This window comes from Lolium perenne, chromosome 4, assembly GCF_019359855.2.
Source record: "Lolium perenne isolate Kyuss_39 chromosome 4, Kyuss_2.0, whole genome shotgun sequence".
Classification (NCBI taxonomy): Eukaryota; Viridiplantae; Streptophyta; class Magnoliopsida; order Poales; family Poaceae; genus Lolium; species Lolium perenne.
The window spans coordinates 210,337,439-210,409,527 of NC_067247.2; the positions used below are offsets into that span (position 1 = coordinate 210,337,439).

The 72,089-nt window shown below is 45.2% G+C and overlaps 2 protein-coding genes across 22 annotated transcripts; both read left to right on the plus strand.

Annotated features, from left to right (window-relative positions):
* The first annotated feature begins 15,818 nt into the window (after nucleotides 1-15,818).
* On the plus strand, nucleotides 15,819-27,980 carry LOC127295072 (uncharacterized). 21 transcript variants are annotated; one of them, XR_011743269.1, is made up of 5 exons: nucleotides 15,819-16,623; nucleotides 23,201-23,268; nucleotides 23,394-24,312; nucleotides 24,404-24,462; nucleotides 24,916-27,980. XR_011743269.1 is itself a non-coding variant. In XM_071819017.1 (4 exons), the coding sequence occupies exons 1-4, from the start codon at nucleotides 16,053-16,055 to the stop codon at nucleotides 23,478-23,480; spliced, it is 630 nt and encodes a 209-aa protein (XP_071675118.1). In that variant the 5' UTR covers nucleotides 15,821-16,052; the 3' UTR covers nucleotides 23,481-27,980. The 21 variants fall into 21 exon arrangements, 1 of the variants encoding a protein (XP_071675118.1); XR_011743275.1 differs by having other exon boundaries at nucleotides 15,820-16,623; nucleotides 23,394-24,050; XR_011743277.1 differs by having other exon boundaries at nucleotides 15,826-16,623; nucleotides 23,394-26,992; nucleotides 27,199-27,324; nucleotides 27,408-27,980.
* LOC127295070 (uncharacterized) lies at nucleotides 17,096-18,294 on the plus strand. The gene is made up of 4 exons (XM_051324979.2): nucleotides 17,096-17,269; nucleotides 17,397-17,572; nucleotides 17,739-17,920; nucleotides 18,017-18,294. The coding sequence occupies exons 2-4, from the start codon at nucleotides 17,411-17,413 to the stop codon at nucleotides 18,174-18,176; spliced, it is 504 nt and encodes a 167-aa protein (XP_051180939.1). The 5' UTR covers nucleotides 17,096-17,269; nucleotides 17,397-17,410; the 3' UTR covers nucleotides 18,177-18,294.
* Nucleotides 27,981-72,089: the final 44,109 nt, after the last annotated feature.

A 72,089-nucleotide genomic window follows, 5' to 3' on the forward strand; every position in this document is an offset into this window, starting at 1 on the left:
CGGTGGCCCTCCTCGGCTCCTCCTTCTGGCTCCCTTCGTCTTATGAAAAAATAGGATTTTTCATATAAATTCCGTCAATTGTTGATCTTCCGTAATTTTGCCTTCTGACGACGCTTTTTCCAGCAGAATCCTGACTCCGGTGCGCGATCCTCCAATAATCATGAAACATGCAAAATAGGTGAAATAACATAAGTATCATCTCCAAATATGAAATATATCAATGAATAACAGCAAATTATGATATAAAATAGTGATGCAAAATGGACGTATCAAATCCCCCCAAGCTTAGACTTCGCTTGTCCCCAAGCGAAACTGAACTCGGTAAACAGGACCACATGTTTATGGAGTGAAGAGTCGATAAATAAAATACGGACAAGAAGCATCATATTCATTCACACAAGACATTCTAGTAAACAACTTCCTCATATAATTCAACTTGAAACAAGTAGAAGGTAATCACGAATAAAGGTGCATAAGAAATCATAATTGGTGATGGCAAACTTCGTTCTTGGTCAGAGAACAATTAACAGGTTATACTTATCTATCGAGCAGCGCTCTCATGTTAAAGTTTATATGGCACAACTTGCATACTCAATCATAATAATCTCCTCACAATCATTGATAACTTTCAAAGCTATATTCATTCAGATAAAACTTGTACTAAACAAGGAAGAGTAAAAGACATGACGAAGTAAATCACAGTATAGATGGAGGGAAATAGGTTTACAACTCAAATGCTTGCTTAAGATGGAGGGAAATAGGTTTACTGACTCAACATAAAGTAAAAGACAGGTGATGTCTACGCCCCCTCCTTTTCCTGTAGACAGTGTTGGGCCTCCAAGAGCAGAGGTTTGTAGAACAGCAGCAAGTTTTCCCTTAAGTGGATCACCCAAGGTTTATCGAACTCAGGGAGGAAGAGGTCAAAGATATCCCTCTCATGCAACCCTGCAACCACAAAGCAAGAAGTCTCTTGTGTCCCCAACACACCTAATAGGTGCACTAGTTCGGCGAAGAGATAGTGAAATACAGGTGGTATGAATATATATGAGCAGTAGCAACGGTGCCAGAAAATAGCTTGCTGGCGTGTAGTTGATGGTGGTAGTATTGCAGCGGTAACGCAGTAAAACGATAAACAAGCAGCGATAGCAGTATTTAGGAACAAGGCCTAGGGATTACACTTTCACTAGTGGACACTCTCAACATTGATCGCATAATAAATAACTCTTTCTCATATGTGCTACATACACTCTTTTGTTGGATGATGAACACATTGCGTAGGATTACACGAACCCTCAATGCCGGAGTTAACAAGCTCCACAATAATGTTCATATTTAAATAACCTTAGAGCATAATAGATCATTGCAAAATAAACCAAGAACTAACATAGTGCACACACTGCCCACATTACACTATGAAGGAGGAATAGATCACATCAATACTATCATAATGATAATTAACTCCACAATCTACAAGAGATCATGATCATAGCCTACGACAAGAACCACATGGTGCACACACTAGTCACCTTTACACCATGCAGGAGGAATAGACTACTTTAATAACATCACATGAGTAGCACACAACTAGTAGCGATACAAAGCTCATCATATGGATCTCAATCATGTAAAGCAGCTCATGAGATCATTGTATTGAAGTACATAGGAGAGAGATTAACCACATAGCTACCGGTACAGCCCCGAGCCTCGATGGAGAACTACTCCCTCCTCATGGGAGCAGCAGCGGTGATGAAGATGGCGGTGGAGATGGCAGCGGTGTCGATGGAGAAGCCTTCCAGGGGCACTTCCCCGTCCCGGCGGCGTGCCGGAACAGAGACTCCTGTCCCCCAGATCTTGGCTTCGCGATGGCGGCGGCTCTGGAAGGTTTCTGTGGGTTTCGTCGAACGTATCAGGGTTTTCGATCCAGGGGCTTTAAATAGGCGAAGAGGCGGCGCAGGAGGGTCGAAGGGGCGACGACACCATAGGACGGCGCGGCCAGGGCCTGGGCCGCGCCGGCCTAGGGTCTGGGGGCCCAGTGCCCCCCCTCTGGTCCTTCCGGGTGTTACGGATGCTTCCGGTGAAAATAGGAACCTGGGCGTTGATTTCGTCCGATTCCGAGAATATTTCGTTACTAGGATTTCTGAAACCAAAAACAGCAGAAAACAGGAACTGGCACTTCGGCATCTTGTTAATAGGTTAGTTCCAGAAAATGCACGAATATGACATAAAGTGTGCATAAAACATGTAGATAACATCAATAATGTGGCATGGAACATAAGAAATTATCGATACGTTGGAGACGTATCAGCATCCCCAAGCTTAGTTCTGCTCGTCCCGAGCAGGTAAAACGATAACACGTATAATTTACGGAGTGACATGCCATCATAATCTTGATCATACTATTTGTAAAGCATATGTAGTGAATGCAGCGATCAAAACAATGTATATGACATGAGTAAACAAGTGAATCATAAAGCAAAGACTTTTCATGAATAGCACTTCAAGACAAGCATCAATAAGTCTTGCATAAGAGTTAACTCATAAAGCAATAATTCAAAGTAAAGGCATTGAAGCAACACAATGGAAGATGAAGTTTCAGCGGTTGCTTTCAACTTGTAAAATGCATATCTCATGGATATTGTCAACATAGAAATATAACAAATGCAATATGCAAGTATGTAAGAATCAATGCACAGTTCACACAAATGTTTGCTTCTTGAGGTGGAGAGAAATAGGTGAACTGACTCAACAATAAAAGTAAAAGAAAGGTCCTTCAAAGAGGAAAAGCATCGATTGCTATATTTGTGCTAGAGCTTTGATTTTGAAAACATGAAACAATTTTGTCAACGGTAGTAATAAAGCATATGTATCATGTAAATTATATCTTATAAGTTGCAAGCCTCATGCATAGTATACTAATAGTGCCCGCACCTTGTCCTAATTAGCTTGGACTACCGGATCATCACAATGCACATGTTTTAACCAAGTGTCACAAAGGGGTACCTCTATGCCGCCTGTACAAAGGTCTAAGGAGAAAGCTCGCATTGGATTTCTCGCTATTGATTATTCTCAACTTAGACATCCATACCGGGACAACATAGACAACAGATAATGGACTCCTCTTTTATGCATAAGCATGTAACAACAATTAATAATTTTTCTCATATGAGATTGAGGATATATGTCCAAAACTGAAACTTCCACCATGGATCATGGCTTTAGTTAGCGGCCCAATGTTCTTCTCTAACAATATGCATGCTTAACCATAAGGTGGTAGATTGCTCTTACTTCAGACAAGACGAACATGCATAGCAACTCACATGAAATTCAACAAAGAGTAGTTGATGGCGTCCCCAGTGAACATGGTTATCGCACAACAAGCAACTTAATAAGAGATAAAGTGCATAATTACATATTCAATACCACAATAGTTTTTAAGCTATTTGTCCCATGAGCTATATATTGCAAAGGTGAATGGTGGAATTTTAAAGGTAGCACTCAAGCAATTTACTTTGGAATGGTGGAGAAATACCATGTAGTAGGTAGGTATGGTGGACACAAATGGCATAGTGGTTGGCTCAAGGATTTTGGATGCATGAGAAGTATTCCCTCTCGATACAAGGTTTAGGCTAGCAAGGTTATTTGAAACAAACACAAGGATGAACCGGTGCAGCAAAACTCACATAAAAGACATATTGTAAACATTATAAGACTCTACACCGTCTTCCTTGTTGTTCAAACTCAATACTAGAAATTATCTAGACCTTAGAGAGACCAAATATGCAAACCAAATTTTAGCATGCTCTATGTATTTCTTCATTAATAGGTGCAAAGTATATGATGCAAGAGCTTAAACATGAGCACAACAATTGCCAAGTATCACATTACCCAAGACATTTATAGCAATTACTACATGTATCATTTTCCAATTCCAACCATATAACAATTTAACGAAGAAGAAACTTCGCCATGAATACTAAAAGCTAAGAACACATGTGTTCATATGCAACAGCGGAGCGTGTCTCTCTCCCACACAAGCATGATGTAATCCAATTTATTCAAACACAAACAAAAATAAAAGCATACAGACACTCCAAGTAAAGCACATAAGATGTGACCGAATAAAAATATAGTTTCAAGAGAAGGAACCTGATAATTTATCGATGAAGAAGGGGATACCTTGGGCATCCCCAAGCTTAGACGCTTGAGTCTTCTTGATATATGCAGGGGTGAACCACCGGGGCATCCCCAAGCTTAGAGCTTTTACTCTTCTTGATCATAGTATATCATCCTCCTCTCTTGACCCTTGAAAACTTCCTTCACACCAAACTTCTCATAAACTTCATTAGAGGGGTTAGTACATAATCAAAAACTCACATGTTCAGAGGTGACACAATCATTCTTAACACTTCTGGACATTGCTCAAAGCTACTGGAAGGTAATGGAACAAAGAAATCCACCCAACACAGCGAAAGAAGCAATGCGAAATAAAAGGCAGAATCTGTCAAAACAGAACAGTCCGTAAAGACGAATTTTTAATAAATACTTCCGTTGCTCAGATCAGAAAACTCAAAACTAATGAAAGTTGCGTACATATCTGAGGAACACGCACGTAAATTGGCATATTTTTCTGAGTTACCTACAGAGAAAACAGCCCTGATTCGTGACAGATAGAAATCTGTTTCTGCGCAGAAATCCAAATCTAGTATCAACCTTCGATTAGAGGCTTCACTTGGCACAATAAAACACGAAACTAAGATAAGGAGAGGTTGCTACAGTAGTAAACAACTTCCAAGACACAAATATAAAACAAAGTACTGTAGCAAAATAACACATGGGTTATCTCCCAAGAATTTCTTTCTTTATAGCCATTAAGATGGGCTCAGCAGTTTTAATGATGCACTCATAAGAAATAGTATTTGAAGCAAAAGAGAGCATCAAGAGGCAAATTCAAAACACATTTAAGTCTAACATGCTTCCTATGCATAGGAATCTTGTAAATAAACAAGTTCATGAAGAGCAAAGTAACAAGCATAGGAAGATAAAACAAGTGTAGCTTCAAAAATTTCAGCACATAGAGAGGTGTTTTAGTAACATGAAAACTTCTACAACCATATTTTCCTCTCTCATAATAACTTTCAGTAGCAACATGAGCAAACTCAACAATATAACTATCACATAAAGCATTCTTATCATGAGTCTCATGCATAAAATTATTACTCTCCACATAAGCATAATCAATTTTATTAGTACTAGTGGGAGCAAATTCAATAAAGTAGCTATCATTATTATTCTCATCAAGTGTAGGAGGCATAGTATAATCACAACAAAATTTACTCTCCATAGTAGGTGGCACCAAAAGACCACTATCATTACAATCATCATAAATAGGAGGCAAAGTATCATCAAAGAAAATTTTCTCCTCAATGCTTGGGGGACTAAAAAGATCATGAAAACCAGCTTCCCCAAGCTTAGAACTTTCTATATTATTATCAACAATGGTGTTCAAAGCATTCATACTAATATTACTACCAGCATGCAAATAAGATTTCATAGGTTTTTTAATTTTTGCATCAAACAATCCATGTTTTAAATCAGGAAATAGCATAAGAAGCTCATTCTTGTCCATTATGCCAAACTAGTGTAAACAAGAAACAAAAAGATGCAATTGCAGGATCTAAAGGAAATAGCTTCGAGTACTTACAACGGCGAAAATAGCTTAGTAGCCGAGATCCGGAGTGTGAGTACCTTTTACCTTTCCTCCCCGGCAACGGCGCCAGAAAATAGCTTGATGTCTACTTCCCCCTCCTTTTCCTGTAGACAGTGTTGGGCCTCCAAGAGCAGAGGTTTGTAGAACAGCAGCAAGTTTTCCCTTAAGTGGATCACCCAAGGTTTATCGAACTCAGGGAGGAAGAGGTCAAAGATATCCCTCTCATGCAACCCTGCAACCACAAAGCAAGAAGTCTCTTGTGTCCCCAACACACCTAATAGGTGCACTAGTTCGGCGAAGAGATAGTGAAATACAGGTGGTATGAATATATATGAGCAGTAGCAACGGTGCCAGAAAATAGCTTGCTGGCGTGTAGTTGATGGTGGTAGTATTGCAGCAGTAGTAACGCAGTAAAACAGTAAACAAGCAGCGATAGCAGTATTTAGGAACAAGGCCTAGGGATTACACTTTCACTAGTGGACACTCTCAACATTGATCGCATAATAAATAACTCTTTCTCATATGTGCTACATACACTCTTTTGTTGGATGATGAACACATTGCGTAGGATTACACGAACCCTCAATGCCGGAGTTAACAAGCTCCACAATAATGTTCATATTTAAATAACCTTAGAGCATAATAGATCATTGCAAAATAAACCAAGAACTAACATAGTGCACACACTGCCCACATTACACTATGAAGGAGGAATAGATCACATCAATACTATCATAATGATAATTAACTCCACAATCTACAAGAGATCATGATCATAGCCTACGACAAGAACCATATGGTGCACACACTAGTCACCTTTACACCATGCAGGAGGAATAGACTACTTTAATAACATCACATGAGTAGCACACAACTAGTAGCGATACAAAGCTCATCATATGGATCTCAATCATGTAAAGCAGCTCATGAGATCATTGTATTGAAGTACATAGGAGAGAGATTAACCACATAGCTACCGGTACAGCCCCGAGCCTCGATGGAGAACTACTCCCTCCTCATGGGAGCAGCAGCGGTGATGAAGATGGCGGTGGAGATGGCAGCGGTGTCGATGGAGAAGCCTTCCGGGGGCACTTCCCCGTCCCGGCGGCGTGCCGGAACAGAGACTCCTGTCCCCCAGATCTTGGCTTCGCGATGGCGGCGGCTCTGGAAGGTTTCTGTGGGTTTCGTCGAACGTATCAGGGTTTTCGATCCAGGGGCTTTAAATAGGCGAAGAGGCGGCGCAGGAGGGTCGAAGGGGCGACGACACCATAGGGCGGCGCGGCCAGGGCCTGGGCCGCGCCGGCCTAGGGTCTGGGGGCCCAGTGCCCCCCCTCTGGTCCTTCCCGGGTGTTACGGATGCTTCCGGTGAAAATAGGAACACAGGCGTTGATTTCGTCCGATTCCGAGAATATTTCGTTACTAGGATTTCTGAAACCAAAAACAGCGAAACGAGAACCGGCACTTCGGCATCTTGTTAATAGGTTAGTTCCAGAAAATGCACGAATATGACATAAAGTGTGCATAAAACATGTAGATAACATCAATAATGTGGCATGGAACATAAGAAATTATCGATACGTTGGAGACGTATCAACAGGCCCTTCACAGAGGGAAGCAGGGATTAAATCATGTGCTAGAGCTTTTTCACTTTTGAAATCATATAAAGAGAGTAAAAGTAACATTTTGAGAGGTGTTTGTTGTTGTCAACGACTGGTAGCGGGTACTCTAACCCCCTTGCCAGACAAACTCTCGAAGAGCGGCTCCCATAAAGTTTTATTTTAGATTGGCACTCCTCCCAACCTTTGCTTTCACAAACCATGGCTAACCGAATCCTCGGGTGCCTGCCAACAATCTCATACCATGAAGGAGTGCCCTTTTATTTTAGTTTTATTTAGATGACACTCCTCCCCTCCTTTGCTTTCTCCAGCCATGGCTAACCGAATCCTCGGGTGCCTTCCAACTATCACATACCATGGAGGAGTGTCTATTTGTAAAATTATGAAAGTCAATTAATTGGGGCTGGGAACCCCATTGCCAGCTCTTTTTACAAAGTTATTGGATAAGTGGATGAAGCCACTAGTCCATTGGTGAAAGTTGCCCAACAAGATTAAAAGATAAAACACCACATACTTCCTCATGAGCTATAAAACATTGACACAAATAAGGGATGATAAATTTTGAATTGTTTAAAGGTAGCACACGAAGTATTTACTTGGAATGGCAGGAAATACCATGTAGTAGGTAGTTATGGTGGACACAAATGGCACAGGTTTGGGTTAAGATTTGGATGCACGAGAAGCATTCCCTCTCAGTACATGTTTTTGGCTAGCAAGGTTAATTAGTAAGCACAAGAGTTAAGGGAAACAAACAAATATACATGTGATAGAAACAATCATGCATCTTCCTTGTAAGCACAAACAATTTTAACTTCAGAATAATAAGCTAAGGAGCTAACAAGAAAGAAAGACAATGAAACAACATATCTACATGTATTTCTTTTTCTACTTAAACCTCAAAGTGTTGTTGCTATTGACCAATGCTAAGTTTGCCAAAACCAAATAGATTAACTCAATGCTCCCAAAGTGATACCCATACTATTAACAAGATCAATCATATAATAGAGGTTGCAAACTAAAATAAGATGTGCAATATGTAAATGATAAGACTTCTCATTAATATTCCATAACGATAACTCACACCAAGGGATACATAGACAACCAACTAAAGGAGAGATACTTCCACACTGCAACCCATCTTATATGATAACTTCCCTACTCATGATATGACACTACTTGATAGTAAAAAGTAAAAGATAGTGATGATGTGATACCGCGGCATTCCCCCAAGCTTGGAACAAACCAAGGGGATGCCAATACTGATGATGAATTACTCCTTCGGCGGTGGTGATGATGAATCCTTCCCGCGATTCTTACAGATCTCCTTCAGCTTCAGCTTCTCAGTTTGGCAGTTCTGCACTAAGACTCGAAGAGATTCATTGTTATCTGAAAGTGGCGGTGGCAGCCTTGTGATGGGAATTGAGTAATATTCCAGCATTCTACGAAGTCGGTAATTCTCCTCCTGAAGTATCTCCACTTCTCTTCTTAGAGCACGGTATTGATCACAAAACTCATCGGTAGCCCGTAGAGCTTCTTCCAACACAGGAAAAGAGTCGAGGCTAGGAGCAGGTGGTAAGGGTCCCTGCAAGTTATGAGAGAAATAACGTTGAGTGCCAACAAATCCCACCAAGATTTGCTTACTCCCAACAGCTTGTTGCCCTTGTTTTGACGACAGCCTCTTCACTTCTTCCTCCGAAAGCCCCTTGCCCTTGTTGTTGGAGGCCATGGTGCTCCTAGATCAAAGACAGATCCTGGCAGAAACAGCTCGAAACGAAACACGTCGAGAAAACGATATACGGACCTCCAGGGGTCTGGGAGATTATATAGCAGGAATTTTTACGACACAAGGTAAGTACCAGGTCGAACCAGAGTCGGAGAGGGGCAACGAGGTGGCCTCCTCATAGGGCGGCGCGGCCAGGCTGGGGCTCGCGCCGGCCTATGGGGGCACGCCCTCGTGCGTCTCCTCCACTCCGTTTCGATCTCGTAATTTTTCATATTTTCCAAAAACAGCAAAAACATTGTTCGGAAAGTAAATCGCGAACTTTTTATTACCAGTACTGTTACCTATTCAAAGTCGAACTCTGGCGGACTGTCAATTTGACCTTTGATAAAAACCTTCGGTGTTTCCACTCGAATAACATCAACATCTTCATTATAAGAATCACCTGAGATATAATGCTTGAGTCTTTGTCCATTCACCACTTGTGTGGCGTCGCCTTGGAGAGAGCTAATTTTAATTGCTCCTGAACGATACACCTCCTCAATGACATATGGTCCTTCCCATTTCGAGAGTAATTTCCCTGCAAAGAATCTGAGACGAGACCGATACAATAGGACTTTATCCCCAATATTAAATTCTCTTTTGATAATTCTTTTATCATGCCATTTCTTAACTTTTTCTTTAAAGAGTTTAGCATTTTCATAAGCTTCACTTCTCCATTCATCTAGAGAACTCAATTGTAGCAATCTTTTCTTACCGGCTAGTTTAGGATCTTTATTTAGTTCTCTTACAGCCCAATAAGCTTTGTGCTCTAGTTCTAAAGGTAAATGACAAGCTTTTCCATAAACCATTTTATAAGGTGACATTCCCATGGGATTTTTATAAGCAGTTCTATAAGCCCATAGTGCTTCCTTCAATTTACTAGTCCAATTCTTTCTAGATTTATTAACAGTCTTTTGCAAGATAGATTTAATCTCTCTATTTGATAGTTCTACTTGCCCACTAGTTTGAGGATGATAAGCGGAAACAGTTCTATGATTAATCCCGTATTTAGCAAGAGTTTTTCTAAAACCACCATGAATAAAATGAGAACCTCCATCAGTCATAATATATCTAGGAACTCCAAATCTAGGAAAAATAATATCTAAAAGCATTCTTAAAGAGGTCTCACCATCAGCACTTTTTGTAGGTATGGCTTCCACCCATTTAGTAACATAATCAACAGCAACAAGTATATGAGTGTTACCTTCTGAAGAGGGGAAAGGTCCCATGAAGTCAAATCCCCAACAATCAAATGGTTCAATAACAAGAGTATAATTCATAGGCATTTCATTGCGTTTGGAGATATTACCAACCCTTTGACATTCATCACAAGATAAAATAAACTTCCTTGCATCTTTGAAGAGAGTTGGCCAATAAAAACCTGATTGTAGAACCTTTTGCGCGGTTCTGTCTCCGGCGTGATGTCCTCCATAAGCACTACCATGACATTTACTCAATATCTCTTGTTGTTCATATTCGGGAACACATCTTCGCAGAATACCATCCACTCCTTCTTTATATAAGTGTGGGTCATCCCAAAAATAATGCCTCAAGTCATAAAAGAATTTCCTCCTTTCTTTGAAATTTGAAAAGGTTGGAGGCAAGTACTTGGAAACAATAAAGTTAGCATAATCAGCATACCAAGGACTATCTCGCGAGCTCACCTTTATTACAGCCAATTGTTCATTTGGAAAACTATCATTAACAGGAACAGGATCATAAGCAATATTTTCCAATCTAGACAAATTATCAGCAACAGGATTATCAGCACCTTTCCTATCTACAATATGCAAATCAAATTCTTGCAACAGAAGAACCCATCTAATAAGCCTTGGCTAAGCATCTTTATTTTGCATAAGGTATCTAATTGCAGCATGATCAGTATGAATTGTAACTTTTGAATCAACAATATAAGATCTAAACTTATCACAAGCAAAGACTACATCTAACAATTCTTTTTCAGTTGTAGCATAATTTCTTTGAGCAGCATCAAGAGTTTTACTAGCATAATGAATAACATTTAATTTTTTATCTACTCGCTGTCCAAGAACAGCGCCTACAGCAAAATCACTAGCATCGCACATAATTTCAAATGGTAAATTCCAATCAGGAGGTTCAACTATAGGAGCAATTGTTAAGGCTTTCTTTAGAGTTTCAAAAGCTTCCTTACAATCATCATCAAAAACAAAAGGTACATCTTTTTGAAGAAGATTAGTAAGAGGCTTTGAAATCTTGGAGAAGTCTTTAATAAATCTCCTATAAAACCCAGCGTGACCAAGAACACTACGAATACCTTTAACATCCCTGGGATAGGGCATATTCTCAATTGCTTCAACTTTAGCTCTATCAACTTCAATACATCTCTCGGAAATTTTATGTCCCAATACAATTCCTTCATTAACCATAAAGTGGCATTTCTCCCAATTAAGAACAAGGTTAGTTTCTTCACATCTCTGCAAAACTTTATCAAGGTTCCGCAAGCAATTATCAAAAGAATTCCCATAGACAGAAAAATCATCCATGAATACCTCTACAATATTCTCGCAAAAGCCATGAAAAATAGCAGACATGCATCTTTGAAAAGTGGCAGGAGCATTACATAAACCAAAAGGCATACGTCTATAAGCATAAGTTCCATAGGGACAAGTGAAAGTGGTTTTCTCTTGATCCTTAGTTTTAACAGCAATTTGTGAATACCCAGAATAACCATCAAGAAAGCAAAAATGAGTATTTTTAGATAACCTTTCTAACATTTGATCAATAAAAGGCAAAGGGTAATGATCTTTCTTAGTAACCTTATTAACTTCGATAATCAATGCACATTCTATACCCTACAACTACTCTTTGAGGTATGAGCTCATCATTATCATTAGGCACAACAATCATTCCTCCTTTCTTAGGAACACAATGCACAGGACTAACCCATCTACTATCAGCAATAGGATATATAATACCAGCTTCAAGAAGTTTTAATACCTCATTCCTTACCACATTCTTCATGTTAGGAATTAGACGACGCCGATGTTCAACAACAGGCTTTGCATCATCTTCCATATTAATGGCATGTTGGCAAATAGAGGGAGAAATCCCCTTCAAGTCATCAAGAGTATAGCCAATAGCTCCTCGGTGTTTCTTCAGTATTTCCAATAACCTTTCTTCTTCAAACTCTGAAAGCTTAGAACTAATAATAACAGGATATATTTTCTTATCATCAATATGAGCATATTTAAGATTATCAGGCAATGGTTTTAAATCAAAGACAGGATCTTCCTTTGGTGGTGGTGTTGTACCCAGATCTTCTACCGGTAAATCATGCTTAAGAATAGGTTGACGAAGGAAAATTTCATCAAGCTCATTTCTTTCTTCCCTAAAAACTTCACTCTCACTATTCTCCAAATGTTGCTGCAAAGGATTATTAGGAGCAAGAGCAATAGATGCACACTGTTCAACTCTAAAATCATCATTAGGCGAATCAGCTTTATAAGGAGTTTTGGCAAATTTAGAGAAATTAAACTCATAAGATTCACCAGCAAATTTAGTCAAAATTTTCTCTTTCTTGCAATCTATAACAGCTCCACAAGTATTTAGAAAAGGTCTACCAAAAATGATAGGACAATACTTACTAGCAGCATAACCAAGTACCAAAAAGTCAGCAGGATATTTAATCTTACCACATAGAACTTCCACATCTCGAACAATACCAACTGGAGAGATAGTTTCTCTATTAGCCAGCCGAATAACCACATCAATATCTTCAAGTTCACAAGAACCAATTTCGTGCATAATCTCCGTGTAAAGCTCATAAGGAATAGCACTAATACTTGCACCAATATCGCATAAACCATAATAACAATGATCACCAATTCTAACAGATAGCATATGAACACTAGCTTTCCTAGACTTATTAGGATGTGAAACAATATTAGAAGCATCTTCATAAAAAATAATATGACCATCTTCCACATTTTCAGTCACAAGATCCTTAACAATTGCAATAGCAGGTTCAACTTTTATTTGCTCCTCAGGTTCTATAGGTTTATTTTCACTTTTATGAACCACACTATTTATAACAGAGTACTCCTTCATTTTAGCAGGAAAAAGAGTTTTTCAATATAAGCTTCAGGAATAACATGATCAACAGTTTCAACTACAACACATTTATTTATAGATGAATCAATTTTATCTTTATACGGTTCATGATACTTATCAAAATTCTTCTTAGGCAATTCATAATGAGAGGCAAAAGCTTTATAAAGATTTGCAGCAACTTGAGAATCAAGACCATAAGTAGCACTCATATTACGGAATTTATCAGTATCCATGAAAGCTTCAATGCATTTATAATCATAATTTATACCTGATTCTCTATCCTTGTCGTTCTCCCATCCTTCAGTATTCTCTTGGATCCGATTAAGAAGGTCCCTCTTAAAATCTTCTTTATTGCGTGTAAATGATCCAGAACAAGAAGTATCCAGCAAGGTCTTGTCTTGAAAAGAAAGTCTTGCATAGAAATTATCAATAATAATATTACCAGGAAGCTCATGAATGGGGCATTTGAGCATTAAAGACTTCAATCTCCCCCACGCTTGGGCAATACTCTCTCCATCATGAGGCCAAAAATTATATATGCGGTTCCGATCCTTATGAATTTCACTTGGAGGATAGAACTTAGAATAAAATCGGGGCACAATATCATTCCATTCAAGAGAATCCCCATTATCCAGTAATTTATACCAATGCACCGCTTTACCAGACAACGATATAGAGAACAATTTCTTCCTCACTTCATCCATAGCAATACCTGCACACTTGAATAAACCGCATAATTCATGTAAGAACAGTAAATGATCTCCTGGATGGACAGTTCCATCCCGTGTATAACGGTTATCCACAACACGTTCAATAATTTTCATAGGTATTTTGTATGGAACTTCTTCCTCACCTGGCGCCTCATCTACTACCTTTGCAGTAGTAGTAGATTTTCCAAATAAAAATTCAAGAGAAGATCTCTCCATAATGAATTATAGCGAGCGTAAATAAAATCAGCACAAACGGTAAAAGTTTCCCTTACCAATTCCACTTACCAATAGCGCTTCACTCCCCGGCAAGCGGCGCGAGGAAAATAGTCTTGATGACCCACAAGTATAGGGGGTGTATCGTAGTATTTTCGATAAGTAAGAATGTCGATCCCAACGAGGAGCGAAGGTGTTGACAAGCGGTTTCGATGAAGGATTCACCGTAAATGCTCACAGACAAGTATTCAGGGGGTTTTGATGCAGCAGATGAATAAAGTACGAGTAAGTAAAGTGCGAGAGTAACAATTGCAGCGAGTGGCCCAATCCTTTTTAGCACAAAGGACAAGCCGGTTTGTTTACTTATAATGACCAAACGTTCTTGAGGACACACGGGATTTTAGTCTAGTGCTTTCGCTTCATATAACTAATTAATCTTCATTGTTTTGATAAGTGTTGTGTGGGTGAACCTATGCTAATGCACCGCCCTTCCTAGGACTAATACATACTTGTGATTATACCCCTTGCAAGCATCCGCAACTACAAGAAAGTAATTAAGATAAATCTAACCCACGACCTTAAACTACGAGATCCTGCTATCCCTCCTGCATCGATATACCAACGGGGGTTTAGGTTTCTGTCACTCCAGCAACCCCGCAATTGGCAAACGAGTACAAGATGTATTCCCCTAGGCCCATAAATGTGAAGTATCATGTAGTCGACGTTCACATGACACCACTAGAAGAATAACACCACAACTTAAATATCATAACATTGAATATTACTCAACCATAATTCACTACTAACATTTAGACTTCACCCATGTCCTCAAGAACTAAACGAACTACTCACGAGACATCATATGGAACATGATCAGAGGTGATATGATGATGAATAACAATCTGAACATAAACCTTGGTTCAATGGTTTCACTCAATAGCATCAATAACAAGTAGAAATCAATATCGGGAGAGTTTCCCCTATCAAACAATCAAGATCCAACCCAAATTGTTACAGCGGTGACGATGTGCAGCGGTGGAGACGGCGGTGATGATGATGTAGATGATGACGATGGTGATGGAGATGATGTCCAGCTCGATGTCGGTGACGATGGCGTCGATTTCCCCCTCCCAGGAGGAATTTCCCGACAGATTTCAGCTGCCGGAGAGCTCTTTCTCTCTCGGTGTTCTCCGCCCCGCGAGGCGGCTGTGACTCTTCGCGACTATCCCCGGAGCATAGGTTTTCGGGACGAAGATGTACGCGAAGGAGAGGAGGCCGAGAGGGGGCTGTGGGCCCCCTCCCCACAAGGCGGCGCGGCCTGGCCTTGGCCCGCGCCGGCCTGTGACGTGGGCCCACGGCGGCCCTCCTCGGCTCTTCCTTCTGGCTCCCTTCGTCTTCTGGAAAAATAGGATTTTTCATATAAATTCCGTCAATTGTTGATCTTCCGAAATATTGCCTTCTGACGACGCTTTTTCCAGCAGAATCCTGACTCCGGTGCGCGATCCTCCAATAATCATGAAACATGCAAAATAGGTGAAATAACATAAGTATCATCTCCAAATATGAAATATATCAATGAATAACAACAAATCTATACTATATTAAATGGCTAGAGGTGGTGAGATGGTTGGTACGTCCGTCCTCTCTCTCCAGCACAGAAAAATAATCGGCAAATCCGGCCGCTCACACCCTTTCCTCTCCCGGTTAACGCAAAAAATCAGGAAAATAAGTTACCCACGCACGTCTCCTCCTCGAATGATCCCATCCAAGTGCCAACCACCCACGACTCCCACAACCCGTGCATCCCAGAGTTCCCCGTCGAAGAGAAGAGCAGTGAACCCAAGGGCCATGGCGGGGATTTTGGCGCGCCTCAGGGGACAGCCGCCGACTGACGGCGCTAGGGTTTGCCGCCGCCCCTTCCCATTGTCTTCCGGCTCCATCGCCACAGAGAGAGGATGGCGCTGCTCCTCAACCTCGCGCGGCGGCGCGCGTGCCCCATCCTTGGGCTTGCTCCTCAGTATCCGCACCATTGGCGCCCTCTCCTGCCGCTGCAACACCGGCGAGCTCCCAGGCATCGACAACGCCCTACCCTACGTGGTGCAGCGCCATCTCCGGCAAGAGGGCTGCCGCCCTACCCTCCCATGTTCATCCGCGCCGCCACTTATTCGGGGAGGGTCGCCCTCTCGATTCGCCACGCCTCCTTCCACCACGCAACTTCTGTATATCTCATCTCCATACTTCACCAGTCCGAGTGCGTTGAGATGGCCGTTGTCACTGCTAGATCAAGGACATCAACGATCTATTTTTTCTGTCCGGCGAGCATCTAATTTCTTTTTCTTTTGCATAGCCTGCGGAGAAGCTTTGTTCGCTGCCCTCTATGCGAGCCCATGGCGTACTATTCTGGAGGTGGGGGATTCCTCTGTGTTGCCCACTGCCATGTCACCCATTCATTCAGTGTAGCGACGTTGTTTTACATGGATGGACAAACCAAGGGCATGGTGATGCTCACGAATCTGAGGGGTACAGGTGAGTCTGAACCAGCACACGAGGTTGTCCCAGCCAGTGTGAGATGCAACCTTAGTTTCAGAGTAGCATGAAGCATGATACGTGATTACTTGCTATTTTCCTGGTACATAACATTTGGAAAAAAAGCTCATGTTTCAGATAAATAATAATGATTTCTATTCATTCAACAATTTTGGTGTAGAATCTGTTCTTGTCATATTAAGCATATAAATCATAGGAGTTGCTTTAGATTATTAGAATCATCTTTAGCTGACCAAGTGTGCAGATAATAACACTTCTTTGCATTGGAATCTCTCATCTAAATTAATCTAAATTACTACTCCCTCCGTCCCGATTTAATTAACTCGGCTGTAATTTTACAAAAAACCCCCTAACGTTGCATCACCGCTCAGTCCGCGTGTCGTAACCAACCAAACCAGTCCCCTTCTCCTCGCGAACCAGACCCCTTATCGGTCCTCCTCCTCCTCAGCGCATCGCCGCCGCCACCGCATCACCGCCGCTCCTCGTCGCTCTACCTGTCTGCTTCTCTTCTTCCTCCGCGCCTTCTCACCAAGCGCCACTGCCCCTCGCCATCCCCTTCCCCTTCTCCTCTCCACCATATCCAGAAGATCTCCACCTCCACGACACGGCTGGATCCGTGAAAAAGGTTAAATTTTTTCGACCTTTTCCACAGATCTCGTGGCAGCGATGCAAGATCAGCTAGCGTGGAAGCCCAATCTGTCCACCACCGACGCTCTATCCCCTAACCGATTGGTCTTGGTTTTGGCTGGCAGGAGCAAGAGCGCGGATGCTGCGGCTATTGGAGGAGGACAACAAGGTGGTGGAGGAGTTCCAGGCGATGCACGCCGCCGCGAGGGTGGTGGAGTACTTAATCTGGTGCTGCGCGTCGGAGGACACAAAAGGGATGATCAAGGCGGTGACCGCCGGCCCCGTGTGGCGAAACCTCCAGGTATACTGTGACTATTCTGTATGTCTTGGTCGACTGGATACATTGATCTGCTTGTGTCTTGGTAGAATGCCGTACTCCCTTACTTTGTGTTTAGCTGCTTAGGAATTGAGAAGTTGATGTCGGAGTACAATGGTGTCAGTTTGGCTAAATGAAACTGTTGTTGCAGATTGATCTTGATGGATCATCGCCGAATTCGCCTCCCGCCACCAAGAACATGTGGGAGGTCGAATCTCTCCATCCTCAACCTCCTGTTGCCAAGAGGACCAAGAATGCTAGTGATCCAGGGGGCTCGCCTGAAGATCAGTCGAAAGAACCTGTGAAGACGCTGAAGTTGCTGGGCTTCGAGAAGTGAGCCCCCATTTCCCTCCGCTCCTCGCTGTGATCTTGCGTCCTCTTCCTCCTCTTCTCGGTGCTTGATCTGGTCTGTTTTCTTTGTTCTTTCAGGCGTGCCAACATTGTTGAGCTGATGAAGAAGATGCCCCAGTTCCCCGGCCTGGAGCACATCACGTGGCTGTCGGTTGTGGCCGCGGTCATGTCGTTCGCCTACTCGTTCATCGCGCTTGCGCTATCGGTGGCGGAGTGGGTGTCTTACGGTGGCTCATAAGCAAAGACAACTACAGCGATCAATCGTGCCGAGCGATGGCGGCGTTGCGGGGGATCGGCGCGAAGCTGTCGGAGAACCGGGAGAAGGTGACGAGCGCGCTGCTGCTGGGCTCGTTCGTGGCGCTGGCGGTGCGGTCGTCGGAGCAGCAGCGGGAGCTCGACGACCTGGAGGCCCGCAAGGCGTCCATCCGCGCCGCCAACTCCGCCATGTCCTCCGCCATGTGGGCATGGAGGGAGGAGCTCTTCGCGCTCGCCGCCAAGCCCTCCCCGCCCATCACCGCCGCGCGCCTCCGCCACATCTACGGCGAGGAGGAGCCCGTCCTGCCCGCGCCCAAGCAGCAAGGTGGGTACCTTACCTAGCTGCTTTCCCTCAGCGATATGCCTCGAACTCTGCCAAATTTAGGGATTTCCTATTCTGGTTTATGCTAGGTCCATGCTAGTTTTAATCTGGAATCGATTGGTGGGTGGCCAAGTTAAAGTCAGCCTGCAGATCTTTAATCTGCTTATGCTCTGCTTACTCATTTATATGTCTGTTTCTGGAGCATTTGAAGGTCGTAGTAACCTTATTTGGAGTATACATCAACAAGGATTGTTGACATTATGCTTCACATTTGTAGACAGTGTCGAGTAGTAGGCTGCAAAAGGAGTTGGATGTGCTATGTTCATTCGTTTAGGAGCTTAGCAGAAGCGGAGAACAAAGCGATGCTTGAATGGAACTGTTATTTCGAAACTGTACTTTGAAATTTTCCGCAGCTATTCCTGTTGTGTTGAAAGATTCTGGTGTTTACTTAGTTGTTCTTTTTGTTGAATTGATAGTCATGCCAGGTTGATTTGATGAAAGATGGAGGGCATGCATATTTCATCTGGTTTGTACTGCATGACAAACACAATTTACTGGCTGTTCTAGATGATCCACGCAGTAGCATAAATAATGGTTGTAGATGAATTGTTGTAGATGATCCATGAGCTTAGTACTTGGATTTGAACTTTAGAACATGAAAAGTTGAAAACAACCACAACCACAACCACAACCACGGATGGTTCAACCATTCCCCTTTCACTAGTACTCCTAATATGTGGAGTACATTCATTTACAAAACAGAGTACTCCTAATATGTGTAGTACATTCATTTACAAAACAGAGTACTCCTAATATGAATATTTTGAGACTGATGTTGTACTAGTCCTTCCACTAGTACAGCAGATGATGTATTTGAACTGTTGCATATGTCCAGTAGGTTCCACATAACTTAAAACTACGGAGTATTGCATAATTTAAAACTACTCAAGATGCTTCTTGTGCTACTTCTGCTTCTGCTTTTTCTTTTGCTCTTGCTTCTGCCTCTTCTATCAACTGCTTAAGCTGCTCTACTTTTGCTTGTTTGCTGCTTGTGCTATTCTCAATAGCTTGTGCTTCTTCTATAATTTTTAATGTCTCTGCAACTAGATCAGCTTTGCAAGTAAGAAAAATAGGGAGTCTTCCTTCCTTTATCCTTTTGTCTTTACCCATGTGTTGGATGTCATAGCAATTCCCTCCTTGCTTCTTCATAGTCTCTCTCAAGCATGTTTGCAATGTTAGAAAGCTTTTAGCTAGCTTATCCACCTCATAGTTCTCAAATTCTTCCTGCACAGCTTCAATCAGTCCTCTAATATTTTTCGGCGCTCTGCAGTCGGTGAGAGATTGAATAGACCGAAAGAAGCATAGATCTAGAATGTTCATATCAGGACTATTAGGTGGTTGTTGCAGTAACACAATGTTCAGGTCAGTTTGTGCAACAACTTGTAGGAAAACAGGGTCGTTAGGCTTGATGTGTGGGGTGGCATTGTCTTGTTGTATATAGATAGTTCTCCCTGCATCCTCATCTGGCCACTTGTCTAGTATAGCAGGGATTACTTTATTGCACATGAAATCCCTCATTACATCTCTGTTAACTTTCATTGATTTGAGTTCAAGAGTACCCTTTTCCCTGTTTTCGCTTCGTCTAACAGCTGCAGTTTCAGTGACAAATGGCCATGTGCCTATTTTTCCATCAAAAGTGCAAACCTTTATTCCATCAACAATGGCAAACCTTGGCTTAGCGACAGCAGTTAAAAACATAATCTTCCCTATACTGTTCTTATTATGCACTGTCCGATATGGGGTAGGCTCTCCAGGGACTAGATAGTACACATTGTTTTTCTGTGTCAAGTCAAACCATTTTTCGTCTATATGGACAAAATTGTCCATTTCCTTGAAGAAAACACTCATATCTGTCATTGTGCACTCTTGGAGCATAAACATACAGAACTTCAGTCTTTCAATTCTGTTAGCTGACTTTAGAGCTGGCTTCAAAGTGTTTGAGCAGCGATTTAGTTCACCCCATTCTAACCTTCTGTGCAAGGTTGTTCGGCTAACATTGAGTTCCCTTGCTAGAGCTCTGACTGTTTTTCTTCTATTCAATGGGATGGAGGTTACCCTAGAGAGCTCTAGATCTTTTCTCTTACGTCCAACCTCTGCCTTTTTTCTTCGATGAAACATCTACTTCTTGCCCTGCTGCAATTTGTTGTCGTGCATCTTTCCAGATTTTTTCAACTGTACTTAGACTTGTCTTTAATAGACTAGCAACAAGCTCCTTGTCTTTTTTATCCACCTTTCCATCTCTGGTCTGTATAAATTCAATTGCAAAGTAAGCTCCAAATCTTGCTTGGTCTGATAGGTCTTTTCCGGATGGCTGCCCAACACCTCCTGCATCATTGACTACATGGCCATTATCTTCTTCGAGTACTTTCACTTCAACCATGATGGAACTGCATGACAAGAAGAACAGATAAGTACTCCCTCCGTTCCGGAATATGCTTGTGCAAATCTAATGATGATGCTTGTGCAAATATGCTTGTGCTTATGCAAAAATGATGATACATGGCCATTATCTGAAGTTTCGGCCTTCAATAATCCTGCCCCAACCAGCCTGCATACTTTGCTCGCTGATATGCTGTTTCTAAAGTTTTCACATGTTCTTTTTTTTAAGGGGGTTTTCACATGTTCTTAGGAATGCAGTTTATTAGGAATGCAGTTTCAAGTGAACCAATATGTGTATTATTAGGACTGTGGTTTTGGCCATGCGAAATTGCCACGATTCCACATCTTTGCTGTACACAACTACGGAGTACATCAAGCTCTTCACAGCTGTGTAACCACAAGTTGTGCTACTTTGAGCTACTATGCTTATAATAATTCATCTTCCAGGGCTTAGGCCTGCGCCCAGGAGTTATTGATGGTGCAATCAGTATTTCAGCATTTCAGGTTAACCTCTTAAGTTCTTGTTTTGTTTCTGCAACTAACTTGCCTTGTTTATTTCATCATTTCTAATTGTTCCACTACTGCACTTTGTCAACTGTGTTCAGTGGTTGTGCAATGCTGACAAGTCATCTCATGAACCAAGATTGCGGTTAAAGTACGTGAATTTATATTGTAGTCTATCTCTTGTGTTATCTGCAACCAGTTCTTAACCAAAAAACAGTTTGCCTGGTTCATAAACCATGTGGGTGTGAAGGGTATGTGTTGCTATGTGTTACTGTCATAAACTTGTTAGGAAACTCGCCATGTACACTAGCGGCTGGAGCTAATGGTTCTGTACCATTGTATGGGCGTGTTTCCGTTTTGTATACAAGCACTTCTTTGTATACAAGCAATGAAGTGCGATACTAGCTTTATATGTTCACAAGTTAATTCACACTGTAATTTTTCTGGGCATGTTCTGGGATCATTTTATTGCTCACTTGTGCATACGATGCAATGCTCATGATTATGCTCTCATCTTTGCAGAAATTTGTGGCTCTTAAGATCCAGAAGAGCGCGCCAGAGTTTGCTCAAGATTTGAATTGGTAACCATGTGGCACTTGCAATGATCAGAATATAACCTTGACGAGCTGCCACTGCCTGATGAAGAAGAGCTGGCGCTGCCGGATGAAGAAGAGCTGGCGCTGCCGGATGAAGACGAGCTGGCGCTGCCGGATGAAGACGAGCTGCCGCTGCCAGATGAAGACGAGATGCCGCTGCCAGATGAAGGAGCGTGGCGAGCAGCGTGGCGAACTGGAGGCTGGCGAGCTTGAATATGGGGAGGCGGGCGGCGGAGCCAATCTGAGGCAAGCGGTTCTTCAGGAGGGTGTCGACAAGGAGGAGGCGGAGGCGGGTGGCGGAGCTGTCGCTTCGGCAGCTGTCGAGCAGGAGGGGCCCGAGGAGAAGCAGGCGGAGGCGGGTGGCGGTGCTGCCGCTCCAGCAGCTGTCTAGCAGGAGGTGGCCGAGGAGAACTAGGCGGAGGCGCGTGGTGGAGCTGCCGCTCCAGCAGCTGTCAAGCAGGAAGTGGGCGAGGAGAACCAGGCGGAGGTGCCTGGTGGAGCTGCCGCTCCAGCAGCTGTCGAGCAGGAGCTGGGCGAGGAGAACCAGGCACAGGCGCGTGGTGGAACTGCCGCTCCAGCAGGGTGGAGAGCATGGCGCTGCTCCGGAGGCTGACGATCGATCGATCGATTCCAGATCCGTATTCCAGGCGGAGGTGCCTGGTGGAGCTTCCGCTCCAGCAGCTGACTTCTGGATCGATTCCGTCTGGATCGATTCAAGCTCCGGCGGCGTGGTGGATCGATTGTCCTGGTGGAGCTCCGTCTGGATCGATTGCCCTGGTGGAGCTCCGTCTGGATCGATTCCGTCTGGATCGATTCCAGCTCCGGGCGCGTGGTGGAGCTGACGGCGAATGGATACGGGACTGACTGATCAGATCTGAGAGTAATTTTTTGTTATGTTTTGAAATATGCAGGACTGGATTGTAAAATGACATTTGTGAAACCGTTTTCCTCCCCCAAGTTAATTAAAAAGGGACGGAGGGAGTACCAGTTAGCTTATGAAATTCATTGTTAACTAAACTTGTAAAGTAGCTGATTGCCTGAATGTACTGTAGTAGTAGATAGTAACGTTATCTGACCACGATAGTTGCTAGCAATGCAAACCATGTTAAGTGATTGTTAGATATTTACACCACCACCTGTTTCCAGTTTGCCGGTTCCTTCTTCATCACTCTTCTATAAATCTTCAAGTGAAGCCAAGGCTCTCCCTTCAACAGGTGTGAAACAAAAAGAATGACACTGGTCTATTTCGTTTAATTTATTTATTGACAATTCAATCATGTTTCATAGAATATCATGAATTAATTTCCCCTTGCACATCATTTCTTTTTGTTATGACTAGCATGGTGTTTTTTTACTGCTGAGCGCTTTGGGAGATGGAGATCCGGATACGGTGGCGGTGGTGGTGATGACAGGGAAGTTAGGGTGAGCCTGATCTAGCCGTTTGCAGCAACGAGAGCAGTTCAAGCAAGACAAGGCCATGGCCTCCAATGAGGTCAGTTCTCTTTTTCTTCCTCATCAAAAGTTGCATGTCTGCCATTATTTGAAAAACGATTCCTGATAATACGTGTATATCCGAGACTTGTGAGCATTCCACAAGGATTTGTATCCTCACGATACAGTATATATGACAATCATGGATCTTCTGAAAATCGTTCGCTTTTTGTGTGGAAAGAGAATGTGCATTTCGAAGCAATTGTTTGGAATTCATCAATCTAGAATTCAGTTGCAGAAAAATGTCTAACACGTTCAGTATATATGACAATGAAGAATTTCCTGCCGATTTAGTTGCAGAAAAATAGTTTTTTTTACTGCTGAGCATGTGGTCGGCGAGGTGGGGATTGGCCGGTGCGCCATCAAGCCCTCCAGGGGGACGACGCCAATGCACTAGCACCGATGGTCTCCCTTCCGATGCCATCAAGTTTCCCTGCCTCCGCCACCGATTCTCACTGCCTCCGCCGCCACCCGAAGCTGGATCTGGACCTTCTCCTCAACTCAGGTAAACAAGCCATATATTTCCAATGGATGAGATCTCAGATGATTTGATCGTTGATTGGTGCTTCAAGGGTTGCAATATATAGCTGCTGACTGCTGCAGCCTGCAGGGTCTCACACGCTCTGGCCCCTGATGCATATTGATGCAACGCAAAAAATATAAGTGTCAGACAGAGAGCTAGGCAACAGATGAATGATTAGACGTGATTTTCAAATAATGGTGTATTAATAATATTATATAAGAGAAGAACGTTGTCAATTTCGTAGGTAGGTGGTAAACGAGAGATGCTATCCTTCTTAATCTCTGTCATCAAAAGTTTACTGTTCAGAACCTCCTAATGGTTTTACTACTATGCAGGTAAAAGTGCAAAAAGCAATGAATGGTGCGCAAGTGCATATAAGTTTACTTATCACTGGGTATAATTTCTTCATCTAATTTACTAAGCAGACCTGTCACCCATGAACTATTTATAGGAAAGAGAAACAACAGTTGATGGAGCTGGTATGCTCATACCTCATGGTAACATATAGTGTTGACGATTATCTTATTTATCCGCATACTTGCTTTCTTGCCACCGTATGCATTATCTGAATCCTAAGCTAATCTACGAGAGTGCGTTACTTGCTGTCTACTATGATTGGTGTGCACCTCATAAAACAAGTAGTGCTGTCATTTTTGTGCAATGAGTAGTGGTATACCAATCCGGTGAGCAGAGATTATGAATCATTTTTTTGTTGATTTTCCTCTTTTGTGTGATAGCAGCAGAAAAGAATGTTACTCTGTATTGAGATCTATGTCCATGGGGTGAATAATTGGATTTGAGTGGAAAGTGAGTAGCAACTTTCAGGCATTGTGAACTCTCATTTCAGATGGCACGGTGAGGAACTTCCATGTCAAGGCTCGAGGTCTTCCGCAACAACCTGGACGAAGAGGGTGGCGTCGCCGGCTGAGACTACATATTTTTCGTTGCCGCCCCGGTGACCCTCATGACAGAGGATCCCGAGGAAAAAAAGAAATCAGTTACTTCGCGTTCTTCAGCCTGTGCAGCACACACATTTTTCCAAGAAGGCCTGATCGAGCCGGCGGTGCATGCTCGCAGAGAATGCGGCAGTGCGAGGTCAGGTAGGAGAACAGCATTAGCTTCATTATCGTGTGCCCCGTCGTCATGGTTGGCGTGACGCCTGCGACGAAGGTCCAGACCAGCGTCCCGCTCATTCGCTCCTTGCTATCTGGCGAGACTTTTCACGTGAATAAAAGCATCTAAATTCTTTTCCCATCGTGTTCTTCTGTATCTCTTCTTGTGATGTCTTGTCAAGTTTGATGGTTTCAGGCAACCTGGCGATGGTCCAGACGCTGAAACCTTGGCTTCCATCACGCTGGTCCAGATCAGCGATCTGTGCCGCCAAGTTGATCGAGTCCTCATCCGGCAGGCCAACAGGCATGATGCAACAACGGCAATTAGCAAATATTTTGGGACATGCGCACATACATGACGTGCCCATGTTCTTGTTCTTTCTCCATTTCTCCATGACCCGCATTCTCTATTGACGCAAGCACTACTCATAGCCATCTATTGCAAAACTGATGCATTTTTCTGCTGTTTCAATTGCAGGTTTGCAGGATATTTACGATTTTGGCATCGCTCATGTGTTACTAACTTACTATAAGTTCACCGCCGCTAGAAAATCCACCCGATGCAGGTCTTTCAAGCATTTAATGGCCAGCCCATCTTCTAGCATGAGTACATATTACTGTATTAGAACAATTATGAAGCAGAACCAATTGATGCATGGACCTACAGAAAATAGAAGTATCCACTTATAGTATATACCAACTATTAAAGTTGCGTGTGTTATTACAATGAACTTTAGATAATTACTATCGAAAGTGGACAATTTTCTGAATATGTATTTCAAACAAACAAAATAGTTATGAGTAGGAAAGAAATATTCATTGATGTTACTTTTTATGGTTATAGGTTTACTTATTGTTCATAGTTTAGCTCCTTTCCTCCATTGATCCATACTAGAATTGTCCAGAGTTTCCTTTTCGTCAGTAAAAATGTGAATGATGAAAGTTATTTAGTGTAGAGATGAATCTACCAACTTCAGGAAAATAGCTATAATAATTCTAAAGCAGCATTCTTGTGTAAGTTCTCAAACAAAACTAAACTCATGATACATGTATTTCTGAAGGGAGGAATAAGGTTATCTATACTATATCAAATGGCTAGAGGTGGTGTTCTATGGTTTGTACTGTTTGGAAGTACAATATAATCTCAAGATCTCACCTTTTTATTATTCTTTCTCCATGTGTAGAGAGTATATGGATCTTCTCCAAGGTGAGTAGCAAACATGTTTTCTCGCTTCTTGATTCGAACCCTTGCCCCAATTGTAACAAAGCAAAAGTCTGGTCTAATGGCTCATCTGAATCTTCCTGTTGGTCTGAACTGACATAGCATTTTGATTGACTAAAGATGAAAATCAAGTTTTGATGCAAAGCTATTTCATGTACTGCAAAGCTTTCGCATCATTATACAAAGCCTGTAGGAATCAGCAGCCTTCCAAGAGCCCCCAGGACCACCGTTGCATTGTAATCGACCACGTCTAAGCTTCTGCACTGCCAACTTCCGTGCCAATGACATGTTTGTGCTCTCCGGGATATACATCATAATGTTTGAAGGCGGTAAGTAACATGCTCTCTTCTTTCACTTTGATATCTGAGCTACTCGACCACACTATTGATTGATTGTGTCCCCAGCTTCCTCCAGCAATGATAAATGGATCTTGGTCATCAGCAATTGACTTTGCACATACGGCCAAAGTGTATTTTCTCTAAGCAATTGGTTTTTTGATGCAATTAATTCTATGGGTTGTCATGTAGATGGTGGCCTCTGTGGTTTGCAGGTTTAGGTCGTGTGAATGTGTCATGCATATCCGAGAAAATGTATAGCTTTTAAAGAACCACCTCACTGTATGTAACATTATTATGGATATTTAGATTATCATGTGTTTATAGAACAGATTAACCTAATCTATTATGTACAAATGTTATAACGTGTTTAATATCAACAATAATTTGTCAGTATACATGACACATATTTGTTGTGTTGCACGATATTTGTAGCGCTGAAATAATTATGGTTCTTTTAGTTCCAAAGAGAAGAGCACTTGAGCTAATTTGGATATGTAGCAGTGGAGGTGTGGGGCATGCAAGCAAAAATAAGACGAACATCACACTCTATGTTACCCATTCAAATTCATATGCAATCTCCCAAGGTTAGATTTTCTTAAACCTACATAAAACGATGTGTGTAGAATTTTTTGTTTAACACGGTACTAATAAGATTGGATCTCTTCAGGTCTAACACGGTACCAAATGTTGTTATGTACTCGCCAAAAAAATATGAAGGCATGTAACATTCTAATCGGTAGCCAATTTGAAGGGGATAAAGTGACCAAAGCTACTCTTTATTTTGAACACATGTTGCTTAGTGAGTGATTTCCTCGAGTAGGGGCTTACTGATTGAAATATGATATATAGATGTCTGCAGATCATCCTTGGCGACTGGTCAAAAGCTTCGCTGGAGCAATTTCTTGTCCATGAATATAAAGGCTTTGTGGGATTTTGAACTTCGTCAATTTAAGGCTCTTCTTCTATATAAAGTTGCACTTATTCTTCTCTGGATGTATGTGGTTTAGCTGGTGAATTTGTAGTTCATTTTGAGTTGTTTTAGTCTGTGCTTGGTGGTTAGGCTAAGAAGAAGTAGACATGATTGGTGCAAGTTCGTTCTGTTCTTCTTTATTTCTTTTACCAGAGGGGATTGATAGTTTCAAAAAGACTTGTTCCTTTATCTCTAATAGTGGAACCCGGAGCACTTTGTTGCTTCGTATGAATTTTTTTTCCACAAATATAATATATTGGGTTGTCAATATAGAGATCTAATCTGATTGCTTGTTTCCGTACTCAATATCAGCTTTTTTGTGGCTTTCTTTTAATAATTGGTATGTCACATTTGTGCATCACCGAGCATGCCCATGAAGGTGTGGAACTGGTCATAGAAAGTTTCCTATGGTGCATGATTGGATGGCCTGTGCGCAAGGTGATGGAAGACGATAAAGTGATAGGAAGTTATTTGGCCTCCTTTGCCAAATTATCACCAGTTAGGCATTTTTCACAAACAATCAGCCATGTACCGGGAGCTTGCGCTTGATTTAGACGATATATAGTGCTACTCATTTCTGTATGTTTTACATTGTTCCCTCGATGTATATCTATAGTAATTGATATGGGATATGAAAAGTTGACATGATAGTCCATAGTTGTGACGATGCGTGATGCGGATTTAACAATATAGGATTGATTTTTCAAAGAACATTAACTACTCCCTATCCCTTCATGGAATAAAACTTCTGATCTCTGGTTAGCAAATGCACTGAAATCATGTAATTTCTCTATAATAAAAGAACAATTTATTTGTTTGTTGTATATTAGTTGTTGATCGAGAGTTGATAGCAACATGACAATTCTTAGTCTGCATGGATAGTAAAATGTTTAGATCTCCCTCCACTGCCCTTTTGTAAGAAAGATTAAAGAAGCTCCATTTTATCTCAAAATTGGTTAGACCTAGGAGCAGAGATTAGTCTGTCTCAACTTTGTATGCTTTGTATATATCATGAATTATAGATGTTTTGATCATTATATCTAAGCCTATTAAATTTATTTAAACCGTGGCAGCGCACGGGTATTCTACTAGTACCTAATAATAAAAGCAAAAGAGCTTCTTGTTGGTCCGTTTTTTATTGCCCCTGGTTTTCAAAGAAATTACATCAACTGCCACCGCTTAGTCAAAACAAACGGTTTCGCTTCTTTTGTCGCGTGTTGCTGGCTTGGTCGCATCGCACTAAAACACGCAACTTGCTACGCAACGAGCGGGCCGCCGGCCGGAAACACTCTGCACTTCTCGCCTATTTCTCCTTCCCCAAGGCGCCCCTCTACCGACGCTGCTCCTGCCCTCTGGCCGGGAGGAGAAGCACGAAAGGAAAGGACAGCATCACACGGGGGGAGAGCAGACGACCCAAAGTGGCCCTCGCGCCGGATATCAAGCCAGGTGACAAGGTATCAACTTGTCAATGCCTACGGGTTGTAGACTAGGGTTTACTTGGAAGTAGAGGGCAAGTAGATCTCGAAGGTTTCAGCCGAAAAGTACTCGACGATTATGAAAACTAGGGTTTGAGAGACAATGATTCGATGCTTTCTTTGTCCCTCGACTCCCCCTTATATAGGAGGCGGAGCCGAGGGATTCGTATTGTACAAGTTACAGAGTCCGGGAGGGTTTCTAACTCATCCCGCAAGATTACAAATAATGCTTCCTATTACAACTCTAGCTTTCCTTAATAATATCTTGGGCTTCCGAATCTTCTTATTCTTCGGGTAGTGGGCCTTCAGTAAACCCCGGGTACTATCTTCGGTAGGCCCATTTGGGATGCCTATGTCAGTAGCCCCCCGAGATTTTGCTTGAATCGTAGAGTCAGGGAAAATCTCCACTTTTTATTTTTACTTGACAACTTAAAACTTTTCTATATTTCTTCACATAAATTTCTATATTGTACAAGGATAATGGTAGTTGGGGCTAGTTCATCTGACGGATCAGGTACTAGTTAACTGCTCTAGTGGCAATCCGCAAAAACCTACTTCAAGATCACGTCCCTGGACATGATCTCGGGATACTGGTGTAAACTTCGATAGGTGCCGCTTAAGGTCTTACCATTCTGTCGAGTCCCAGTCATATTTATCGGGTACCTAACGCGTCCGTTAGGATTTTTCTTCGTATCTGTTGATACGGATAAAAGTAGCAAACCGACGTCAGAGACGGCGCCACGCCTCACAGAACGGATCTGGGGTCTTACCTTCGCAAAGTTTTGCGGCATTCAGAAATTGATCGCAACTTTGGCGTTCTGAGAATATATTGTCGAGTGCTTATTCGGCTCTTGGAATGGCACATTTTATTGAGTCAAAGATGACTTATATTGCTCTCCCGATGGGAGTATATGCAGAGTTATTTATAACTCGAAATATACTCTTTTGCTCTTCTATCTTTCTTCTTTTCATTCATTCTTTCTTTTTTATAATTTCATCGGGCACGCGAACAGCGTTCCCGATGGGAGTAGCCCCCGAGGCTACAGCCAAGGACTTGTGCTTGGGTGTAGGCTCCACGTCTTATGCCGCTATATTTTCTTTCTCTCCCGAAGTTTTCCATTTTTTCGGGTGCGCGAACAGCGCTCCCGATGGGAGTAGCCCCCGAGGCTATGAGCAAATATTTGTATTTGATCATAGGCTCTCGCCATTTCTATTTTGTCTTTCTTGATCTTTTCATTTTTCAAAAGTAGCCCCCGAGCATTTGATCAAAAACTTGTATTTGATCAAAGGCTCGCCAATATTTTTCCATGTCGCCTTGTTTATGAAACTGTTGAGGCGAAATTTTTTCCTGCCAAGGTGACGTTATTGCTGACGATAGCCACGATTTCGAGTCCGAAAATCGCGAGAAGTTTTCTCCCGCTGCCTTGCGGGCCCAAAGTAACCATTATCTTGACACGTCGTGCAGGTGGGGGACACACGTCCTCCGCTTTTCCTGGCGCACGTACCGTAACTTCTCCAATGTTAAAATACCTTTTTACCCCTGCTTCCACGTGGTTATCATCTGCCGCACACTTTTTCCATCCAACGGTCCGTCGCTTCACCGCACCTCTATATAAGATCCTCTTCTTCTTCCTCGAGCACTTCCGCTCGCGCCGTTCCCCTGCTTTCATCTACAAAACTTCCTCCTGCGCCCCACAACTCCCTGAGCTCACCCTCTCCAAGCTGCATTCCCGCGCCATTGTTGATGCCACCTCGTCGGTTGATCAAACACAGCACGCCGGAGTCGTCAATGGCTGCCGTAGATCTGGGAAGCGCGGAGTGGGAAAGGTCCAAAATTTCCACCCAGGACATCAATCTCTTGAAGAAGCTGGGGATCAGCAAGAAGCTGAAGGCGCTGTGCTTCCCTAGTGAAGAAAGCTACCCAACCCCTCCAATGGGGTATCGGGTAAGTTTTGTCGACCATCTCATCCGCGGTCTTTCCGCCCCCATTCATCCTTTCCTCCGCGGACTGCTTTTTGTTTATGGTCTGCAACTTCACCACCTCACGCCCAATTCTATCCTCCATATCTCCATTTTCATCACCCTCTGCGAGGCCTTCCTTGGCGTCCAGCCTAACTGGGCGCTATGGAAGCGCATTTTCTTTTGTCGCCGTAATGGCTCTCCCAATGTCGCCTATAATATAGGCGGCGTTGTTATTTCTGTTCGCCCCATAGTTGACTACTTCGACGTCAAACTCCCTGACTCAGTTCAGGGGTGGCGCAAGAAGTGGTTGTACATTCAGGAAGAAAACCATGGATGTGCTGAAGACAACATCCCTCCCTTCGATGGTGCCGAGAAAATCCTTCGCCGCCGCTCCTGGGATGCAGAGGCTACCGAAGAAGAAAAAATGTCGACAGAGGCCCTGATGACTCGCATCCATGAGTTGCAAAATACTCGCGGCAAGGAGCTGTCAGGTATTCAGATCACGGCGTATTTTCTTAGAACCGGGTGCAGCCTCTTCAAGCTCGCAAATACCCTCTCGGAAGTATCTTTGGCGACAAGAGCCTTGGATCGGTTGTCGGCGGATTTAGAGGTCAAGGACTTAGAAAAGCTTGTCCGAAAAATCTCCTCCCTCAGCAAAAAAGATCCTGTCCCTTCTTCTTGTCGTGTAAAACCGTACAGCGCCACCAATGCGCTTCCCAAGGTAAACTTTGTCGATTGATTTGTTATTGCCTTGCTATCTTTTTTGTAACTCCTTTTTTGACACCTTCCATTGTTTTTTATATAGAACCATCCAAATCTTGTCTCGCTTCCTCCCCTTCCTGAAGGTGGAGAAGTCGAGGAAAGGGCCGTTGTCACCGACGACAACCAAGATGCCCCCTCTTTTGTGAATGAACCCGTAGATTCTCAAAAATCTGCGGGATCTTCTGAAGGTACTGTATCGGCACAATCTCCTCCTCCTGCTGTTTCTCCAAAGAACAAAAGGAAAAGGGACGATGTCGAAGATTCCGGCACCTCCAAAGCCGAAGAAGTTGTTCCTCCACGCCAGAAGGCAGCTTATGATCCATACCTTGAGTCCCTCATCAGCTCGTAAGTTACCTTTTATTTCACTTTATTTTGTACTCGAAGATTTTTGTCTATCTTGCTTTTTATGCTGCCGACATTTAATCGCAGTGATGATGAGGAAGAAGTACCAGCTGTTGATGTGGCTGCTCGAACGAGTACGTCACATACTCTGGTTGTTTCGGAGACGCCAGTCGAAGGAGAGGAATCCTCGCCTCCTCAACAAAACGTCGGCGCTCCTACTCCTCCTTCAAGCCCTCTTGTCCCTTCACCAAAAAGGACAAGGGTTGAAACAATCCCAGAGCCTACCCTCCAATTGGGTAGCTCCTCTAGTCCTCTCTTGGATGATGTAAGTTCTTACTTTTCTTTTCATTGTCTATATTTCCTCTGTTTGCTTCTTTATGCCATCATATTTTTCTCATACCGATATTTTCTTTCTTTGTCCTTCTTTGACAGCCTATGATCAAAGAGCTTGTTCGCATCGGTGCCCAATTCATTGGGTACCGTGAGTATGCCAGCAAGACTGAAGGTAATAATTCTTTGCTGGCCCTTGTTTATAACTTCTTGCTCCTGTTTTGTCGTAATTTTGACGATTCTTAATTATTTTGGCAGAAAAACTTGCGGAGGCCAACAAGCTTGTCGACACGCTTGCTCAGAAATTAGAGCAAAGTGAAGTGGCTCGCAAGAAGGCTGAACTTGATGCTAGCAAAGCTAAAGCGGAGGCTGATAAGGCCAAGGCAGAGGCTGCTGGTGTCAAAGATCTGCAAAAAAGACTTGATGATGCCGAAACTGCTTTGAACGAGCACAAAGCCGCACAAGCTACTCGTGAAAAGGCGATCATCAAGCGCTTGAACACGCAGAATCAGCGTTTTGTCAGTAATTTTGTCGATCCATTCTATTTTTCTTAGACTTGCTTTTCTTTACTTGCTGTCGACCAACATATATTTTCTGCGACAGGTAAAACAAACCAAGAATTTGAGCTTGAAGATCCCGACAACGATCCTCTTCTTGACGCACTCTCTATCCTTGAGTTTCATGGAACCGAAGCTCGCGAAGGCATTGGACATGCTGACTCAGGATTGTTGCGGCTGTTCCCCTACTTCTTCCCGAAGAAAGCGGAACCCAAGACTTTCCTTGCTCTTGCCAAGGACTTCAATCCACCAGAGGATCTTGGGCTGAAGATGCGTCAAGAGAACATGAAGATTGCTGTTGAAAACACTGTTGCCTTGGTCGCTGATAGCCAACAAACTATCGACTCGGCGAAAGTAGGCGACACAGAACAGATAGAGCAAACAAAGTGGCGATCGCTGATCAAGGCGGCAAAGCCCAACACGAAGAAAATCCTGGCCTATCTCGGAATCAAGCCATCTTCAACTCCTAGCTCATCAAAGACGAAGGTCTAGTTGAATGCCCCTTCTTTTTATTTTTTCTGTTTCTTTAGCTATTGTCGCCATATTAGCTTTGGCGACAATTACCTTAGTAGTCCTTTTGAAGAACTCCTTCTGTAATATCCATGTAAATTTCCTGAAGATCAATGGAATTCTGTCTTGCGCAATCATTTGATATTAAAATTTTCATTTCCAGTTGATATTTGATAACTACTCCGCAACCCCTTGTTCTGCCGATACTTCGCCTGCTTCTTCATTCTCGAAGAAAACCCTTATCGAAGATTTTTCCAGTAAACATTTGTCGCAAGATTTGCAAGAACTTGGCCAACAACTCCAATCCATGAAGAAACAAACTCTTGCGATGATGGAGCAATCTCGACAAGCATCCGAGAGAGAGAAAATTGCTCTTCAACAGGCGAAAGAAGCCATTGCTGCAAAGGATCTTTGCTGTTCTTTGAGGCTACAGAAGCTTCTTCTCGAGAAAATTATATGCTTCAGCTAATGGTAGCCTTGACCCTAGACATGACAGGTATGTTTCCTGTTCATAACCATGCTGGACGTTGTTTTCGCTATTTTTTCCTTCCTTGACAATTTATTTGCTGTACCAGGCTCATTTTTGGATACTGCTGCCGAAGATCAACGTGTTGAAGCTCGAGCCAATGTTTTGCTCAGACTGGCTGCACAACATGGTTCTAATTTTTGGGTTACCCCTGAGCGTACCCGCCAAATTGTCAGATTCCAAGATCGCGCGGCTCAGGTCCGTGACTTCCTTGACTTCTGTACGAAGACTTTGTTTTTGGTTTATGGAACCATGTTCCCTCGCAACAAGATGCCAGAAACTCTTCCTGCTTTAATGGAAAAATTTCAAGATGCTCATCGAATCCATGGCTTTGTGCGGGCTCAACTCTCTACTGGCGCAAGATTTGCAATGATGATGATAAAGATTTGCTATCCAAAATTGCCCATGAATCAAATTGTTCCCACGTGCCTGGCTAAGATGTCGAAGAAAAAGAGAAACATGGGCAAGATTGATGATCTGGTGACTCCTGTAGCCGAAGATATGATGGATGAACTTCTTCGGATGGATGCTGAGTTCTTTGTGAAGGGTAGCTATGCCGAGCATAGTACTCATCCTTCCAATGAGCGAATAACCATAGACCATGTGCTAGGTATCCATTGAGGGTTTTCTCCTTTTTCTTGCTGTAGTTTCACCATTGATATGTCTTTGTGTATTTGAAAACATGATCTATATTGTAAAGCTGTCAACTCTGAAAATATGTATTGTTTCTATTTTTGATCGTCAAGCCCCCGAGCCTTTGGATGGAGTTTATACTGCTTTGTTATCCCGAAGATTTTTCTCTTGTTACAAGGAGATATATATATTTTGCTGTCGATGGGTTACGAGCCCCCGAGTGTCTTGGTGGCAAAGTTCTATATTTTTGTTGCGAGGTTTTCAGACCAAAGCAATAGGGTTTTGACGAGTATACTATATTTGTAGTTGTTAGCTCCCGATGTTCTATTTAGCGAGGTATTCTTGTACCAAAGCGAAGTATTTCGGTAAGTCTATTTTATCTATATTGTGTATATTTTGTAACTTGAAATCATTGAGCCCCCGAGCGTGTCGAAGAATAAGAAGTATATCTTCACTATCTTTATTATATTGCAGCACCGCGAGCCCGCCTCATTAAAAACCTTTCCGGCCCCACTCGGTGCCCCGAAAAGGAAAAGAGTGCGTCTGAAAACTCGCGGGCGTTTCAGTATATTGTATTTTTACAGAGGAGGACTATATTTCGACTCTAGGCGTAGAACCGCCTGAGCTGCGCCACGTTCCAGGGGTTTTTCTCGGGAACCCCTGTCTTCTTGTCCTTGATCCTGTATGCACCTCCTTCGATTACTTCTGTGACGATGTAGGGGCCTAGCCATGGCGATTCGAGCTTTTCAGTACTTTTTGATTTAACCGTAAGACCAAATGATGTGGCCTAAGGGCAAGGATGTGCCCAGATCCCACGAATTTGACCAAGTGAGTGGGTGATTGAGGGGGAAGAGGATGAAGAACACAAGATCCAAATAAGAACACACACACACAACCCAACACAAACCAAATTTACTCCCTTGGTAGGTTAGACCAAGCCAATAGAACCACTTCTTAGAGAGACCCTTGGGTAGAATCTAACAAGTGGGAGATTGGTGAGGAGATCTCAACTAGAACTTGGATGAGAGAGGGGTAGCCTTGAATCATCCATGAAGAGTAGAAATCACTCAAGAGTGCCTTGATACAAAGAACATAGTTCTAGGGAGACAAAGCTCATGTAGTCTAAGCCTAATCTTGTCTAACCCTAATTTGGGGAGAGGGATGAGCTATATATAGGCCAGATCCGTCCAGGGGTAAAAGGGGCATTACAATAAAGTAGTGGTGACCATAGATGATAAATAGACGGTTGGGATGAAGTTGACTTCGAGGGGGGCGGCAGTGCCGGCGTGCATGGGGCGGTAGTGCCGGTGGGGCCGGCAGTGCCGGTGGTGTTGGGGCGGCAGTGCCGGCCCTGGTCTTCGTGGCGTCTTCAGCAGGTTGGGCCGGCAGTGCCGGCGTCAGGGGGCCGGCAGTGCCGGGCGCGCCACCCGGCGATCTTGCCGGCCAGGTGGGGGCGGCAGTGCCGGCCTTGTCGTGGCTGGCGGCTGGAGCGCTTCTCCTTCTTCTCTTCGGTCTTCCCTCCTTCTTCCATGCACCATGATGAATGGCTCCTCTTCCCTTCCCTCGCTTCCTTGCACCATGGGTGTTCCTCCTCTCCGGTCCTCGATGACTCTTGTACCTAATGACATATAACATGCCGACATGAGGTAGCATTCCATTCAAGGTATCTACGAGGTCGAGTATCGAGAGGAAGGAGTTCACCTTGACGCGTATAGCGTGGGTTAGGGTTGAAGTTCCACTTGGGGGACTCTTTGGCCATGGTGTAGCGTCGACGATAGGCGGGGCTGCACTTGATGGTCTTGGTGTAGCGACGTCGGTGACCGGGGCTACATCATCTCCCCCCCTTGGGGAAGAGTCGTCCTCGACTCTTGTTCCTCCTCATCGAAGAGGTAGTCTATGACGGGTGTCCCATGTTGTGGTAGAGGGATAAAGTCGCGGTCGAAGAAGAACTTGGAGAAAAACCACTTGCGAAGGGAAAGCTCCAAGAGGCATTTGGCAAAAATGGGAACCAAAAGAGTGTGGGTGTATCCAACATGTGGAAGGGCAAAAATTTGTGCATGTAAGAGTTGTATGGTGTCAAAAATGTGTGGTGTAGCATTGTCCCAAACAAGTGGAACAAACAAAAGGCAAGTATCGTCGGCAAAATTTGGGACAAAATTGTTATGTGCAATGGCAAAGCGATGGAGACTTCGAACTTGGGAGAGTATGGTTGGCTTGAGCCGAGTATGAGTGTCCTCAAGTGTGAAAGAATCCATTGCAAATGCCAAAGATGAAATGAGAAATCCAAAGAAGAGCAACTTTTTGTGTGACATGTGGCACAAGATGCATAAGGTATCTCTCACATGTACGACATGGTCCTTGAGATTCTCGGAGTGTATGATGAAAGCATCAAGACATACAACAATCATTGTGCCAACAAGATGTGTCAAGATATGTTGCATAAGAAGCAAAAGAGGTGACGAGGCATTGGGCCAAACCGAAAGCTCGACAAAACAAGTCGGAAACACCCGAGGGCGAAGGCTTTTGGGAACATACTCTTTGGTGTGAATCCCATGGGTAAGGCTCTTGTTGGGGTAGCTCTCAATTGCGCGTTTCGTCAACTCATGTTCCGTGGCGGTGGAAACGGTCGTCCGTGTACCTACACATGGAAGAAGCAAAACAAAAAGCGTGTGTGCATGGTAGAGGAACACATCATCCATCATGATGTTCCATGTCTTGTGCACATCACCATTAGTGTCAATCAAGATAGTATGAAATGCATGGCGATGGCGCATATGGCAAGAAGGTGCATTCATGGCATGTGGTAACTCATGATTATCAAAAATAGAGAAGGCTATGGGGGCCATCTCATGGACAATGAAATAAGCATTCTTGCATACCAAGCATAAGAAAGAGCAATTGTTCGCAATCTTGGAAGCAAGGATCATGGAATAGTGTAAACATGTGGGGCAAAGCATGCGGAAGCTAATGTCATCCTTGTCATTATCATTGCAAGCAATACATGGTAAAGAGCAAGTGGTCGACATATTGCAAGCAATGGTGGAAAAATTGAAGCTCTCATAGCATGGCATGGTCATGGTATCACACTCAATCAATTCCACATGATCAACCATGTTATCAAGCAAAGCATCACATGGGAATATGAAAGTAGCATGTGACGTAGCAAATGGATCATCGAGATCATGCATGCACTCATAAGTCATCATGTCCACTAGTGGGATCATGGCATCATCAACACCTATGTTGTTACCTTTGTAGGCCGACTCATTTGAGGTAGGTGTTGTGGAAGTAGGAGGATCCATGTGGTCGACATGTCCGTCTTGAAGCAAGCATGGTGAGATATCATCATCTTCATGCACCATGTACATCGTCTCCATGAGCGGGAACTCGTCCTCCGTGGAACCTAGTGCAACATAAGAAGACACAAACGAGGGAGAGGTTAATGTGTTAGCAAAAGCGATGTCCTCCATGGACCTATCATCTACCTCTCGCAACTCACTTTGTGTATCACTCATGTCCTCCAAATGGAAGCACTCAAACTCGCATATGGGGTGGAAGTCACTCAACTCACTATCACTCTCACTCAAGTGGGCTAAGTGGCTCTCATCCTCACATGGGATTGGTACCAACTCATCAATGAAGCATAGGGGAGTAGGTTCGACTTTCTCATCTCCATGCGCCTCCTTGGTTGAAGGGAAAGTCCCATGCTCAACCATCTCAACTCCATCGCCTCCCAAGTCGTCCTCCGTTGGTGGCGCCATAGTGTCGTGGAGAGCTAGGCTCGGATCCACATCATCCTTGCGATGGCCTTGGAGGTCTTCATCTTGAAGTGTGGGCGCCGTAGGCTTCTTGGTGGCTTGGCCTTGTAGCTCGTCGAAGTGGAGCATGTCGGCGCTCGTCGTTGTGCATTGCCATGCCACGTGACCCTTGGCCTTGCACACTTCACATAGGAGATTTGGACATTCCCGTGGAGGGTGGCCTTGTTGCTTGCACTTGTAGCATCGGAGTCCATAGGCATGTGACGAGGTAGGGGCCATTGTGGTGGTGGCACAAGAGGGAGAAGTCGCCTTATGAGGAAGGTCTTCTTGATGTGCCCTCTCCATCCTTGGAGTGGTAGACACCCTATCATGGTGTTTGTCGCCTTCATGTCGAGGCTCTCGTCTTCGTGCGTCATCACCATGTCTTGAGGAGTGTCGTCGATGATCCTTGGAGGATGTTGGTCGATGGCGATCATGAGGTGGCTTGTGGCGGCGAAGATCATGTGGTGACGTGTGTCGATGAAGACCATGAGGTGGTAGTGGTTGACGACTATCATGAGATGGTGTGAGTCGATGACGGTCCTTGCCATGCCTAGATGATGGCTCATGCGACGTGGCATGTTGCTTGCGGCGCCTTGTGGAGCTTCGAGAAGAGTGTCGATGACGATCATGTTGGGGACACCCTTGAAGCTCCATATGATGTCCTTGATGTCGATGATCTTGTGCATAAGCACTCTCATGGTGGCGCCTTGTAGAGCTCGGAGAAGTGTGTCGATGGCGATCATGTTGAGGACGCTCTTGATGCTCCATATGATGGTGCCATCTTGGAGGTCCTCTATCTTCATATGTAGCTCCATTGGCGATGTAGGTGTACTTGGGAGCATCGTCTTTGCTCATCGTGGAGCGTAGGTGAGGCTCCGCCATGGTGTCGATGTCGTACTCGTGGCGTTGGTCCACCATGTCGTCCATGAGTGGTGAGCCATTGTCGATGTAGAGCTCGTCGATGTCGTCCTCAAGGTTGTGCTCCACCATGTCGTCCATGCTTGAGGAGCCATTGTCGATGTAGAGCTCCTCGATGTCGGTCATGTCGGTGATGCTCGCGGAGCCATAGTCGGTGTCGAGCTCCACATGTTCCTCCACATCCGCGGTGCTTGAAGAGGAATCCTCCTCGAAGTGCTCCATGTAGTCTTCCATCTCCTCTTCTTCACTATCCATGTTAGCACGACAAAAGCTATATGGTGGGTGTTAGTGGAGAGACTACTTTCGGGTCTTACCTTGAAGTGATGGAATTGGGTCAACTAACGATACCGAGAGCAAAATGATTTGTGTTGGGGTACACACACAAAAACACACGCAAAAGCTAGCAAATATGGTGGTAGGTGAGGAATGGTGGAAAGCCAAAAGTCAAAATCCGAAATCAAGTTTGTTGTTAAGAGTGGGTAAGCTCCAAAAATCAAATGTCCAAATGGTGATCACGGAAACACGAATGATGTGGAACTCACACACGAGATGAACGGGGTTAGTGCGACCAAGGAATGAGCGGAAAAGTGTAAGAAGCCCTTAAGCAAGGGTGCTCGGTGTCACACTAACACAAGAAGAGATCAAAGCTTTGGTTGCAACTTGAGAGACAACAAGATTCACACGCGGCCTCTCTTCTCGTCTCTCTTTTGCTTAAAAGCTCTTTACTCTTTTGTATATGGTGGCACTTGCACTCTTTTGTATCTATGGTGGCACTTGCACTCTTTTGTATGTATGGTGCCACTTGCACTCTTTTGCTCTTTTTGTGTTTTGGCGGCTTTTTCTCGCCCTATGTTAGCGTTAGCTCGCTTTTGCTATTTTGCCACACGAGTTTTGCTTATAAGCTTGACTCCACACGACACACACACCTCACAATCGGGGCCACGTGCAATGTCTCGCAACACTTGATAAGCAATGCTCGATAGGATAGGTCGCAAAAGGAAGAGGGGCTACAAGGTGGGGAGCAAGTTATACCTAGATGAATATGTTAGGCGGTGTCGGAACACACAACTTGCGATGATGGCGACGATGGTGTCGTAGTTGCGCCGGAGTCCGGGGTGCCGAAGGTGTCGCCGCGGTGTCGATGTAGGCGCGGAAGCTCAAAAGACAATCCTTGCACTCCAAAACGGAAACCGAGCAAAATAAGTCAATGCCCGAAAACTTGGGTCACGACGAGCGATCGAAGGTGTCAAAATTTTGGAGTCGGAAAATTTCGGAAATGGTGTCAAAATTAGAGTTAAGATGAAAAGGGATAACTGTGAAAGTTTAGGGTCAAACGGGCGCCGGAAAGTTGTCAAAATTTGGGGCAAAAAGAGGAGTCAAAACTGGCCGAAACTGGAACAGCCGATGTACATGGCCGGCAGTGCCGCTGTGGGATGGCCGGCAGTGCCGGGGTGGACAGCACGGCAGTGCCGGCCGGATTGAGGCGGCAGTGCCGGCCTGTCCTTGTGAGCTCGCGCGTGGAAGGAATTGGCCTGGGCGCTTGTTACAGTCGTGCGTGGGGGTGGCCTGGGGCGGAGCGGGCGGCCGTCTTGGGGCGATTGGGCTAGGTCCTGCTGGTGCGCGCGCGCGTGCGGGCGGCGATTGCGGGCGGCGCTAGTGGTGGTTGCTGCCTGCGCGTGGAGCTGGCGAGTGGGGCGGCTCAGGTGGAGTGCGGCGGCGGCAGCTGGTGGTGTGGGCGCGAGGTGGTGGGCCGGAGGCAGGGCGGCGCGGGCCTAGGGCATGGGCTGGCAGCGGGAGCTGTGCGGCGGCCGTCGGCGGAGATCGAGTCCAGGGGCGGCAGGCGGCCGGCGATGTATGGGGATGGGCGAGCGGAGGCGCTGCTGGTCGAGTGGAGCAGGGGCGAACGAGACTCCAGGAGGAAGAAGGAGGCTGGCGGCAGTGCCGACCAAGCCCCACCGGTAGTGCCGGTTGAGCGGCGATCTTGGCTTTATCTGCCGGCCGGTGCCGGCCGAGCAAGAACAGCTCGAGCTGTTCGTCCCAAAACGCGAAAAACGGATGGAAAAAACGTCGATTGTGGGCGGAATAGAAGGAATTTGGCAGCGAAATTTGGAGGGAATGTGGATCTACCATAGGAACACAAAATCCATGGATCAAAACCACTCAAAACGCAACAAAATCCAGATCTGAACCAAAGGCAATTTAGGGCTATTTTTTGGGGACTTTTTGGAGAAATTTTTTTTTGGGGCGAATTTGGGTGGATGGGGGTCAAATCCGGGCTAACCAAGAGCTGCTGATACCATTTGATGTGGCCTAAGGGCAAGGATGTGCCCAGATCCCACGAATTTGACCAAGTGAGTGGGTGATTGAGGGGGAAGAGGATGAAGAACACAAGATCCAAATAAGAACACACACACACAACCCAACACAAACCAAATTTACTCCCTTGGTAGGTTAGACCAAGCCAATAGAACCACTTCTTAGAGAGACCCTTGGGTAGAATCTAACAAGTGGGAGATTGGTGAGGAGATCTCAACTAGAACTTGGATGAGAGAGGGGTAGCCTTGAATCATCCATGAAGAGTAGAAATCACTCAAGAGTGCCTTGATACAAAGAACATAGTTCTAGGGAGACAAAGCTCATGTAGTCTAAGCCTAATCTTGTCTAACCCTAATTTGGGGAGAGGGATGAGCTATATATAGGCCAGATCCGTCCAGGGGTAAAAGGGGCATTACAATAAAGTAGTGGTGACCATAGATGATAAATAGACGGTTGGGATGAAGTTGACTTCGAGGGGGGCGGCAGTGCCGGCGTGCATGGGGCGGTAGTGCCGGTGGGGCCGGCAGTGCCGGTGGTGTTGGGGCGGCAGTGCCGGCCCTGGTCTTGGTGGCGTCTTCGACGGGTTGGGCGGCAGTGCCGGCGTCGGGGCCGGCAGTGCCGGGGCGCGCCCACCGGCGATCCGGCCAGGTGGGGCGGCGGTCGGCCTTGTCGTGGCCGGGCGGTGGAGCGCTTCTCCTTCTTCTCTTCGGTCTTCCCTCCTTCTTCCATGCACCATGATGAATGGCTCCTCTTCCCTTCCCTCGCTTCCTTGCACCATGGGTGTTCCTCCTCTCCGGTCCTCGATGACTCTTGTACCTAATGACATATAACATGCCGACATGAGGTAGCATTCCATTCAAGGTATCTACGAGGTCGAGTATCGAGAGGAAGGAGTTCACCTTGACGCGTATAGCGTGGGTTAGGGTTGAAGTTCCACTTGGGGGACTCTTTGGCCATGGTGTAGCGTCGACGATAGGCGGGGCTGCACTTGATGGTCTTGGTGTAGCGACGTCGGTGACCGGGGCTACATAACCAAATCTCCGACCTGGAAAGATCTTGGCCTTAACCGTCGACTGTGGTAGTTTTTGAGGTCCTGCTGGTATTTGGTTACTCGTGAAAGTACTTCATCTCTAGCTTCATCGAGTGCGTCTACGTCGTCCTCCAAAGCTTTTCTTGAAGTTTCCTCGTCATACTCTGTCACTCTTGGAGAATCATGCTCTATCTCAATTGGCAGTACTGCCTCAGCTCCGTGGATGAGGAAGAACGGAGTTTCTTGTGTCGCCGTATTTGGTGTTGTTCGGATGCTCCATAAAACACTTGGCAATTCTTCTGGCCAGGTATGTCGAGCCTTTTCAAGCGGTCCTAGCAAGCGCTTTTTGATACCGTTGCAGATGATGCCATTGGCTTTCTCGACTTGGCCATTGGTTTGCGGGTGCCCAACTGACGCAAAGTGCAATTTAATGCCTACTTCTGCGCAGTACTCCTTGAATTCCTTGGACGTAAAGTTGGTACCGTTGTCTGTGACATTGCTATGAGGCACTCCGAACTGAAAAACGAGGCCTTTCACAAACTTTATTGCTGATGCTGCATCTGGTGAATTTATTGGCTTCGCTTCTACCCACTTTGTGAATTTGTCGACAGCAACTAACAAGTACTCATATCCTCCTGGCGAAGCTTTGTGCAACTTGCCCACCATATCGAGTCCCCATTGGGCAAAGGGCCACGACAATGGTATTGGCATCAGCTCTGCCGCCGGAGAGTGAGGTTTTGCGGCGAATCTCTGGCACGCGTCGCAGGTTCTTACTATTTCTTTTGCATCCTCGATTGCTGTCAACCAGTAAAATCCTGCCCGAAAAACCTTGGCTGCAATAGCTCGGCTGCTCGCGTGGTGACCACATATTCCTTCATGCACATCTTTTAGGATTATCCTTCCTTCTTCGGGTGTGACGCACCTTTGCAGGACGCCTGAAATACTTCGCTTGTATAACTCCCCTTTGACCACTGTGAAAGCTTTGGACCGTCGAATAATTCGCCTTGCCACAACTGGATCGTCGGGTATTTCTTTCCTAAGGATATACGATATGTACGTTTGCATCCAAGGAACTTCTACCATCATCACAAGCTCTTGGTCTTCTTCGTCCTCCACGGCCTCTTTGAGGGGCACCGAAGTTTTTTCTTCCTTTGCTTTTTTCTGCGCTTTCTTCGGCTTTGTGGATCTCTCCGCTATTTCTTCCCAAAATACACCAGGCGGGATTGGGAGGCACTGCGACCCGATGTTTGCGAGAACGTCGGCTTCATCATTGCTCAACCTACTGATGTGATTTACCTCGCATCCATCAAACAGCTTCTCAAGCTCATTGTACACCTCCTTGTATGCTATCATGCTATCATTGACTGCATCACATTGGTTCATAACTTGCTGAGCCACCAATTGTGAGTCGCCAAAGATTTTTAGTCGAGTTGCGCCGCAAGCTTTTGCCATCTTCATCCCGTGTATGAGGGCTTCGTATTCTGCTTCATTGTTGGATGCGTTTGGGAACGTCATCTGTAGGACATACTTTAACTTGTCGCCTTCAGGTGATATAAGTATCACTCCTGCGCCAGCTCCTTCTACTCTCTTGGATCCATCAAAGTTCATAGTCCAAGTTCTCGACAAATCTGGGGGTCCCGTGTTTTGCAGCTCCATCCACTCTGCAATGAAATCTGGCAAAACTTGCGACTTGATTGCCTTTCTTTTTTCATACGTGATGTCCCGAGGGGAAAGTTCTATTCCCCAAAGGGAGACACGCCCTGTAGCTTCTGGATTATTCAGTATATTTGAGAGAGGTGCTTCATTGACTACTATTATCGGGTGTGCCGAAAAATAGTGGCGCAACTTTCTTGCCGTTGTAATCACTCCATATGCTAGTTTCTGGTACTGCGGGTACCGTTGTTTGGAAGGCGATAAAACTTCGCTGATGAAATATACCGGCCTTTGCACTCCATGGAGTTTCCCTTCTTCTTCTCTTTCGACGACTAGCACCGTGCTAACCACCTGGGGTGTGGCTGCAATGTACATCAGAAGAGGTTCCTTTTCCTTCGGCGCCACCAAGATTGGTGGTGTCGAGATTGTGCGTTTCAAATCCTCGAAAGCTCTATCGGCTTCTTCGTTCCACTGGAATTTCTCCCCTTGCTTTATTAAAGCTTAAAACAGTAACGCTTTTTCTCCCAGCCTGGCGACGAATCTGCTTAAAGCTGCGACTCGCCCAGTTAATTGCTGTATTTCTTTCAACTTTGTTGGCTTCCTCATTGTTACGATAGCTTGTATTTTGTCAGGATTTGCTTCAATCCCTCTTGCTGAAACTAGAAACCCAAGAAGTTCTCCTGCTGGGACGCCGAAGGAGCACTTCGTCGGGTTCAGCTTGAGGCAGAATTTGTCGAGGTTGTCAAAGGTTTCTTTGAGATCCTCGATCAGCGTCACCCCCTTTTTTGACGTTATGACGACATCGTCGATGTATACTTGCACATTTTTCCCAATCTGTGTCGCCAAACACTTCTGCATCATCCTCTGATATGTTGCTCCCGCGTTTTTCAGACCAAAGGGCATTGTTCTGTAGCAAAACACGCCGTAAGGTGTGATGAACGCTGTTTTTACTTCATCTTCTTCTTTTAACCTGATCTGGTTATAACCAGAATATGCGTCCAAAAAGGAAAGACGTTCACATCCTGCCGTGGAGTCGATAATTTGGTCGATCCTCGGGAGGGAAAGTGATCCTTTGGACAATGTTTATTGAGACACGTAAAGTCGACGCACATGCGAAGGACCTTAGTGTTTTTCTTCGGCACCAACACTGGATTTGCTACCCATGTGGCCTCTGTGTGCAGCTCCTTGATAAAACCAGCTTCTCTTAGTCGATCAATTTCTGACAGCATAGCCTTGCGATTTGGTTCCGAAAAACGTCGCAAAGGTTGTTTGATTGGTCTCGCTAGTGGATCCAAGTTTAGGTGGTGCTCGGCAAGTTCCCTGGGTACTCCTGGCATGTCAGCTGGACACCATGCGAAGATTTTCCAGTTCTCACGGAGGAACTCGATGAGCGCGCTTTCCTATGCGAGGTCCATGTCGTTTGCGATGGATGTCGTCTTTTTCGGGTCTGTCGGGTGAATCTGCACCTCTTTAGAATTTTTCTCAGTGTTGAAAGTTGATTCTTTATTTGGCCTTCCAACGTCTGGCAGCACGTCGTAGTCAGTCATGAGCCTTGACGCCAAATACTCAGCTTGCATCCCGAAAGTTTCTGATATTCGATGAAAATCCTTATCACATTTATCGGCTAGGGCGAAGCTTCCTTTGACTGTGATTGGTCCCTTAGGTCCAGGCATCCTCCATAACAGGTACGTGTAATGTGGTACCGCCATAAATCTAGCATATGCTGGTCGACCCAACAGAGCGTGGTACTGTGACGGAAAATCGACGACTTCGAACTCCAGCTTCTCGATTCTGTAATTTTCTCGGGTCCCAAACTGAACGTCGAGATTAATCTTCCCCAGCGGATAACTTGGCTTCTCTAGTGTGATACCGTGGAATCTTGTGTCTGTTGGCTTCAGGTTTGCTAGGGATATGTTCATCTTCCTTAATGTATCTGCGTACATAAGGTTTAAGCTGCTGCCGCCATCTATAAACACGCGAGATACGTCAAATCCTGCGATGACCGCTGGTAGTATGAGTGCTGACTGCCCTGGTCGAGGAACTTGCTGTGGATGATCCGCTATGGTGAAGCCGATGTCCTGCCCTGACCAATTAAGATATTCGACTGTTGGTGGAGGCATTTTTTCTGCCATAAACACCTGCCGCGAGATTACTTTCTGAGTTCTATTGGATGGCCTTCCCTTCTGAATCATCGAGACCGCTCCGTTAGAGTTAGGATCCACGTAAGGCGGTGGTGGAGGTGCTGCCGCTATTCTGAGCTGATGTCGATTGTCGTCCGTAATCGCGGGAGGAGGTGGCAAGTGAATCTCACTCCTTGGTTCTCGAGGATTTCTCTGTGCTGCCTGAGCATTAGCATGCCCGGCATACCTTAGCATTGCCTGGAAATTGCGACAATCCTTCTGCAGATGTCCTGACTGTCGTTTTCCGTTGCTGTCGAGGAAAAAATGCATCTGACACGGCCCGTTCATCATCTCTTCGGGAGACACGAAAGGCCTCTGGAACCTTGGCCCGCTATTTTGCCTATTGTTTCGAGAGTCATCTCTATTGTCGCCTCGTTGCTCGTTGCTTCTCTGGTACTCATCTCTGTTGTTTCCTCCTGCGCTCGCTCGGAAACCAGCCGAAATTTGTCCTGGAGCATCATAGCTCGAGTACTGCCGAGGAAATCGTCGCCTTGGTTGATAATTTTTACCGCGTTCTTCCTCTGGCGACCTATGCCGTTTGTTGTGAACAGCATCTTCTCCATCTGCCCATCTATTTGCTATTTCCATTAACGCGGATACTGTCTTTGGATTGGTCCTCCCCAAATCCTCGACAAAATCTCCACGCCTGATCCCTGCGACAAACGCATCTATTGCTCTCTCGTCAGATATATTTTCTGCCGAGTTTTTGATGATATTCCACCTTTGGATATATTTTCTCATTGGCTCGTCTGGCTTTTGTCGGCACGCTCTCAGCTCCTCTAATGACGCAGGTTTTTTACATGTGGACCGGAAGTTCTTGACGAACACGTCCTCGAAGCTATCCCAGCTGTCGATAGATCCTGGAGGAAGTTTCTTTATCCAAGATCGTGCGGTTCCACTCAGATGCACCTGGATGCTTTGCATAGCTGTTGCTCTGGTTCCTCCCGTAAGCTTCACCGTCTCGAGATAATCGATTAGCCAATCCTCTGGATCTTGAAGGCCGTCGAATTTCTTGAAGTTATCGGGTAACTTGAATCCTGAAGGGACTCGAGTTTTTCGAACTCTCCTTGTGAAGCATGGCAACCCACACATATCCTCGTCGTTTAGCTCTGGGGACTGCTGATGTTCCCTTCTGCTTTATCGCGCTCTGTCAACCCTTGCTTGTGCTGTCGTGTCCCTTGCTCCACTTGGTCCTTCGGGAGCTGCTGCTGTTGCTGCCGCAGGTCGTGGACTATTTTGCCTTGCTGTTCCTTCGGGAGGTGTTGATACAAACGCCGTCCCCATGGCTCCAACTCCTGCCATTGCCATGTTGTACAATGCTTCCCTTGGATCTCCGGGGGGTGGTCTGGATGCAAGGATGAAAGCTTGTGTCGCCATATACCCAGCTTCTGGTGTCTTGGGTATGATGTTTCCTCTCGTGTCTATCGACATAAAAGACATGTCGAGGTTTTGCACCAAGTGCTCTCTTTCTCCTTCAGGTACGTTTTGCAACCTTGATCTTGCTCTGTTCCGAGCTTCCCTGTGGCTATCACCCGAAGTTCTAGATTGTCGACTCAGCTCTGCCCTTCGCCTACTTGATGCAGAGGCTGCCTCCTTTCTTCTGTTTAGCTCAGCTGTCTGTTTTTCCAATTCCCTTGCAGCTCGTGCGAGCCTATATTGATATGCTTGTAATTCTTCTGGCGTGGCTGTGGTGGCCATTGGTTCTGAGCCATCCATAGCTCTCGCGGCTCTATCCCATGCTGTTTGCGGAAGTTGGACTCTGTCTCGCGGCTGTGGCCCGATATATTTATTGCCTAGGCCTCATCGCAAATCAGAGGGATCGACGTATGGATTTCCCAAATCGTCGAAAGCCTCAGATGTTTCTTCCTGATTACGACTTGGCTCTCCGATGACATAAATCTGATGATACTTTGTATTCAGATCTATGTTGGGTTTGGTGACACTGATACGTCCAAAACGTATCTACTTTCCCGAACACTTTTGCTATTGTTTTGCCTCTAATTTGTGTATTTTGGATGCAACTAACACGGACTAACGCTGTTTTCAGCAGAACTGCTCTGGTGTCTCGTTTTTGTGCAGAAATCCAACTTTCGGGAAAATCCTCAGAATTTATGCAGAAGGCCCTATTTTCCCAGAATACTGACGGAGCCAGAAGGACAAATACGGTGGAGGCCCGAGGGCCCCACACCATAAGGCGGCGCGGCCTAGGGGGGGCCCGCGCGGCCCTATGGTGTGGCCCCCTCGGCCGGCCTCCGACGCCCTCCTTCGGACTATATATTGCCTTCGACCTAAAAACGCACGGGGAGAAGTCGAAATCGCCAGAAAGCCTCCAGAACGCCGCCACATCGCGAAACTCCGTCTCGGGAGCCAGAAGTCTCCGTTCTGGCACTCCGCCGGGACGGGGAATTGGAGGAGATCATCGCCATCATCACCGCCAACACCTCTCCATCAACCAGCCATGTTTCCCCCATCCATGTGTGAGTAATTCCCCCGCTGTAGGCCGAAGGGGATGGTAGGGATTGGATGAGATTGGTCATGTAATAGCATAAGATTGTTAGGGCATAGTGCCTAGTGTCCGTAATTGGTACTTTGATGATATTGTTGCAACTTGTTATGCTTAATGCTTGTCACTAGGGCCCGAGTGCCATGATCTCAGATCTGAACATGTTATTGTTTCATCATGATATTCATTGTTTATTGATCTTACCTGCAAGTTGTATACACATGTCGCTGTCCGGAACCGATTGCCCCGAAGTGACAGAAATCGGGACAACCGGAGGGAATGGTAGCGATGTGAGGATCACATGTGTTCATGGAGTGTTAATGCTTTGCTCCGGTACTCTATTAAAAGGAGTACCTTAATATCCAGTAGTTTCCCTTGAGGCCCGGCTGCCACCGGCTGGTAGGACAAAAGATGTTGTGCAAGTTTCTCATTGCGAGCACGTACGACTATAATTGGAACACATGCCTATTGATTGCTTTGTACTTGGACACCGTTTTATTATTATCTGCAAATGCCCTGCTATGATTGTTACATGAGTTTCTCTCATCCATGCAACGCCCGTCATCCGTCCCCGTGCCTACAGTATTTTAATCCTGCTGTTTACTAAAATCACTACTGCTGTCTTTGTTACTCTGCTGCTGTTATTTCACTACTGCTACTGCTATAAAACTGTTACTACTGATAAACTCTTGCGAGCAAGTCTGTTTACAGGTGCAGCTGAATTGACAACTCCGCTGTTAAGGCTTCCAAGTGTTCTTTGTCTCCCCTTGTGTCGAATCAATAAATTGGGTTATACTACCCTCGAAGACTGCTGCGATCCCCTATACTTGTGGGTTATCAAGACCGTTTTCTGGCGCCGTTGCCGGGGAGCATAGCTTTCTTTGGAAGTTCACTTGGATTAATATTGTTCGCTGCAAATTCTCCATCATGGGTAAACCTCGCGATTCTAAAGTCGCCATATTACCATCCACTACAAGAAAAGGTACAATTCTGAGTACCTCCGCTACACTTGATTCACCATCTGTGATAAGTCAACTTGTTTCACCGCCACAAGCTGGTACGTCTGCTGAATCTGAAAACTCTCATAATATTGATAATGTTTCTGCTGTGCTTGATGATAGTGGTTCGTTGGGATCCTTTCTAGATGCTACAATTGCTAGGTCTAGACAAATTGAAAACGCTAAAACTCCTAATGAAAATGCCACTACACCTGTTAGTTCACCTGAACTTGATTATTCTAGTGATGATCCTGATGAAGATTATGTGGAGCTTAATGATGATTTTATTGATAAATGCAATTCTATTACTGATGCAAGAAACATTAAAAAGTTTCTCGCACAATATACTGTTAAACATAAGCTATCTCCTGATCCTGAATTTGCCACATCTCCTATATGCATTAAGGATAAAGATTATGATTTTTCTCTTGATCTATCTCATATAGCTATTGTAGAGAAAACACCTGATGCGGGCTAAGCCCGAGGGTGTGCCCAATCTTCACGGTCTGACCCGGGTGAGTGTGATTGCGGAGGGGGATTCGCGGGGAAAGTGGATGAACGCGAAGAACACGATACAAACACACGCACACACACAAATCGGTTATCCTCGTTGGCCCGAACCACCAACCGATAGAATTGCGAGAGAAAGACCAAAGGTAGAATCTCTTGCAAAAGATCGACAAATCCAAATAGAAGTCCAAAGAGTAAAAGACCAACTAAGAATAGAGTTGCAAAGCAAGAGATTCTCAATTGATAGAATTACTAGAATGGAAAAGATCCGGATTAGGAGGGGTACAATAGATGATCACACCTAAGGTGGGGGTTTCCCAAATCCACAAAGGGATAATAGAGGCATAAGCCAATTCATCTAAACATCATCTCTCCCTCATGAAGGTGGGGGTAGGTGTCTATTTATAGGTAAGGGGATGAAGGGGTAAGTTACAAGCCAAAGTGGGCTGAGATCTGGCTGAGGTTCGATGGGGCGGAAGTTCCGGCCGTCCTGGGCGGAAGTTCCGGTCCGGGGCGGAAGTTCCGGCCATCAGGGGCGGAAGTTCCGGTCACAGCTCTGCTGTGCGAGCATCTTCAGTCTTGACAGCATCTGGGCGGAAGTTCCGGCGATGTCGGGCGGAAGTTCCGGCCTGGAGCGTCCAGCTCTTCTTCCTCCTTCTCTTCCATGCTTCCGTGACATCGGCCTTGCGTCCTCGGGTCTCCATGGCATCCTCTCTTCTCCCCGTACTTGTCGTCGAGTTCCTATCATCAAGATATGACGGGGTATGAAGTAGTATATCGTCCCAAATAGGCGATTCGAGGCACGCGTAAAGGAGAAGATTCACCTTAGCGTGCCGTCTTGGCGATAAAGCACATGATGCGGTGAAGACCGAAGGTCGCCCTGTATCATCTCCCCCCACATGAAAAAGAGTCGTCCTCGACGATAAATCTTCATGAATGTGTAGAGGAGGTAGATGACACCAACGCTTGAATGTCGCTTCACTTGTCAAGAGCCCTATCAATAGCACAAGAAAAGCCAAGCAACACTCAAAGCATAGCCAATGTTCCACGGGTTTAGCAAGAGAGCGCAAGTAGAAGGAGGTCACCTTTGCATAATGTCGGTGTGCTCTCATCGATAGATCTTGGGTCGTCGAAGTATGTGGGCGGAACCACTCATTGACGCTCATCCCCAAGTCACGTGTACCTTCACACAACAAAGACCAAGCAAAGTATATGTGTGCGTGATAGAGGAGCATATCATCAACGACATGTCCATTCATGTTCACAACACCATTAGCACAACACAAATATATCAAGAATAAGGCATGTGCAAGGTCAATGTGTAAGAACTCCATATGAACATCTTCCAAATGCGGGAACACAAAAACTCCAAATTGTGAGACGACCATGGTGTCCATCTCATGTAGAAACTCATGTGCATTATTGCACTCAAGGCATCGGAAAGAGAAATTGTTCAACATCCTTGAAGCAATAAGTGGAGAATTTGGCAAAAACACATACGAAAGAGTGTCCAAAATATCATCAATACGTGTGCACACAAACCATTGGAAAGAGAAATTGGTCCTCATATTTGGTGCAACACACAACATATCATCCAAAAAGTTCACCAAGTGGAAATTTGCACAACCGTGCGTGCCAACAAACCAAAGGAAAGAGAAATTGCTCAACTTGTTTGAGGCAACACCAACGGTAAAAATCACATCATCATGCTTGCAAACGAACCAAGAGAAAGAGAAATTGTTCGGCATGTTCAATGCAAAGCATGGGAGAGGTATTAGAGCCGGGTTCAATCTTGAACTCACTTGTATTATGCTCTCTAGAGCTCTCTTTGTCAACTCGTGCTCAATCGAGGTTGACATTGGCATTCTTGTACCTACACACACAATAGGCAAAGCAAAGAACGTGTGTGCATGGTATATGAACACATCATCCATCATGATGGTCCATTTCTTTTGCACATCACCATTAGCGTTAAGCAAAGCATCATAATAGATATGGTGAATATGCGGGGTAAACACATGAACATTCTCATCATGGATATATGCAAAGTCTCCAAAATTTGAGAGAGCTATGGGGGCAATCTCATTTACAAGCATATTAACATCATTGCAAACCAAGCATTGGAAAGAACAATTGTTCAACATTTTGGTTGCATTAATTGGAGAGTATTGCAAGCATCTAGCACAAAACATGTTCAACATTTTATCATTGTTGTCGACAAACCTAGGGAAAGAGCAATTGTTCGGCAAGGTTGTCACAACACAAGCATCATTATCATTATCATTGCAAGGAATACATGGGAAAGAGCAATTGTTCGACATATTGCAAGCAATAGGATAGAAATCGAAACACTCATAGCATGGCATGGACATATTATCATAAGCAACTACTTCCACATGATCAACAATGGTGGTATCACAAGTATCACAAGGGAAAGTGAAAGAAGCATATGACATGGCAATAGGATCATCCAACTCATGCATGCACTCACAAATCATCATGTCCACTAGTGGGATCATGGCATCATCAACACCTATGTTGGTACCTTTGTAGTCCGACTCCTTTGAAGTAGGTGTGGTGGAAGAGGTAGGCTCCATGTGGCCTCCATGTTCATCTTCAATCAAGCATGGTGTGATAGCATCATCTTCATGCACCATGTACATCTTCTCCATGATCGGGAACTTGTCCTCCATGGAACCTATTGCAACATGAGAAAACACACTAGAGGTAGAGGTTAAGTTATTAGAATGTGAAATGGCCTCCATAGACCTATCAACTACCTCTCTCAACTCACTCGGTGTATCACTCATGTCCTCCAAATGGAAGCACTCAAACTCACATATGGGGTGGAAGTCACTCAACTCACTATCACTCTCACTCAAGTGGGCTAAGTGGCACTCATGCTCACATGGGATTGGTACTATATCATCATTCAGGCATATAGGAGTAGGCTCGATTTTCTCATCTCCATGCGCCTCCATTGGTGAAGGGATCATCCCATGCTCACCATTCTCAACTCCATTCGCCTCCTTGGTTGAAGGGAAAATCCCATGCTCAACCGTCTCAACTCCATCGCCTCCCATGTTGACACCATTTGATGGCGCTATTGTGTTGTTGAGAGCTAGGCTCGAATCAACGTCACCCTTGACTTGGCCTTCTCGTGCTTCATCTTGAAGTGTGGACTTCATAGTCGTCCTCTTGGCCATTTCCTTGCACCATTCTTTGAAGACAATGGTATCTTGAAGTGTCTTGTTGGCGATTTCGGCATCCAATTGGGCGAAGTAGAGCTTGTGGGCTTGTGGTGTGTTGCATTCCCATGTCATGTGCTTGTTGGATGTGCACACATCACAATGGAGATTGGGGCATTCCCAAAGATGACCGTCTTGGTTGCAACGAGAGCATTGGGAGCTACTTGATCTTGGTGGACAACGCAATGTCATGTTGGCATAAAGATGGGTAGATCGTCCATCATCTTGAAGTGTAGACTCCATGGTCTTCATCTTGGGGCTTGAGCTTCTTGTAGGCGCCATCATGGTGGTGGCGGTAGGAGGAGGAAGCACCATGATATGTGGTTCCTCTTTCTTTGTACTTGGCACCATCTTGCTTGTTGGTGTAGCGCCTTGTCTTGCACCATTGGAGATCTTCTCATGTGTAGGCGGTCTTGGAGATGCCATTTTGGTGGTGGCGCTAGGCTTTGTGGACAACATATGGTTGGTGTTGTTGTTCTTTGTAGCCTTGGCCGCTTCATGTCGAGGATCTCGTCTTCTTGCATCATCACCATGTCTTGTGGGGTGTCGTCGAAGATCCTTGCGAGGTGTTGGTCGATGGCGATCATGAGGTGACTTGTGTCGGCGAAGATCCTTGGGAGGTGTTGGTCGATGGCGAACACGAGGTGACTTGTGTCGGCGACGGTCATGTGGTGATGCATGTCGATGGTGGTCATGAGGTGGTGATGGTCGACGACGATCATGAGGCGACATGTGTTGATGACGATCCTCGGCATGCCTAGATGATGGTTCATGTGGCTTGGCACTTTGCTTGTGGCGCCTTCTTGAGCTTGGAGGAGAGTGTCGATGGCGATCATGATGGGGGCGCTCTTGGTGTTTCATAGGATGAGCTCGACGTAGATGATCATATGCATAAGCACTCTCGTGGTTGCGCCGTCTTGGAGGTCCTCTATCTTCATATGTAGTTCCATTGGCCAAGGTGGGGAACTTGTAGGCACCGGTCTTGTTCAAGGTGGGGTCGAAGCTAGGCTCCACCATGGTGTCGATGTCGTGCTCGAGGTAGTGCTCGGTGCGATGCTCCATCATGGTGTCGTAGTCGTAGTCGAGGTAGTGCTCCACCATGTCGTCGTGGTCGTAGTTGTCGTTGAGGTAGTGCTCCACCATGTCGTCGTAGTCGTAGTCGTGGTCGAGGTGGTGCTCCTCCATGTCGTCGATGTTATGGTCGAGCTCGGAGTGGTCCTCCATCATGTTGTCCATGCTTGGCGAGTCATGGTCGGTGTAGAGATGCTCGATGTCGGTCATGTCGCCAATGCATGCGGAGCCATTTTCGGTGTCGAGCTCCACATGGTCCTCCATATCTTCGGTGCTTGCGGAGCTATCACCCTCATAGTACTCCATGTCGTCCTCCGTAGGCTCATCCTCACTATACATGTTAGTCTATAGGATTGGTGTATATATGGTGGAAGGAGAACTACCAAAAGGTCAAAACTCGCAAACCAAAATCGAGAAAATGGTTCAAGTTAGAGAATAACCGATATGTACTCACACACACACTCAAAGCACACGCAAAAGGCTAAGAACTCTATATGGTGGTAGGTGAGGAAGTGGATAGCAAACGAAAAGAACCAAAGAAAATGTCTATTGTCAAATGTGGGTAAGATCCAAAGTCAAATGTCAAAAGCGGTGATCTATATCAAGGAAACACGGAAACACACACAAGGAAGAACAATGGGGTTAGCGCGACCAAGGAAGTGAGCAAGTAACAAAGATGGTCCTAACGAAGACTATTATCTCGGTGTCGCGCCAACACAAGAGAGACCGTAGCTTGGTTGCATATGAGAGAAGCAACTAGATTTGCACAAATGCCACTCTTCTCTTATCTCTCTTAATGCGTACAAGCTTTGCACTCTTTTGTATCGGTGGACACACACTCTTTTTGTATTTCCTTTTCCTTTTTCTCTTTTTTTTTCACTTTTTTTTCTCTATGCTTAGAAGCTTTATTTTTCTCTATGTCACACTTTTTCTTCTTTTGTGTATCTTTCTCACCGAGCTTGCTTCGGAGCTTTGCTCAACACAACGCACACACACCCTCTCACGGTCGTGACACTTGTGCAATGCTTCGCAACACTCGGAAAGCCACTCTCAATGGGATAGGTACACAAAGAAAGAAACGGGGCTACAAGGGGTGGGGCAAGTTATACCTATTGATGTTAGGCGGTGTCAAGCACACGAACTTGTGATGGTCGAAGTGGTGTCGATGATGGTGTCGAAGTTGCGCCGGAATCCGGGGTGCCAAAGCTGTCGTCGCGGTATTGGTGTAGGCGCGGAAGCAAAATAGACAACCAGTGCACTCTAAATCGGAAACCGAGCAAATTAAGTCAATGCCCAAAAAGTTGGGTCAAAACGAGCGGTCAAAAGTTGGGCTCCAAAAATCGTCAAAAATTAGACGTGGACTATGTGGAGTAGTTGGGGGATGTTGTTAAATTTTGGAGTCAAACGGGCGCCGGAAAGTTGTCAAAATTTGGGGCAAAAAGAGGGGTCAAAACTGGACGATTTTTGGGTCAAAACTGTGCGCGGGGGCGGAACTTCCGGCCTACTTCCGGCCAACTTCCGGAAATACACAGCATACAACCAGGGACCAAAACGTGTAATTCCGGAACAAGGGCGGAATAAGGGCGGAAGTACCGCACGGCCGGAAGTACCGGTGTGTTTGGCCGGAACTTCCGGTCAGAAATTTTTTTCTGTGCTGATTTCTGCGATCTGGAATTTTCTTGCGTGGAATCAGAGGGAAATTGATGCGCTGCGGCTTGGGCGCGCGAGCGGATCGAGGCACGGGCGTGCGAGGCGCGTGGGGATGCTGGTGGTTGCGAGGCGTGCGTGGCGATCGAGCCTGAGACTGCGCGCGGTGTGGTGGAGACCTGGGCGCGTGCGGAGCGAACAGCAGGCGGGCGGCGGGGGAGCTGGGCCTAGCGGTGCTGGGCAGAGGCGGAGCAGCGTGGGGTGGGCCAAGGCGTGCGGGCGCGTGGGCTCTGCGGTGGCTCTGGCGAGGCCTGGTCCGGGGCGGGCGGTGGAAGTTGGCGTGCTCGATCGGGGAGGGAGGCGCGTGGTACGGAGCCGTGGGCGAGCGAGCAGGTGGTGGGGTCGAGCGATGGGGCGGCTCGCGGAGGCGTTTTGGCGTGGGGCGAGCTCGTGGCGAGGCGGGCAAGGCGAGCGGCGGCGCTGTGGGCTTGGGGCGCGGGGTGTGCTTGGCGGCGGGCGGTGGTTGGCCTGGGCGCGTGTATGGGCCTGGCGGCTTGCTGTTCTGCGCGCGGAAGCTGATTGAGAAAGAAAGAAGGGCCAGCGGAAGTGATGAGGTCTAAGATCCCATTTGTGGCCCGATCTTGCGGTTGACCCGAAATCCAAAGGGGAAAGAGAGGAAGAACGCGAAGAACACGACGAACACGAAGAACACGATGAAATCACGCACGCACGCCAACCCGATACAATCGATACTTACCCCGTGGCTCGATGGACCACGCCAATAGAATCAACCCGGGAGAGACGCGAAGTAGAATCCCGGAGTGAGAGATCGGTGTTGGAGACGGAGACCGGTGAGGGAGAGAGAGTGGAGCACACTAGAATCTCACTCACAAATATCCAAATCTCAACAAGGGTTGCCTTGGGTACAAAGGGGATGAAACCCTAGGGAGACATAGCTCAAAATCTATTCTAAGCCAAATCTTGTCTAACCCTAGCAAATGGGGATATGGGAGATACATATAGCTAGATTCGTCCAAGGGTAAAAGAGGAAATTACAACTGAATAAACTAGGAGCGTCCAGATGTAAAAGGATGGCTCAGATTTGATGAAGTTTCGGCTGAGCGGTACCTCGGGCGGAGGTACCGGCCGTGGTACCGGAAATACACCAAACGATGGCTGAAGTATCCAGGGTACTAGGACGTGTGAGCGGTACCTTGACCGGTACCATGGGTGGAGGCTCCGGCCTGGCCATGGGTGGAGGCTCCGGCCAAGGTACCGGAGTCCCTGCCCTTTCCCGCGCGTGGCCAACCAGGAGGTGGTGCCGGCCAGCATGTGCCCGGTAGTACCGGCCATGCATGGCCGGTAGTACCGGCCTTGGGCCTCTCCCGCGCCTGGTCACCACTAGGAAGTGGTACCGGCCATGGAGGCCCCTGGAGGCTCCGGCCTCCATGTGCAGGTGGTACCGGCCACCATTTGGTGGAGGCTCCGGCCTCCTTTGGCTGGAGGTACCACCAGCCTTGCTCTTCTCCTTCCTTCCTTCTTCTCTTCTTTCCCTCTTCTCCTTCTTCTCTTCTTCTTTCTTCTTCCTTCCTTCTTCCTCTCTTCTTCTCCCTTAAGCATGATGGACTCCTCTTCACTTCCTTGTCGACCTTCGTACCTAATGACACATAACACATATCCATGAGGTAGTATACCATCCAATGTATTGTCGACGTCGAGTGTCGAAAGGAAAGAGTTCACCTTGTCATGTATCGCGTAGGTTCGAGTTGTCGGTCCACTTGGGGGATTCCGTGGCCATGGTGTAGCGTCGTCGTTAGGCGGGGCTACATCATCTCCCCCCCCTGGGGAAGAGTCGTCCTCGACTCTTGTTCCTCCTCATCTCCATGGTGTGGCGAGAGGTCCGAGAGGGTGAACGTCTTGCTCACCAAGTAGTTTGGAGTTTGTTTGTCGAAGAAGCGGTCGAAGAAGCACTTGGGGAAAAGCAACTTGCAAATGGAAAGCTTGTGGATGCCAATTTGGTGATCGGCGAACAAGAGGCTCTCAATCAAATACGAAGCATCAAGTCGTTTCTCCAAGAGGCATTTTGCAAAAATGGGAACCAAAAGAGTGTCGATGTATCCTAAATTTGGTGGGGCAAAAGTTTGTGCAAGTAAAGGTTTGCTTTGTAAAGTGTCAAAAAATGGTGTGTGTAGCATTGTCCCACACAAATGGAACAATCAAAAGGCAAGTATCGGCGGCAAAATTTTGGGGCAAAATTGTTATGTGCAATGGCAAAGCTATGGAGACTTCTAGCTTGGGAAAGTATGGTTGGCGTGAGCCGAGTATGGGTATCCTCAAGTGTCAAAGAATCCATTGCAATTGCCAAAGATGAAATGAGAAATCCAAAGGAGAGCTACTTTGTGTGAGACATGTGGCACAAGATGCATAAGGTGTCTCTCACATGTATGACATGGTCCTTGAGATTCTCGGAGTGTATGATGATAACATCAAGACATACAACAATCATTGTGCCAACAAGATGTTTCAAGATATGTTGCATAAGAGGCAAAAGATGTGACGAGGAATTGGACCAAACCGGAAACTCGACAAACCAAGTCGGAAACACATGAGGGCGAAGGCTTGTGGGAACATACCCTTTGGTGTGAATCCCGCGGGTTAGGTCCTTGATGGGGTAGCTCTCAATTGCGCGTTTCGTGAGCTCATGCTCCGTAGCGGTGGAAGTGGTCGTCCGTGTACCTACACATGGAATAAACAAGACAAAGAGCGTGTGTGCATGGTAGATGAACACATCATCCATCGTGATGGTCCAAGTCTTGTGCACATCACCATTAGTGTCAATCAACATAGTATGGAATGCATGGCGATGGTGCAAATGGCAAGTAGGTGCATTCATGGCATGTGGTAACTCATGATCATCAAAAAGTGAGAAGGCTATGGGGGCCATCTCGTGGACAATGAAATAAGCATTCTTGCATACCAAGCATAAGTAAGAGCAATTGTTCGCAATCTTGGATGCAAGGATCATGGAAGAGTGTAAACATTTGGGGCAAAGCATGCGGAAGCTAATGTCATCCTTGTCATTATCATTGCAAGCAATACATGGTAAAGAGCAAGTGGTCGGCATATTGCAAGCAATGGTGGAAAAATTGAAGCTCTCATAGCATGGCATGGTCATGGTATCACAAACATTCACTTCCACATGATCAACAATGTTATCAAGCAAAGTATCGCATGGGAAAATGAAAGTAGCATGTGACGTATCAAATGTATCATCAAGAGCATGCATGCACTCATAAGTCATCATGTCCACTAGTGGGATCATGGCATCATCAACACCTATGTTGTTACCTTTGAAGGCCGACTCATGTGAAGTAGGTGTTGTGGAAGTGGGAGGATCCATGTGGTCGACATGTCCATCTTGGAGCAAGCATGGTGAGATATCATCGTCTTCATGCACTATGTACATCTTCTCCATGAGCGGGAACTCATCCTCCGTGGAACCTAGTGCAACATAAGAAGACACAAACGAGGGAGAGGTTAATGTGTTAGCAAATGCGATGTCCTCCATGGACCTATCATCTACCTCTCTCAACTCACTTTGTGTATCACTCATGTCCTCCAAACGGAAGCACTCAAACTCACATATGGGGTGGAAGTCACTCAACTCATTATCACTCTCACTCAAGTGGGCTAAGTGGCTCTCATTCTCACATGGGATTGGTACCAACTCATCAATCAAGCATATATGAGTAGGCTCGACTTTCTCATCTCCATGCGCCTCCTTGGTTGAAGGGAAATTCCCATGCTCAATCATCTCAACTCCATCGCCTCCCAAGTCGTCCTCCATCGGTGGCGCCGTAGTGTTGTGGAGAGCTAGGCTCGGATCCACATTATCCTTGCGATGGCCTTGGAGGTCTTCATCTTGAAGTGTGGGCGCCGTAGGCTTCTTGGTGGCTTGGCCTTGTAGCTCGTCGAAGTAGAGCGTCTTGGCGCTTGGCTTTGTGCATTGCCATGCCATGTGACCCTTGGCCTTGCATACCTCACCTAGGAGATTGGGACATTCCCGTGGAGGGTGGCCTTGTTGCTTGCACTTGTAGCATCGAAGTCCATAGGCACGTGACGAGGTAGAGGCCATTGTGGTGGTGGCACAAGAGGTGGAAGTCGCCTTATGAGGAAGGTATGCTCGATGTGCACTTGCCATCCTTGGAGTGGTAGGCATCCCATCATGGTGTTTGTCGCCTTCATGTCGAGGCTCTCGTCTTCGTGCATCGTCACCATGGCTTGAGTGGTGTCATCGAAGACTCGTGGAAGATGTTGGTCGATGGCGATCATGAAGTGGCTTGTGGCGGCGAAGCTCATGTGGTGACGTATGTCGATGACGGTCCTTGCCATGCCTAGATGATGGCTCATGCGACTTGGCATGTTGCTTGCGGCGCCTTGTGGAGCTTGGAGAAGAGTGTCGATGACGATCATGTTGGGGACGCTCTTGTTGCTCCATATGATGTACGTGAGGTCGACGATCTTGTGCATAAGCACTCTCATGGTGGCGCCTCGTGGAGCTCGAAGAAGTGTGTCGATGGCGATCATGGTGGGGACGCTCTTGATGATCCATATGATGGTGCCATCGTGGAGGTCCTCCATCTTCATATGTAGCTCCAATGGCCAAGGGGTGGTACTTGGGAGCATCGTCGTTGCTCCTTGTGGAGACTAGGTGAGGTTCCGCCATGGTGTCGATGTTGTAGGCGTGGCGTTGCTCCACCAAGTCGTCGATGTCGTAGCGTTGCTCCACCATGTCGTCCATGCTTGAGGAGCCATTGTCGATGTAGAGCTCCTCGATGTCGGTCATGTCGGTGATGCTCGTGGAGCCAAAGTCGGTGTAGAGCTCCTCGATGTCGGTCATGTTGGCGATGCTCGCGGAGCCATAGTCGGTGTCGAGCTCCACATGTTCCTCCACATCCGCGGTGCTTGAGGAGGTGTCCTCCTCGGAGTGCTCCGTGTACTCCTCCGTATCCTCATCTTCGCTATCCATGTTATCACGATGGTATGTATATGGTGTATGTTAGTGGAAGAACACTACCTCGCAATCTTACCGTGGTATGATAAGATCGGGGCGATCCAACAAGCCGAGGTCAAAGTCAATTGTATCGGGCACTCACACAAAAACACACGCAAAAGCTAGCAAATATGGTGTTAGGTGAGTATGGTGGAAAGCCAAAAGACGAAATCCGAAATCAAGTGTATTGTCAAGAGTGGGTGAAGTCCAAAAATCCAAATGTCAATGTGAAGATCACTATAAACACGGAAAAGATATGGAACGCACACACGAGATGAACGGGGTTAGTGCGACCAAGGAATGAGCGGAAAAGTGTAAGAAGCCCTTAAGCAAGGGTGCTCGGTGTCACACTAACACAAGAAGAGATCAAAGCTTTGGTTGCAAATGAAGAGACAACAAGATTCACACGTAGCCTCTCTTCTCTTATCTCTCTTTTGCTTAAAAGCTTTTTCTCTTTTTGTATATGGTGGCACTTGCACTCTTTTGTATCTATGGTGGACACTTTTGTATGTATGATGGCACTTGCACTCTTTTTGTGCTTTTTTTTTTCACGCTCTATGTTAGCGTTAGCTCGCTTTTGCTATCTTGCCACACGAGTTTTGCTTAGAAGCTTGACTCCACACTACACACACACCTCACAATCGGGGCCACGTGCAATGTCTCGCAACACTCAATAAGCAATGCTCGATAGGATAGATCGCAAAAGAAGAGGGGTTACAAGGTGGGGAGCAAGTTTATACCTAGATGAAAATGTTAGGCGGTGTCGGAACACACAACTTGCGATGTTGGCGGTGGTGTCAAGAGTACGTTTGCAAGTTCGGGGTGCCGAGGATGTCGTCGCTTGCTTCGGAGCTGCGGGTTAGTTTCACAAACAAGGCACTCAAACCGGAACAAGCAAACACAAGGTAGGCGAGAAAAAGTTGGGTCAAACTAGCTTGGCGGTGGTGGTAGTGGTATGCCGGTGGTCTTGCGGTGGTGGTGGTGGTGGCGGTGGTGGTGGCGGTGCCGCGGCGGTGTTTACCGGTGATTTGGGGGGGACGGCGGTGTTGGCCGGTGGTGGAGAGGGGGTGGTGGTGTTGGTCGGCGGTGGTGGGGGGAGGGAAGTGGTGGCCGGCTTGGGGAGGCGAGCGGTGGTGGCGGCTGGGTGGTGGGCGGTAGTGGTGGGCGGTAGTGGCGGCCGGTAGTGGAGGCTGGAGCCTCCACCCGTGCCCTGCCTGGAGGTACCGCTCAGGGCCTCCACCCGTGCCCTTCTTCTCCACGAGGAGTTGCCTGTTCGTCCCACTTTTCTCTCTCCTGTTCTTAGGAAAACCAACTAGAATGACCCAAATTGAAGAAAAACGATGGGATTTGTGGATAGAAAGTGGGGGAAGTGATAGATCAACACTAAAAACACCGAATCAATGGACCAAAACCACTCAAAACTCAACAAAATCGCAGATCGGTCAAAAGGCAAATTAGGGCTATTTTTTGGGAATTTTTTGGGAAATGTTTTAGAGACGAAATTGGGTGGGTGGGGGGTCAAATTCGCGGTAACCTTGAGCTGCTGATACCATATGATGAGGTCTAAGACCCCATTTGTGGCCCGATCTTGCGGTTGACCCGAAATCCAAAGGGGAAAGAGAGGAAGAACGCGAAGAACACGACGAACACGAAGAACACGATGAAATCACGCACGCACGCCAACCCGATACAATCGATACTTACCCCGTGGCTCGATGGACCACGCCAATAGAATCAACCCGGGAGAGACGCGAAGTAGAATCCCGGAGTGAGAGATCGGTGTTGGAGACGGAGACCGGTGAGGGAGAGAGAGTGGAGCACACTAGAATCTCACTCACAAATATCCAAATCTCAACAAGGGTTGCCTTGGGTACAAAGGGGATGAAACCCTAGGGAGACATAGCTCAAAATCTATTCTAAGCCAAATCTTGTCTAACCCTAGCAAATGGGGATATGGGAGATACATATAGCCAGATTCGTCCAAGGGTAAAAGAGGAAATTACAACTGAATAAACTAGGAGCGTCCAGATGTAAAAGGATGGCTCAGATTTGATGAAGTTTCGGCTGAGCGGTACCTCGGGCGGAGGTACCGGCCGTGGTACCGGAAATACACCAAACGATGGCTGAAGTATCCAGGGTACTAGGACGTGTGAGCGGTACCTTGACCGGTACCATGGGTGGAGGCTCCGGCCTGGCCATGGGTGGAGGCTCCGGCCAAGGTACCGGAGTCCCTGCCCTTTCCCGCGCGTGGCCAACCAGGAGGTGGTGCCGGCCAGCATGTGCCCGGTAGTACCGGCCATGCATGGCCGGTAGTACCGGCCTTGGGCCTCTCCCGCGCCTGGTCACCACTAGGAAGTGGTACCGGCCATGGAGGCCCCTGGAGGCTCCGGCCTCCATGTGCAGGTGGTACCGGCCACCATTTGGTGGAGGCTCCGGCCTCCTTTGGCTGGAGGTACCACCAGCCTTGCTCTTCTCCTTCCTTCCTTCTTCTCTTCTTTCCCTCTTCTCCTTCTTCTCTTCTTCTTTCTTCTTCCTTCCTTCTTCCTCTCTTGTTCTCCCTTAAGCATGATGGACTCCTCTTCACTTCCTTGTCGACCTTCGTACCTAATGACACATAACACATATCCATGAGGTAGTATACCATCCAATGTATTGTCGACGTCGAGTGTCGAAAGGAAAGAGTTCACCTTGTCATGTATCGCGTAGGTTCGAGTTGTCGGTCCACTTGGGGGATTCCGTGGCCATGGTGTAGCGTCGTCGTTAGGCGGGGCTACATCAGGAAGTACCGGTCTACGGGGCCGGAAGTACCGGAAACTGCAGATTTTTCGGATCTGAGATCCAGGCGATGAACTGCACGAACACGAGACGAAAAATGGAGCAGAAATGGATGGATTTCGAGGGGCAAACGATGGAATTGGTCGGTGAAAATTGGAGGGATGATAGATCAACACCAAAGACAACAAATCTGTGGACCAAAACCACAAACAACGCAACAAATCCTGAGATCCAAATTCGAGCTATTTTTTGGGGAAAAAATTTTGGGCAAATTTTTGGGCGAAATTGGTGGAATCGGAGGGTCATATCCGTGGAACCTTTGCTCTGATGCCATATGATGCGGGCTAAGCCCGAGGGTGTGCCCAATCTTCATGGTTTGACCCGGGTGAGTGTGATTGCGGAGGGGGATTCGCGGGGAAAGTGGATGAACGCGAAGAACACGATACAAACACACGCACACACACAAATTGGTTATCCTCGTTGGCCCGAACCACCAACCGATAGAATTGCGAGAGAAAGACCAAAGGTAGAATCTCTTGCAAAAGATCAACAAATCCAAATAGAAGTCCAAAGAGTAAAAGACCAACTAAGAATAGAGTTGCAAAGCAAGAGATTCTCAATTGATAGAATTACTAGAATGGAAAAGATCCGGATTAGGAGGGGTACAATAGATGATCACACCTAAGGTGGGGGTTTCCCAAATCCACAAAGGGATAATAGAGGCATAAGCCAATTCATCTAAACATCATCTCTCCCTCATGAAGGTGGGGGTAGGTGTCTATTTATAGGTAAGGGGATGAAGGGGTAAGTTACAAGCCAAAGTGGGCTGAGATCTGGCTGAGGTTCGATGGGGCGGAAGTTCCGGCCGTCCTGGGCGGAAGTTCCGGTCCGGGGCGGAAGTTCCGGCCATCAGGGGCGGAAGTTCCGGTCACAGCTCTGCTGTGCGAGCATCTTCAGTCTTGACAGCATCTGGGCGGAAGTTCCGGCGATGTCGGGCGGAAGTTCCGGCCTGGAGCGTCCAGCTCTTCTTCCTCCTTCTCTTCCATGCTTCCGTGACATCGGCCTTGCGTCCTCGGGTCTCCATGGCATCCTCTCTTCTCCCCGTACTTGTCGTCGAGTTCCTATCATCAAGATATGATGGGGTATGAAGTAGTATATCGTCCCAAATAGGCGATTCGAGGCACGCGTAAAGGAGAAGATTCACCTTAGCGTGCCGTCTTGGCGATGAAGCACATGATGCGGTGAAGACCGAAGGTCGCCCCGTATCAACACCCTTTTGTGGTACTGAAAAAAAAGTGCTGTAGAACACATGATTGAACTTTCTTCTATGAGTAGCTTGTTTTCTGATGATGTCAAGATGCGTACTTACTTTGTCGCTAAATTTTTTCCTTTCTCATTAAAGGATGACGCTAAAACTTGGTATAATAATTTGCCTCCTGGTTCTATTAAAAATCCAACTGAGTTGCGTGATGTTTTCTTACGAAAATACTTTCCTGCTAGTGCTCAACATGCTGCTTTACAGAGAATTTACAGATTTGATCAGGGAGATGAAGAGAAATTGCCTGCTGCATGGGCAAGATTTTGTTCTCTTATTAGAGCTCGACCTGGACATGATTTAGAAAAGAATGATCTACTTGATATATTTTATAGTGGACTAACCATTGAATCTAGAGCATATTTGGATAGTTGTGCTGGTTGTGTTTTCAGGAAAAGAACTCCAGACGAAGCTGAAGATTTATTGGCTAGAATAAGCCGGAATCATGATGATTGGGAAACACCTGAACCAACTCCAACGCCAATATTGAAGAAGAGGAGTTTAATTGAATTGAATGATGATGATATGCGGGAAGCTAAGAAGTCTCTCAAGGAGAAAGGTATTAAATCCGAAGATGTGAAGAATCTACCTCCTATAGAAGATATATGTGAGATAATTCCCCCTTCACCCATGATTGAGGTAAACTCCCTTCAACGCTTTACTAGAGAAGATATTCCGTATTCAAAACCTCCTGCGCAATGCTTAGATGAGTTTGATAATTATATTGTTAAGCAAGAAAATTTTAATATGAGAGTAGAAAATCATCTAATGGAAAATTCTCAAGCTATTAGCAATTTGCATGATATTGTGGAGAGAACCTCCAATGATGTTAAGATGCTTGTTAAACATTTTCAAATGATTCAAACTCAAATTGATCAACTCACTAAAGTGCAAAATGACTTGCTAAATAATAATTCTAAAGAGAAACATGCTTATGAAGTAACAACTAGAGGTGGTGTCTCTACCCAGGATCCTCTATATCCTGAAGGGCACCCCAAAAGAATTGAACAAGATTCTCAACGCATTGAACCTAGTGCTCCTTCTAAGAAGAAAAAGAAGAAGAAACATAAAAATGTTGTAGAATCCTCTGAACCTGTTAATGATCCTAATAGTATTTCTATTTCCGATGCTGAAACTGAAAGTGGTAATGAACATGATAATGATAATGATAATAATAAGAATGATGCTTCTGATAAAGAAGAAGTAGAAGATGAACCTGAAAAGCATGATAAAAATAAAAAGTATACTAAAGAAGATTTTAGTTTCTTAGCAGGAAAAGGCATTTGCTTTTGCACCCAAGGTTCTCTTTCATTACCATGTTTCTGTGATTGGATGAAACCTTTATTCTTGCAAATCCCTTTGACTGATGCTATTAAATTGCCTCCTTATTCAAAGTATATGAAAGATATTGTTACTAACAAAAGGAAAATCCCCAATGAGGAAATTTCAACTATGCTTGCTAATTACTCTTTCAATGGCAAAGTGCCGAAGAAGTTGGGCGACCCAGGTATACCTACTATTCCTTGTTCTATTAAGAATAATTATGTTAAAACTGCTCTATGTGACTTGGGAGCCGGTGTTAGAGTTATGCCTTTTTCTCTTTATAAGAGACTTTATCTAGATAAGTTGATACCTACTGATATATCTTTGCAAATGGCTGATAAATCTACTGCTATTCCTGTTGGTATATGTGAGGATGTTCCTGTTCAAGTTACTACTAACTGCTTGATATTAACTGATTTTGTTGTGTTGGAAATGCCTGAAGATGATAATATGTCTATTATTCTTGGGAGACCTTTTCTTAACACCGCAGGGGCTGTTATTGATTGCAATAAAGGGAAGGTTACTTTCAATGTTGATGATAAGGAGCATACCGTCTATTTCCCCAAGAAGATTGATAAAGTATGTGGAGTCAATACTATTTCTAATGTGAGAACTATCAAAGTTGGAACTATTGATTGTCCTATATATGGGCCTAAAGAAGGTTATCAAAATCTTATGATTGGATCCATATCAATACAATTCAAGGTAACATGATTGATTTGAGGTTTATTTCTTCATATGCTATGTAAAAATTATTCGGTGGCAAGACTTGATCAACCTTGTTAACGAATACCTTTTTATATGCATAGAGGCGGTAAACAACATCTCTTTCTCACCCACTTGTCTTACTTGCTGTAGCACTTTTGATTTGCAAAGTTCCTTAGTTGATTAGAGATTTCAAAATTTTTCCTGGCCAGTAATAATAAACTTAATACCCAGAAATGTGCATTTTTCAAAGTTTTCAAAAATTCGCAAAAATTATACCGTTGGTCCTATTTTTCGAAGAGGCACCTGGGAGCACCAGAGGATGACCTGTGGGGCACCCCAGGGTGCCACACCACAGGCCGGCGCGGCCAAGGAGGGGGCGCGCCACCCTGTGGTGTGGGCCCCTCCTTGCCCCACTTTAGCATCTCTTTCTCCCAGCATCTTCTCTCTCCCGAAAAAACTCGAACCAGCTTTCTCTCACTCGCGTTTTTGCTCAAGAGCTCAGGATTTTTCGATCTCTTTGCTCAGCGCAGATTTCTGTTTGAAATTTGGCACATTTGCTCTCCGGTATGTGACTCCTCCGCCTATCCAAATAGAATTTTGTTTGGTTGAGTATATCTTGAATATTTTGCTGCTGTAGGTAACATGTTTAGTGAGCTTGCATGCTTGTTCTAAGTTATATAAACTAGTTTTGATGCATGATTAGTACTCTAGCAAGTTCCTATAGTAGTTCCCCTTGATTATATGTCACCAAATCAAATTTTTATATTGTTTGTTGAAAATTTCAGAAAATGGAGTGGAATAGATATCAACTAAACCAACAAGAATTGGAGGTCCAACAAGTCATGAGAGTGAACCGCGAAGAGGGAGTATACCCCTCTTACTACCCGTGCGCGGATTTCATGAGAAGCGCGGGAATATTGGAAGATGTTCGGAGTCTAATTTCTCGTGCAGGGCTGAGTGATTTTGTTGATGGAGAGCCAAGCCAATATGCAAAATTAACTATGTCTGTTGTGCAGGACTTTAAGTTCAATTGGTCGCGATCTAACCCCACGGTTCAGTATAAAATTTACAATAAAGCTGTCAACTTGCCATTCAGTGATTTTTGTGCAGCAATTAGAGTACCGCAATGGGGATCATGCGAGAAGATAAGGGGATCGCCGCAAGAACTCTTAAGCCTCTTCAAGATGATTTGCTATGGAAGGAGTTTCTCAGAGGATAGTGGTAAAATCACTAGCATTCAGCTCCCGGCTATCCGCTACTTTGCCTATTTCATTACTAAATGCGTTCTTGCTAGAAAGATTGGTGGTAAACTATCTATCCCGGATTTAGTTTTTCTAGCTGCGGCACTGCAAGGTAGTAGGACTTATAATTTGGGGGCATTGATAGCTTATAGACTTGCTACTAACCGTGAGAAAGGTGGAATTTGTGGAGGTCTCATCGCCTCTCGTTTACTAGCTTTTCATAATGTAGAACCTCATCATCTTGATATTCCACTTTCCATAGAAAAACTTGACATAGCCTCTATGATTAAACATGAATTTGTTTCTGATTCCTCCAACTTGGGTAACCTGTTTTACAAAATGACATTTTATAAGAAAGTCTGGAGAATAACTAAGAAAACTGAGAAATTAGTAACATTGCCTGCGCCTGTTCTGTCTAACCTTGATTCCAGGGAAGATTGGTCGGTCACAGAAGGTGCACTGGATGCACACATAGAGGGAGGAGGCCATCATGCAAGAGACGACACGGAGGAGGTCGAGGAGCACCTCGACTCATCATCCGATGCAGCAAGTTCCTCGCATCAACATGTTGGACATGTGGAGCCTCCACGCTTTTCTTCTGCACATGAACTTTACTATGACTACGCCATGAATTATCCACCGGCGAGGAACAACGATCCTCGTTGGGGTTGAACTCCACTTAGGCCAAAAGCCTAAGCTTGGGGGGAGGTATACCGGCATCACTCATTCTTTGCATATTATGATTGCTGGATACTTGTACATACTTGTTTTGTTCGTTTGAGTGGTTTTCTAATGAGAGGAAGATGATATTTGGGGAAGTGCTGCCTGAAAACAGATTCTGGACTGTTACCGTAAAAATTCTCAAAAATAGCCAGTACAGTATTTTGCGAAGCCAAATTTTGTGCATGTTTCCCAGGTTGTTATCTAACTTTCATTAGTTGAACACTTTTCGATTTTAGCAGTGGAAGAATTTATTAAAAATCGGGTACTGTACTGCTGTCAAGTTTGACGAATTTCTGCTGCTTTGTGTTTATGTGAGTTTTCTAGTTTGCTATTTCTTGTTTTTGCTTTGTTTCTTTCCCAAAACACAAAAAGACCAAAAATATTTCTGTTGTTTCTCTTCACCATTTGTTTGCTTTGGTTTCTTGCATTTGTTTCGCTTTATTTGCTATTGCTATTTGCTATAAGAAAACCCAAAAAGATTTTGCTTTGTTTGCTTGTTTCCTTTTGTTCTTGTTTCTAATTCGAAAACACCAAAAATATTTGCTGTTCTTCTTTGGTTTGTAAAGTTCATTATAAGTTCAATGGTCTTCGGTGGCTGGAGCGTGGTTTTCATTTCATATTATCCAAGCTACACAAGTGAAAGGCAATAATGACGATCTACGACAATTGGATTGCGGTGAGAGGCTGGTATGAACTCTATTTGTTTTCATTTTTGTACATATACTCATCCATGCGAGCATGCTTAGTTGGTTCATGTGAGGTATATGTTATTTGAGAAAGTCTAGTAGTTTATGATCTCTCATGTTTAGCTCCAATTTATTAATATGAGTAGCATGTCATGGATGTTTGCTTGCATTGTTTTATTCGTAAGTAAGTATGGCATTGTGGTATCCTCCTCTGAATAATTCATTTATATCGACTTGGCACATGCTCACGCATGCATATGACTGAATAAAAAGTCAATTAAGCCTCGATGATTTATATTGCTTCAGAGTTCTTGTATCACTTTTATGCCTCCGTTAATTTATTTTGCCGCAAGCATGATTATGACAGTTACTGCTCTCTTGATTTGTCGCTCCCTAGTCTTTTGCTAGCCTTCACTTGTATGAGCGGGAACGCTGCTCGTGCTTCCAAACACCTGAAAACCAAGTTGCTCCAAAGTGTCCACCATAAATACCTATGCATGGCATTTCAAACCATTCCAAGTAAATTCTCATGCGCTACCTTTAAAACCTTCAAAATGCTTCTCAATTTGTGTTTATGTTTCATAGCTCATGAGGAAGTATGTGGTGTTTAGCTTTCAACCTTGTCATTTACTTTTGACGGACTCTCATATGGACTAGTGGCACATCCGCTTATCCAACAATTTTGCAAAAAGAGCTGGCAATGGGATTCCCAGTCCCAAATTAATTAACCTAAATAGACACTCCTCCATGGTATGTGATTGTTGGACGGCACCCGAAGGATTCGGTTAGCCATGGCTTGTGTAAGCAAAGGTTGGGGGGAGTGTCATCATAATAAAACTAAAATAAAAAGGCACTCCTTCATGGTATGAGATTGTTGGCAGGCACTCGAGGATTCGGTTAGCCATGGTTTGTGCAAGAAAGGTTGGAAGGAGTGCCACATAAATATGCAAATAATTCATGGGAGCCGCTCTTGGGAGTCCGGTTGGCAAGGTAGTTAGTGTACCCATTACCATTCGTTGACAACGACAAACACCTCTCAAAATAATTTTACTCCTGATTTCAAAAATGAAAAGCTCTAGCGCATGTTAATCCCTGCTTCCCTCTGCGAAGGGTCAATCTTTTACTTTTATGTTGTGTCTCCATTCTTTCTTTGAGCACTATCTTGAGAGCACAACTGTCATTCTTAGTATAATATGCTTGTCTCAAAATATGATTGATTGTGGTATAACTTTGATGCTTTTATCTTTGACAATCATTACTTCTAGTCTTTCTATGAACTCTAGAGGTGCCTGGGCATTTATGTTTTGCCGATCAAATCCGGGCAAGCGAGATACCACTTTATCATACTCTCTTATGAACATTGCAATCCTGCTTATATACATGATTCATGATGCTTATTATTAATTGTTGGTACCTCTCCATGATTGACATAGCTGTTAGATGATCTTATTTGCATGTATCTCATTATGAACTGCTTAAGTATTAGCCATAGCATGAGAATATATACATCATATGAGCAAATGTGTTCGTGAAAGTTCTTTTATCGCTCAGTTGTTAACTAAATTGCTTGAGGACAAGCAATAA

Coding starts and splice junctions, on each gene's coding strand:
- LOC127295072 (XM_071819017.1), top strand. CDS start 16,053: ATGGCGCTGCTCCTCAACCTCGCGCGGCGGCGCGCGTGCCCCATCCTT. Junction 16,349..16,444: donor TCCATACTTCACCAGTCCGA/GTGCGTTGAGAT, acceptor TCTTTTGCATAG/CCTGCGGAGAAGCTTTGTTC. Junction 16,624..23,200: donor CACGAATCTGAGGGGTACAG/GTGAGTCTGAAC, acceptor ACCTGTTTCCAG/TTTGCCGGTTCCTTCTTCAT.
- LOC127295070 (XM_051324979.2), top strand. CDS start 17,411: ATGCTGCGGCTATTGGAGGAGGACAACAAGGTGGTGGAGGAGTTCCAG. Junction 17,573..17,738: donor CCGTGTGGCGAAACCTCCAG/GTATACTGTGAC, acceptor CTGTTGTTGCAG/ATTGATCTTGATGGATCATC. Junction 17,921..18,016: donor AAGTTGCTGGGCTTCGAGAA/GTGAGCCCCCAT, acceptor TTGTTCTTTCAG/GCGTGCCAACATTGTTGAGC.